General features: G+C 39.1%; 1 protein-coding gene and 1 long non-coding RNA gene across 3 annotated transcripts; both read right to left on the bottom strand.

The window, feature by feature from the left end:
• Window positions 1-1,883: 1,883 nt before the first annotated feature.
• LOC118360637 (AMP deaminase 2-like) lies at window positions 1,884-55,049 on the bottom strand. Its single transcript, XM_035739892.2, has 18 exons — window positions 54,750-55,049; window positions 37,618-37,742; window positions 37,329-37,459; window positions 36,601-36,669; window positions 35,993-36,104; window positions 35,588-35,774; window positions 32,405-32,552; window positions 31,638-31,727; window positions 30,672-30,801; window positions 29,966-30,160; window positions 10,980-11,111; window positions 10,670-10,833; window positions 10,357-10,483; window positions 9,898-10,061; window positions 7,084-7,204; window positions 5,154-5,327; window positions 4,691-4,801; window positions 1,884-2,312 (listed from the first exon to the last, which is right to left on the bottom strand). The coding sequence occupies exons 1-18, from the start codon at window positions 54,853-54,855 to the stop codon at window positions 2,040-2,042; spliced, it is 2,559 nt and encodes an 852-aa protein (XP_035595785.2). The 5' UTR covers window positions 54,856-55,049; the 3' UTR covers window positions 1,884-2,039.
• Window positions 52,228-53,374, bottom strand: LOC127913150 (uncharacterized). 2 transcript variants are annotated; one of them, XR_008084904.1, is made up of 3 exons: window positions 53,199-53,374; window positions 52,913-53,113; window positions 52,228-52,624 (listed from the first exon to the last, which is right to left on the bottom strand). It is a non-coding gene; the product is annotated as an uncharacterized LOC127913150 (long non-coding RNA). The 2 variants fall into 2 exon arrangements; XR_008084905.1 differs by lacking the exon at window positions 52,228-52,624 and adding an exon at window positions 52,729-52,854.
• Window positions 55,050-72,089: the final 17,040 nt, after the last annotated feature.

Consider the following 72,089-nt stretch of genomic DNA (forward strand, 5'->3'; position numbering starts at 1 on the left):
TCCAGAAATAAACGGGTCGGATAACACAAGAACCAGGAGATATGTGTCGGATAACAAAAGAACCCAGGAGATATGGGTCGGATAACACAAGGACCAAGAGATATGGGTCGGTTAACACAACGACCAGGAGATATGGGTCGGATAACACAAGAACCAGGAGATATGGGTTGGATAACACAAGGACCAAGAGATATGGGTCGGTTAACACAATGACCAGGAGATATGGGTCGGTTAACACAACGACCAGGAGATATGGGTCGGATAACACAAGAATCAGGAGATATGGGTCGGATAACACAACGACCAGGAGATATGGGTCGGTTAACACAACGACCAGGAGATATGGGTCGGTTAACACAACGACCAGGAGATATGGGTCGGATAACACAAGAACCAGGAGATATGGGTTGGATAACACAAGGACCAAGAGATATGGGTCGGTTAACACAACGACCAGGAGATATGGGTCGGATAACACAAGAACCAGGAGATATGGGTCGGATAACACAAGGACCAAGAGATATGGGTCGGATAACACAACGACCAGGAGATATGGGTCGGATAACACAAGAACCAGGAGATATGGGTCGGATAAGACAACGACCAGGAGATATGGGTCGGTTAACACAACGACCAGGAGATATGGGTCGGTTAACACAACGACCAGGAGATATGGGTCGGTTAACACAACGACCAGGAGATATGGGTCGGATAACACAAGAACCAGGAGATATGGGTTGGATAACACAAGGACCAAGAGATATGGGTCGGTTAACACAACGACCAGGAGATATGGGTCGGATAACACAAGAACCAGGAGATATGGGTCGGATAACACAAGAACCAGGAGATATGGGTCGGATAACACAAGAACCAGGAGATATGGGTCGGATAACACAACGACCAGGAGATATGGGTCGGATAACACAAGAACCAGGAGATATGGGTCGGATAACACAAGAACCAGGAGATATGGGTCGGATAACACAAGAACCAGGAGATATGGGTCGGATAACACAACGACCAGGAGATATGGGTCGGATAACACAACGACCAGGAGATATGGTTCGGATAACACAAGAACCAGGAGTGAGAATATAGTGTTTTTTCATGTTTGCCTATTCACTTGCAAATAAATACATTCAGAAATGATACAACAGTTACATTTACACAGTTAAAATGTACAGATTATTTTGACAGACAGGAATAGATTAATTATCTCATACTGCATTGTCATCTCTTCCAGGCCTCTCACACACAGTTATTTCTATCAAACCATATCTGCCAGTAAAGTCTGTGCAAAGATTTTCCTTTAAAAAAGTACATATATTGTATTCCCTACTCTGTCCTGGCAATGGGTTTGATGAGAATAGATATAAAAGAGATATGAACTAAATGATAGGGTCTCTTCCTGTATCCACACTCACATACCACTTAGTATGCAACAATGTTTTGGGGATGTATTCTGCTATTCTAGTGCGGCACAGCTCTAGTCTTTTCCTCCTCCCTCCGCTTCCTCCCTCCTCCTCCACCTCCCTGCTCCTCTTCCCCTCCCCTCCCTGCTCCTGCTCCCTCCACTTCCCTGCTCCTCCTCCCCCCTGCTCCTCCCTAATCCCTGCTTCTCTTCCCTGCTCCTCCCTCCTCCCTCCCCCTGCTCCTCCTCCCTTATCAACTTCCCTGCTCCTCCTCCCTGCTCCTCCTCTTCCCTGCTCCTCCTCCCTCTTCTTCCATGATACTCCTCCCTCCTCTTCTCTCCTCCTCCTCCCATCTCTTCCCTCCTCCTCTCCCCTGCTCCTCCTCCCTCCCCTTCCATGCTCCTCCTCCCTCCTCCTCTTCCCTGCTCCCTCCTACTCCTCCTCCACCTTCTCCTCCCCCCTGCTCCTCGTACCTCCTCTTCCTACACAGGCCCCATACGAAGGTTGCCCTCTTCCCTGTTACTCCTCCTCCTTCCTATTACTCCTCCTCCTTCCTATTACTCCTCCTTCTTCCTACTCTCTCCCCTTAAACATGCCCCTTACACAGCCTCCTCCTCTCTCCCCTTAAACAGGCCCCCTACATAGCGTTCCCTCCTCTGTGTGGATGGCCTGCAACTCCTCTGTGTGGATGGCCTCCAGCTCCTCTGTGTGGATGGCCAGCTCCTCTGTGTGGATGGCCAGCTCCTCTGTGTGGATGGCCTGGGTGATGAGGTTAAGCTCTTCACACATGGTCTCATAGCGGTACTCCACACGGATGTCGGGGACGTTGGTGCGTCGGATGTCGTTGCCCTCCTGGCCCTCCTTGATGTAGTGAGGGCCCAGCCAGTAACTCTTCACCTGGGGAGAGAAAGGGGAGGGGCATGATGAAATGGAACTCTTCTGGAGACATTAACATGAGAAATGAAGAGTAAAACGTTTTGGGGGAAAAGGCCTAGGTACATAAAGAAGAAATACTTGAGTAAACTTTTTCCCTCAGGCTCCTGTTGCAGCATTGAGGAACATCCCGTGCCCCCCCCCTCCACCTCTGCAAGCGCCACGTCTATACATTTTGTCTAATGTGCAATCATGCTATGATATCTGAGTGACTCATTCATTACAACAAAATCTAGGGCAAAAAAATTCTCCCCAGAAATGTTTGGGAACTTGGTAGAAGAGTGGGTTAACATCTCACAGCAATAACTGGCAAATCTGGTGCAGTCTATGAGGAGGAGATGCACTGCAGTACTTAATGCAGCTGGTGGCCACACCAGATACTGACTGTTACTTTGATTTTGACCCCACTTTGTATAGCGACACATTATTCCATTTATGTTAGTCACATGTCTGTGGAACTTGTTCAGTTTATGTCTCCGTTGTTGAATCTTGTTATGTTCATACAAATATTTCATACAAATATTTACACGCTGAAAATAAACGTAGTTGACAGTGAGAGGACATTTCATTTTTTGCTGAGTTTATTACAACTTTCAAAAATAAATTGAAAGCCAGAATGAGTTCCTTAAAAAGAATATATATACAGCTGAAGTTGGAAGTTTACATACACTTAAACAGCTTGGTAAATTCCAGATAATGATGTAATTTCTTTCAAAGCTTCTGATAGACGAATTGACATAATTTTAGTCAATTGGTGGTGTACCTGTGGATGCACTTCAAGGCCTACCTTCAAACTCAGTGCCTCTTTGCTTGACATCATGGGAAAATCAAAAGAAATCAGCCAAGACCTCAGAAAACAAGTTGTAGACCTCCAGAAGTTTGGTTCATCCTTGGGAGCAATATCTAAGCACCTAAAAGTACCACGTTCACCTGTACAACCAATAGTACGCAAGTATAAACACCATGGGACCACGCAGCCGTCATACTGCCCTGGAAGGAGATGCGTTCTGTCTCCTGGAGATGAACGTCCTTTGGTGCAAAAAGTGCAACTCAATCCCAGAACAACAGCAAAGGACCTTGGGAAGATGTTGGAGGAAAAAGGTTCTAAATGATCTATATCCACAGTAAAACGAGACCTACAGTATATCGACATAACCTGAAAGGCCGCTCAGCAAAGAAGAAGAAACCGCCATAAAAAAAGACAGACTACGGTTTGCAACTGCACATGGGGACAAACATTGTACTTTTTGGAGAAATGTCCTCTGTTCTGATGAAACAAAAATAGAACTGTTTGCCCATAATGACCATCGTTATGGTTGGAGGATGAAGGGGGAGGCAGGCAAGCCGAAGAATACCATCCCAACCTTAAGGCACAGGGGTGGCAGCATCATGTTGTAGGGGTTCTTTGCTGCAGGAGGGACTTGTGCACTTCACAAAATAGATGGCACCATGAGGAAGGAAAAGTATATGGATATATTGAAGCAAAACCTCAAGACTTCAGTCAGGAAGTTAAATCTTGGTCGCAAATGGGTCTTCCAAATGGAGTCAAATGTCAGGAGGAATGGGCCAAAAATACACCCAACTTATTGTGGGAAGCTTGTGGAAGGCTACCAGAAATGTTTGACCCAACTTAAACAGTTTAAAGGCAATGCTATCAAATACTAATTGAGTGTATGTGAACTTCTGACTCATACCATTTCATCCTATCATGAGATATAGTCCCGACACAAATCTAGGGTTAGTACCCAAGCCGGTATAGGGGATTTTCCAGTATCTTCAGTATTTCCATTATATGTGTTATGCTTCTTAATAGGTTTTACTGTACGTGTGTGTCAGGGTATTAGGCTAAGGGAAGTCATTACCCAGTCCCGGGAGGCCATTAGACCTGTGCTCTGAAGCCATTGACCGAACCTATGAGTACCAGTAGACATTCACCACATACTGTGTCTGTCCATATTATTTTTTTGTATCATTGCTATGGTTATGCCACCAATATAATCTATGAGGGAAACTTGAGGACAATTTTCCACCACACTGGCTGGTCGTTGGTTCTATGCGTTCGGTTGCCAGAAACGCGACCCAGTTGTTTAGTCTTTTTGTTTGCCCAAGCCGTTCATTCTAAGTATTCTATTGCCATACAGGCTGGCAACGTTCTTATCCCTTGCTTGCTAGCTAGCCAACTACGACTAATTTACAGTTACGTCAAACAGTGCCCCTAGGATAACAACAAAGTAGCTGCATTTGAATTTGTTTAAGCTGTTTTCTAGTGACATTTATTTGGATACATCCATAACAATGTAGGTAATGTAGAGAGAAGATATTGCTCTGAATAGCTGTGGTACCTTATGGGAGAAACCGCTCATCAGAACACTGTTCCTGGCCAGCTCACACATGTCACAGGAGCTGAGCTTCCACACCTGAGCAGCGATGCTGTACTCCTCCATCAGGGGCTCCTGGAAAGGGACAGTATGGATACAAGACAATCATTTACAGACGTAGGGCTGGAATCAACCCATTTACAGACATAAACGTGGCTAAAAACCTGTTTTCACTTTGTCATTATGGGCTATTGTGTCTAGATTGCTGAGGATTTTTTATTTATTTAATCCATTTTAGAATAAGGCTGTAACATAACAAAATGTGTAAAAAGTCAAGTGGTCTGAATACTTTCCGAAGGCACTGTATACTGCACTTCCCTAAACAGTATAGTGCATTCTTTTTTGACCAAAGCCCTATGCCATTTAGGATGCAGGCATAATGTTGTGTGGAGCACTCCGTCATTTGCAGTCGAGTCACATCACCAACCTTAGTGAAGTGGAACTGTAGAGGGTCGTCAGTGGACAGTGACAGCATGAGTCCTCTGGACAGATATTCAGGCAGAGGGTTACGGTGGTAGCTGAGGAACAGGCTGTTGTTGCTGAGAGGAGACATGGCGATGCCGATCTGAGCCAGGTAGTACAGGTACTGCAGCACAGGGGCCTGGAGGAGAGAAGAGAAGGGGAGGAGTTATATGTTCTGTTGTGGTCCTAATCCAGGCACTTGTCATCTCCCGTCTGGATTACTGCAACTCGCTGTTGGCTGGGCTCCCTGCCTGTGCCATTAAACCCCTACAACTCATCCAGAACGCCGCAGCCCGTCTGGTGTTCAACCTTCCCAAGTTCTCTCACGTCACCCCGCTCCTCCGCTCTCTCCACTGGCTTCCAGTTGAAGCTCGCATCCACTACAAGACCATGGTGCTTGCCTACGGAGCTGTGAGGGGAACGGCACCTCAGTACCTCCAGGCTCTGATCAGGCCCTACACCCAAACAAGGGCACTGCGTTCATCCACCTCTGGCCTGCTCGCCTCCCTACCACTGAGGAAGTACAGTTCCCGCTCAGCCCAGTCAAAACTGTTCGCTGCTCTGGCCCCCCAATGGTGGAACAAACTCCCTCACGACGCCAGGACAGCGAAGTCAATCACCACCTTCCGGAGACACCTGAAACCCCACCTCTTTAAGGAATACCTAGGATAGGATAAGTAATCCTTCTCACCCCCCCTTTTAAGATTTAGATGCACTATTGTAAAGTGACTGTTCCACTGGATGTCATAAGGTGAATGCACCAATTTGTAAGTCGCTCTGGATAAGAGCGTCTGCTAAATGACTTAAATGTAAATGTAAATGTCTGTAATCCCATGTGACTGAAACCATTCTTGATACAGAAGAACAACAATTTTGGCTTAGATTGTTCACAAGATCATACTAGAGCCCTCAAACTCAACTCTGGACCTTGAAGCCAGTTCCACTGCATTTCTTAATTGTTCCCTACAAATTAGGAACTCATTTAGACCTGGGACACCAGGCGTGTGCAATTAATTATCAGGTACAACAGAAAACTAGCAGGACCTCATATGGTAAGAGTTAATTACTCCTGTACTAGAGTGTAGATGACGGAGGCCTCCGGACCTCGTAGGGTCGGAGTTGATTACCCCTGTACTAGAGTGTAGATGACGGAGGCCTCCGGACCTCGTAGGGTCAGAGTTGATTACCCCTGTACTAGAGTGTAGATGACGGAGGCCTCCGGACCTCGTAGGGTCGGAGTTGATTACCCCTGTACTAGAGTGTAGATGACTGAGGCCTCCGGACCTGCCTACCTTCCTGAGCATCAGTCCATGGGAGTCCATGTTCTCTGACAAGAGTTAGGGGCCAAGGGAATAAGAGTTAGGGGCTAGGAGATAAGAGTTAGGGGCTAGGGGATAAGAGTTAGGGGCTAGAGGATAAGAGTTAGGGTCTAGGGGATAAGAGTTAGGGGCTAGGGGATAAGAGTTAGGGGCTAGGGGATAAGAGTTAGGGGCTAAGGGGATAAGAGTTAGGGGCTAAGGGGATAAGAGTTAGGGGCTAGGGAATAAGAGTTAGGGGTGAGGGGATAAGAGTTAGGGGCTAGGGGATAAGAGTTAGGGGCTAGGGGATAAGAGTTAGGGGCTAGGGGATAAGAGTTAGGGGCTAGGGGATAAGAGTTAGGGGCTAGGGGATAAGAGTTAGGGGCTAGGGGATAAGAGTTAGGGGCTAGGGGATAAGAGTTAGGGGCTAGGGGATAAGAGTTAGGGGCTAGAGGGTAAGAGTTAGGGGCTAGAGGGTAAGAGTTAGGGGCAAGGGGATAAGAGTTAGGGGCTAGAGGGTAAATGTTAGGGGCTAGAGGTTAAGAGTTAGGGGCTAGGGGATAAGAGTTAGGGGCTAGGGGAAAAGGTGTACAGTACCTTCCTGAGCAGCAGTCCATGGGAGATGTTCTCTGACAGCATGAAACCCGACACCAGGTGATGGATAGGCCCCGCCTCCCCACAGTGAGGACGCAGCACCAAGGTGTTGAAACCTCTCTGCCTAAAACACACACAGAGATATCATTGATTCATCGATAGATTGATTTATCGATTGCTTGTACACACAGTTACAGAGGTACGGTGTGGATGAGATTCAACCATATATACTGTAACTCAACTACACAGACAGAGAAAGAGAGAGGTTCTGTATAAGACTCTAGCAACACAGTATACATCTCCCAAGAGCCTATGTCCGTGTCCAAATGGAAATCTAATTAGATTATTAGATTTTTTTCCCCCCACAAAAATCCATCTATGTAAGCTATAGATATCTGCTTTTTACATGGGCTGTATCTCAATCCACTGTATCCGCCAGTGGCCCTTCCTCATCTGCAGTGGAAGGTGGCCGAGTTCCAGCGAAGTTTGTCAAAAATCAGTCTTCTCACAAAAAAAATGTCTGCAGGGTTCGAACGGTTTGGGCTAAAAACCAATATGACAATCGAAAGTATAAGGGGTCATTCCACGATGAAAAGTATAAGGGTCATTCCACGATAAAGGTATGAGGGTCATTCCACGATAAAGGTATGAGGGTCATTCCACGATAAAGGTATGAGGGTCATTCCACGCTAAAGGTATGAGGGTCATTCCACGATAAAGGTATGAGGGTCATTCCACGATAAAGGTATGAGGGTCATTCCACGATAAAGGTATGAGGGTCATTCCACGCTAAAGGTATGAGGGTCATTCCATGATAAAGGTATGAGGGTCATCCCACAATAAAGGTATAAGGGTCATTCCATGAAAAAGGTATAAGGGTCATTCCCCGCTAAAGGTATAAGGGTCATTCCATGCTAAAGGTATAACGGTCATTCCACGCTAAAGGTATAAGGTTCATTCCACGATAAAGGTATAAGGGTCATTCCACGAAAAAGGTATAAGGGTCATTCCACGATAAAGGTATAAGGGTCATTCCGCGAAAAAGGTATAAGGGTCATTCAACAGTAAAATAATAGTAATCATTTATAAGATTTCTTATATCTCTCAGATATAGGACAGACACTTCAAAACATACTTTCCTTAGATTTATTTTCTGACTATCTGTTATTCCATGTGTAACTGTATTATTCAATGCGTTTCTATGAACTAATAGCAGTAAGACCATATTCAATTTTTTATACCTACACGGGTCCTAAAATTCAAAATCAAATAGCTAAATGATCCATGGTATGACCATCGTAAAACAATTCCATATGTTAGTTTAGTAGAACCCCTTAGTAGAACCCCTTATTAGAACCCCTTAGTAGAACCCCTTAGTAGAAGTGACAAATCCGAACTGCCTACTTCATACAAATCCTAGTGAATGCGGTGTCTTTTCCTATAATATGGCATACTAACGCTTTTACAGCCTACAGCCTGGGTTTTATTTGAAGGTTACCACCCACCAGCATGGCATTGTTTATTATTCAGAAACAGCTGTTTTGGCATCTTCCATCAACTGTGGCCGAGAATCCCAAGTGGCGCAGCGGTCTAAGGCACTGCATCTCAGTGCTTTAGGTGTTAATACGGACACCCAGGTTCGAATCCAGGCTTTATCACAACCGGCTGTGATTGGGAGTCCCATAGGACAACGCACAATTGTCCCAGCGTCGTCCAGGTTTGGCCGGTGTAGGCAGTCATTGTAAATAAGAATATGTTCTTAACTGACTTACCTAGTTAAACATGGGTTACATTTAAAATAATAAATGAATAATACATCTGCCATAGAAAGATTTAGAAAATCTATCTATACCATTTTGACTTCAGGTTGTAACACAACAAAATGTGAAATAAGTCTTGGAGTTTGAATACTTTCTGAAGGCTCTGTATATTGTTGTGCAACACCATGGGTAAGCTCTGGTCATCTCCTTTGGTCATCTCCTCTGGTCATCTCCTCTGGTCATCTCCTCTGGTCATCTCCTCTGGTCATCTCCTTTGGTCATCTCCTCTGGTCATCTCCTTTGGTCATCTCCTCTGGTCATCTCCTTTGGTCATCTCCTCTGGTCATCTCCTTTGGTCATCTCCTCTGGTCATCTCCTCTGGTCATCTCCTTTGGTCATCTCCTCTGGTCATCTCCTCTGGTCATCTCCTCTGGTCATCTCCTCTGGTCATCTCCTCTGGTCATCTCCTCTGGTCATCTCCTCTGGTCATCGCCTTTGGTCATCGCCTTTGGTCATCTCCTCTGGTCATCTCCTCTGGTCATCTCCTCTGGTCATCTCCTCTGGTCATCTCCTCTGGTCATCTCCTTTGGTCATCTCCTCTGGTCATCTCCTTTGGTCATCTCCTCTGGTCATCTCCTCTGGTCATCTCCTCTGGTCATCTCCTCTGGTCATCTCCTCTGCCCCTGAACATTTAATTGAAATACTGTAGAATTCTATTCATTCCTATGGAGGACTGCTACTTCCGGGGAGTGCCAATATGGCCGACCGGTAGCTTCTAAGCCTCTCATTGGCCAATACATAGCATCAGCAATCTAGGGTTTTTATACATTCGTGGTTATAACTAACCGGATTCAGTTTATCAACCAGCTGATTATTAGAAATAGGTACACCACTAGATTAGGGTTGGACTGAAAAACCTACAGGAGAGGTAGCTCTCTATGAGAGCCCTGATCTAGCTACTGTTCCCACACATAGCCAAGCGTTTACAGTGATAAGATAACAAGTCAAGGTAATGACAGAATCAGCGTAAACGGTATAGCGTCACGGGGTCTCGTACCTGCGCAGGTGGTTGAGCACGGTCATGTTAGCGTACATATAGTACAGGTAGTAGGCATAAGGAGGGTTGTCTTCCACAGTCCAGTCGACTGGCGGAGGACTCTCCATGTTGAAGCAGTGTTGCTCTGGTTTAGACTCGTCGTCCACACTGTCGAGGCCCACCACCTGAACACATACAGACATCTGCTATGGCATATTTATTTATTTTTTATTAAACCTTTATTTAACTAGGCAAGTCAGTTAAGAAGAAATTCTTATTTTACAATGACGGCAGCCAAACCCTCCCCTGGGCCAATTTTGCGTCGCCCTGTGGGTTGCAATAAGGCCTGGGATTTGAACCAGGGTCTGTGGTGATGCCTCTAGCACTGAGATGCACTGCGCCATTCGGGAGCCCTAAATTCTTCTATATCGTCATCAAATACAAGGTCCTCTGTACCACTGAACCTGGTTGTTTACTCACGTGTTGTAGGAAGAGGTGCAGCTCACGGTGCCTGGCGGGGTCGATGGTAACCTCGAACAGAGGCATGAAGATGTTATCCAGCAGCTCCTGGAAGTTACACAGCTGCTTCTTGGTGTGGTACACATCACTGTGGAGAGAGAGACAAAAGTCTCACAAAGAGTGAGGCAGGAAGTGAAGTAGGGGAAAACCAAACAAGACAGTGTTCTCCTTGATAGAGGTTAGTTGTACTCACAAGACATACTTCTCCTTGAATAGAGGAATAGTTGTACTCGCAAGACAGAGTTCTCCTTGAGTAGAGGTTAGTTGTACTCACAAGAGTCGTGGGACCTGCACCAGCCAGCGTACATTGTTAGAGTAGACTTGGTGTTTGACGGCCCACTGGGCCAGCTTGTCCCATTCGTCTCTGCAGCGGCCGCAGATGGACAGACGCAGCTCCACGTTCTGGTATTTACTCTCCTCCAGGTCAGCCATCACCTCCTGAGGAGCAGAGACACACACCGGTCAGCAGGGGGCGCCAAGTACTGCACAACTTTACTAGAAAACTTTACAAGAATTCAAACACTTGCCCTTATTGGACAAGTAGAGACTTTACTATATCGATGATGTGCTCATTCGGCAGGCACCTTGACGATGTGTCCAAAGTATTTCCCCTGTACGTGGTTGTCTGTCTTGATGAAGATCTCTCTCAGGATGGACTCCCCGATGGGGTTGTATTTGGCGTTAAACTTGTCAAAGCGGTGGAAAGTGTTGCGGTCCTGCGATGAGAAAAGGAGACAGTAAGACTCGATCAACGTCAAGATTTCAAGTCAGCTGGGTCGTCTATCTTCAAAGTGAAGTGGTGATCGGCAAGTTCAACGAAAAAGCTCTCAGAAATAGAACGACCTTTCATCCATATTTCTCAGCAAAACTCTCAGACAGAGCTAGGAATAAGAGGACTGACCATCCGTTATATCAACATTATAGGTTTAACCATGTTTTGAGGCTATGTAGTGTTTGATACCTACTACGAGTCTAGTTTATATATGTTTGATACCTACTACTAGTCTAGTTTATATTATAAATGTATGATACCTACTACTAGTCTAGTTTATATTATAAATGTATGATACCTACTACTAGTCTAGTTTATATTATAAATGTATGATACCTACTACTAGTTTATATTATATATGTATGATACCTACTACTAGTTTATATTATATATGTATGATACCTACTACTAGTTTATATTATATATGTATGATACCTACTACTAGTCTAGTTTATATTATATATGTATGATACCTACTACTAGTCTAGTTTATATTATATATGTATGATACCTACTACTAGTCTAGTTTATATTATATATGTATGATACCTACTACTAGTCTAGTTTATATTATATATGTATGATACCTACTACTAGTTTATATTATATATGTATGATACCTACTACTAGTCTAGTTTATATTATATATGTATGATACCTACTACTAGTCTAGTTTATATTATATATGTATGATACCTACTACTAGTCTAGTTTATATTATATATGTATGATACCTACTACTAGTCTAGTTTATATTATATATGTATGATACCTACTACTAGTCTAGTTTATATTATATATGTATGATACCTACTACTAGTCTAGTTTATATTATATATGTATGATACCTACTACTAGTCTATTTTATATTATATATGTATGATACCTACTACTAGTCTATATTATATATGTATGATACCTACTACTAGTCTAGTTTATATTATATATGTATGATACCTACTACTAGTCTATTTATATTATATATGTATGATACCTACTACTAGTCTATTTTATATTATATATGTATGATACCTACTACTAGTCTAGTTTATATTATATATGTATGATACCTACTACTAGTCTATTTTACTATATTATATATGTATGATACCTACTACTAGTCTATTTTATATTATATATGTATGATACCTACTACTAGTCTAGTTTATATTATATATGTATGATACCTACTACTAGTCTATATTATATATGTATGATACCTACTACTAGTCTATTTTATATTATATACGTATGATACCTACTACTAGTCTAGTTTATATTATATATGTATGATACCTACTACTAGTCTATATTATATATGTATGATACCTACTACTAGTCTAGTTTATATTATATATGTATGATACCTACTACTAGTCTATTTTATATTATATATGTATGATACCTACTACTAGTCTAGTTTATATTATATATGTATGATACCTACTACTAGTTTATATTATATATGTATGATACCTACTACTAGTCTAGTTTATATTATATATGTATGATACCTACTACTAGTATAGTTTATATTATATATGTATGATACCTACTACTAGTTTATATTATATATGTATGATACCTACTACTAGTCTAGTTTATATTATATATGTATGATACCTACTACTAGTCTAGTTTATATTATATACGTATGATACCTACTACTAGTCTAGTTTATATTATATATGTATGATACCTACTACTAGTATAGTTTATATTATATATGTATGATACCTACTACTAGTATAGTTTATATTATATATGTATGATACCTACTACTAGTCTAGTTTATATTATATATGTATGATACCTACTACTAGTCTATTTTATATTATATATGTATGATACCTACTACTAGTCTATTTTATATATGTATGATACCTACTACTACTCTAGTTTATATTATATATGTATGATACCTACTACTAGTCTAGTTTATATTATATATGTATGATACCTACTACTAGTATAGTTTATATTATATATGTATGATACCTACTACTAGTCTAGTTTATATTATATATGTATGATACCTACTACTAGTCTAGTTTATATTATATATGTATGATACCTACTACTAGTCTAGTTTATATTATATATGTATGATACCTACTACTAGTATAGTTTATATTATATATGTATGATACCTACTACTAGTCTAGTTTATATTATATATGTATGATACCTACTACTAGTTTATATTATATATGTATGATACCTACTACTAGTCTAGTTTATATTATATATGTATGATACCTACTACTAGTTTATATTATATATGTATGATACCTACTACTAGTTTATATTATATATGTATGATACCTACTACTAGTCTAGTTTATATTATATATGTATGATACCTACTACTAGTCTATTTTATATTATATATGTATGATACCTACTACTAGTCTAGTTTATATTATATATGTATGATACCTACTACTAGTCTAGTTTATATTATATATGTATGATACCTACTACTAGTCTATTTTATATTATATATGTATGATACCTACTACTAGTCTATTTATATATTATATACCTACTACTAGTCTAGTTTATATTATATATGTATGATACCTACTACTAGTCTATATTATATATGTATGATACCTACTACTAGTCTATTTTATATTATATACGTATGATACCTACTACTAGTCTAGTTTATATTATATATGTATGATACCTACTACTAGTCTATTATATATATATATGTATGATACCTACTACTAGTCTATATATTATATATGTATGATACCTACTACTAGTCTATTTTATATTATATATGTATGATACCTACTACTAGTCTAGTTTATATTATATATGTATGATACCTACTACTAGTCTATATTATATATATGTATGATACCTACTACTAGTCTATTTTATATTATATATGTATGATACCTACTACTAGTCTAGTTTATATTATATATGTATGATACCTACTACTAGTCTATATTATATATGTATGATACCTACTACTAGTCTAGTTTATATTATATATGTATGATACCTACTACTAGTCTATTTTATATTATATATGTATGATACCTACTACTAGTCTAGTTTATATTATATATGTATGATACCTACTACTAGTCTATTTTATATTATATATGTATGATACCTACTACTAGTCTAGTTTATATTATATATGTATGATACCTACTACTAGTCTAGTTTATATTATATATGTATGATACCTACTACTAGTATAGTTTATATTATATATGTATGATACCTACTACTAGTCTATTTTATATTATATATGTATGATACCTACTACTAGTCTATTTTATATTATATATGTATGATACCTACTACTAGTCTATTTATATTATATATGTATGATACCTACTACTAGTCTAGTTTATATTATATATGTATGATACCTACTACTAGTTTATATTATATATGTTTACCTACTACTAGTTTTTATATTATATATGTATGATACCTACTACTAGTCTAGTTTATATTATATATGTATGATACCTACTACTAGTCTAGTTTATATTATATATGTATGATACCTACTACTAGTCTAGTTTATATTATATATGTATGATACCTACTACTAGTCTAGTTTATATTATATATGTATGATACCTACTACTAGTCTAGTTTATATTATATATGTATGATACCTACTACTAGTCTAATTTATATTATATATGTATGATACCTACTACTAGTTTATATTATATATATTATATTGTATGATACCTACTACTAGTCTAGTTTATATTATATATGTATGATACCTACTACTAGTCTAGTTTATATTATATATGTATGATACCTACTACTAGTCTATATTTATATTATGATATACTACTAGTCTATTTTATATTATATATGTATGATACTACTACTAGTTTATATTATATATGTATGATACCTACTACTAGTCTAGTTTATATTATATATGTATGATACCTACTACTAGTCTAGTTTATATTATATATGTATGATACCTACTACTAGTCTATATTATATATGTATGATACCTACTACTAGTCTATTTTATATTATATATGTATGATACCTACTACTAGTCTATTTATATTATATATGTATGATACCTACTACTAGTCTATTTATATTATATATGTATGATACCTACTACTAGTCTATATTATATATGTATGATACCTACTACTAGTCTATTTATATTATATATGTATGATACCTACTACTAGTCTATATTATATATGTATGATACCTACTACTAGTCTAGTTTATATTATATATGTATGATACCTACTACTAGTCTAGTTTATATTATATATGTATGATACCTACTACTAGTCTATTTTATATTATATATGTATGATACCTACTACTAGTTTATATTATATATGTATGATACCTACTACTAGTCTAGTTTATATTATATATGTATGATACCTACTACTAGTCTATATTATTTATATTATAGTCTATTTTATATTATATACGTATGATACCTACTACTAGTCTAGTTTATATTATATATGTATGATACCTACTACTAGTCTATATTATATATGTATGATACCTACTACTAGTCTAGTTTATATTATATATGTATGATACCTACTACTAGTCTATTTTATATTATATATGTATGATACCAACTACTAGTTTATATTATATATATATGATACCTACTACTAGTTTATATTATATATGTATGATACCTACTACTAGTCTATTTTATATTATATATGTATGATACCTACTACTAGTATAGTTTATATTATATATGTATGATACCTACTACTAGTTTATATTATATATGTATGATACCTACTACTAGTCTAGTTTATATTATATATGTATGATACCTACTACTAGTCTAGTTTATATTATATATGTATGATACCTACTACTAGTCTAGTTTATATTATATATGTATGATACCTACTACTAGTCTAGTTTATATTATATATGTATGATACCTACTACTAGTATAGTTTATATTATATATGTATGATACCTACTACTAGTCTAGTTTATATTATATATGTATGATACCTACTACTAGTTTATATTATATATGTATGATACCTACTACTAGTTTATATTATACATGTATGATACCTACTACTAGTCTATTTTATATTATATATGTATGATACCTACTACTAGTTTATATTATATATGTATGATACCTACTACTAGTCTAGTTTATATTATATATGTATGATACCTACTACTAGTTTATATTATATATGTATGATACCTACTACTAGTCTAGTTTATATTATATATGTATGATACCTACTACTAGTCTAGTTTATATTATATATGTATGATACCTACTACTAGTCTAGTTTATATTATATATGTATGATACCTACTACTAGTCTAGTTTATATTATATATGTATGATACCTACTACTAGTTTATATTATATATGTATGATACCTACTACTAGTTTATATTATATATGTATGATACCTACTACTAGTCTAGTTTATATTATATATGTATGATACCTACTACTAGTTTATATTATATATGTATGATACCTACTACTAGTCTAGTTTATATTATATATGTATGATACCTACTACTAGTCTAGTTTATATTATATATGTATGATACCTACTACTAGTCTAGTTTATATTATATATGTATGATACCTACTACTAGTATAGTTTATATTATATATGTATGATACCTACTACTAGTCTAGTTTATATTATATATGTATGATACCTACTACTAGTCTAGTTTATATTATATATGTATGATACCTACTACTAGTCTAGTTTATATTATATATGTATGATACCTACTACTAGTATAGTTTATATTATATATGTATGATACCTACTACTAGTCTAGTTTATATTATATATGTATGATACCTACTACTAGTCTAGTTTATATTATATATGTATGATACCTACTACTAGTCTAGTTTATATTATATATGTATGATACCTACTACTAGTTTATATTATATATGTATGATACCTACTACTAGTTTATATTATATATGTATGATACCTACTACTAGTCTAGTTTATATTATATATATATGATACCAACTACTAGTTTATATTATATATATATGATACCTACTACTAGTCTAGTTTATATTATATATGTATGATACCTACTACTAGTCTAGTTTATATTATATATATATGATACCAACTACTAGTTTATATTATACATGTATGATGCCTACTACTAGTTTATATATGTATGATACCTACTACTAGTTTATATTATATATGTATGATACCTACTACTAGTCTAGTTTATATTATATATATATGATACCAACTACTAGTTTATATTATACATGTATGATGCCTACTACTAGTTTATATATGTATGATACCTACTACTAGTTTATATTATATATGTATGATACCTACTACTAGTCTAGTTTATATTATACATGTATGATACCTACTACTAGTTTATATTATATATGTATGATACCTACTACTAGTTTATATTATATATGTATGATACCTACTACTAGTCTAGTTTATATTATATATGTATGATACCTACTACTAGTCTAGTTTATATTATATATGTATGATACCTACTACTAGTCTATATTATATATGTATGATACCTACTACTAGTCTATTTTATATTATATACGTATGATACCTACTACTAGTCTATTTTATATTATATATGTATGATACCTACTACTAGTCTATTTTATATTATATATGTATGATACCTACTACTAGTCTATTTTATATTATATATGTATGATACCTACTACTAGTCTATTTTATATATGTATGATACCTACTACTAGTTTATATTATATATGTATGATACCTACTACTAGTCTTTTATATTATATATGTATGATACCTACTACTAGTTTATATTATATATGTATGATACCTACTACTAGTCTAGTTTATATTATATATGTATGATACCTACTACTAGTTTATATTATATATGTATGATACCTACTACTAGTTTATATTATATATGTATGATACCTACTACTAGTCTAGTTTATATTATATATGTATGATACCTACTACTAGTCTAGTTTATATTATATATGTATGATACCTACTACTAGTATAGTTTATATTATATATGTATGATACCTACTACTAGTCTAGTTTATATTATATATGTATGATACCTACTACTAGTCTATTTTATATTATATATGTATGATACCTACTACTAGTCTAGTTTATATATGTATGATACCTACTACTAGTTTATATTATATATGTATGATACCTACTACTAGTCTAGTTTATATTATATATGTATGATACCTACTACTAGTCTAGTTTATATTATATATGTATGATACCTACTACTAGTCTATTTTATATTATATATGTATGATACCTACTACTAGTTTATATTATATATGTATGATACCTACTACTAGTCTAGTTTATATTATATATGTATGATACCTACTACTAGTTTATATTATATATGTATGATACCTACTACTAGTCTAGTTTATATTATATATGTATGATACCTACTACTAGTTTATATTATATATGTATGATACCTACTACTAGTTTATATTATATATGTATGATACCTACTACTAGTCTAGTTTATATTATATATGTATGATACCTACTACTAGTCTAGTTTATATTATATATGTATGATACCTACTACTAGTCTATATTATATATGTATGATACCTACTACTAGTCTATTTTATATTATATATGTATGATACCTACTACTAGTTTATATTATATATGTATGATACCTACTACTAGTCTAGTTTATATTATATATGTATGATACCTACTACTAGTCTAGTTTATATTATATATGTATGATACCTACTACTAGTCTAGTTTATATTATATATGTATGATACCTACTACTAGTCTAGTTTATATTATATATGTATGATACCTACTACTAGTCTATTTTATATTATATATGTATGATACCTACTACTAGTCTAGTTTATATTATATATGTATGATACCTACTACTAGTTTTTATATTATATATGTATGATACCTACTACTAGTCTAGTTTATATTATATATGTATGATACCTACTACTAGTCTATATTATATATGTATGATACCTACTACTAGTCTATTTTATATTATATATGTATGATACCTACTACTAGTTTATATTATATATGTATGATACCTACTACTAGTCTAGTTTATATTATATATGTATGATACCTACTACTAGTCTATATTATATATGTATGATACCTACTACTAGTCTATTTTATATTATATATGTATGATACCTACTACTAGTCTAGTTTATATTATATATGTATGATACCTACTACTAGTTTATATTATATATGTATGATACCTACTACTAGTCTAGTTTATATTATATATGTATGATACCTACTACTAGTCTAGTTTATATTATATATGTATGATACCTACTACTAGTCTATATTATATATGTATGATACCTACTACTAGTCTATTTTATATTATATATGTATGATACCTACTACTAGTTTATATTATATATGTATGATACCTACTACTAGTCTAGTTTATATTATATATGTATGATACCTACTACTAGTCTATATTATATATGTATGATACCTACTACTGGTCTATATTATATTATATATGTATGATACCTACTACTAGTCTATATTATATATGTATGATACCTACTACTAGTCTATATTATATATATGTATGATACCTACTACTAGTCTATTTTATATTATATACGTATAATACCTACTACTAGTCTAGTTTATATTATATATGTATGATACCTACTACTAGTCTATTTTATATTATATATGTATGATACCTACTACTAGTCTATATTATATATGTATGATACCTACTACTAGTTTATATTATATATGTATGATACCTACTACTAGTCTATATTATATATGTATGATACCTACTACTAGTTTATATTATATATGTATGATACCTACTACTAGTTTATATTATATATGTATGATACCTACTACTAGTCTATATTATATATGTATGATACCTACTACTAGTCTATATTATATATGTATGATACCTACTACTAGTTTATATTATATATGTATGATACCTACTACTAGTCTATATTATATATGTATGATACCTACTACTAGTCTATTTTATATTATATATGTATGATACCTACTACTAGTTTATATTATATATGTATGATACCTACTACTAGTCTATATTATATATGTATGATACCTACTACTAGTCTAGTTTATATTATATATGTATGATACCTACTACTAGTTTATATTATATATATATGATACCTACTACTAGTCTAGTTTATATTATATATGTATGATACCTACTACTAGTTTATATTATATATGTATGATACCTACTACTAGTTTATATTATATATGTATGATACCTACTACTAGTCTAGTTTATATTATACATGTATGATACCTACTACTAGTTTATATTATATATGTATGATACCTACTACTAGTTTATATTATATATGTATGATACCTACTACTAGTCTAGTTTATATTATATATGTATGATACCTACTACTAGTCTAGTTTATATTATATATGTATGATACCTACTACTAGTCTAGTTTATATTATATATGTATGATACCTACTACTAGTCTAGTTTATATTATATATGTATGATATACTACTAGTCTATTTTATATTATATATGTATGATACCTACTACTAGTCTAGTTTATATTATATATGTATGATACCTACTACTAGTTTATATTATATATGTATGATACCTACTACTAGTCTAGTTTATATTATATATGTATGATACCTACTACTAGTTTATATTATATATGTATGATACCTACTACTAGTCTAGTTTATATTATATATGTATGATACCTACTACTAGTTTATATTATATATGTATGATACCTACTACTAGTCTAGTTTATATTATATATATATGATACCAACTACTAGTTTATATTATATATATATGATACCTACTACTAGTTTATATTATACATGTATGATACCTACTACTAGTCTATTTTATATTATATATGTATGATACCTACTACTAGTTTATATTATATATGTATGATACCTACTACTAGTCTAGTTTATATTATATATGTATGATACCTACTACTAGTCTAGTTTATATTATATATGTATGATACCTACTACTAGTCTATATTATATATGTATGATACCTACTACTAGTCTATTTTATATTATATATGTATGATACCTACTACTAGTTAGTTTATATTATATATGTATGATACCTACTACTAGTATAGTTTATATTATATATGTATGATACCTACTACTAGTCTAGTTTATATTATATATGTATGATACCTACTACTAGTCTAGTTTATATTATATATGTATGATACCTACTACTAGTCTAGTTTATATTATATATGTATGATACCTACTACTAGTCTAGTTTATATTATATATGTATGATACCTACTACTAGTCTAGTTTATATTATATATGTATGATACCTACTACTAGTTTATATTATATATGTATGATACCTACTACTAGTCTAGTTTATATTATATATGTATGATACCTACTACTAGTCTATATTATATATGTATGATACCTACTACTAGTTTATATTATATATATATGATACCTACTACTAGTCTATATTATATATGTATGATACCTACTACTAGTCTAGTTTATATTATATATGTATGATACCTACTACTAGTCTAGTTTATATTATATATGTATGATACCTACTACTAGTCTAGTTTATATTATATATGTATGATACCTACTACTAGTCTAGTTTATATTATATATGTATGATACCTACTACTAGTTTATATTATATATGTATGATACCTACTACTAGTCTAGTTTATATTATATATGTATGATACCTACTACTAGTCTAGTTTATATTATATATGTATGATACCTACTACTAGTCTATATTATATATGTATGATACCTACTACTAGTCTATTTTATATTATATATGTATGATACCTACTACTAGTCTAGTTTATATTATATATGTATGATACCTACTACTAGTCTAGTTTATATTATATATGTATGATACCTACTACTAGTCTATATTATATTATATATGTATGATACCTACTACTAGTCTATATTATATTATATATGTATGATACCTACTACTAGTCTATATTATATATGTATGATACCTACTACTAGTCTATTTTATATTATATACGTATAATACCTACTACTAGTCTAGTTTATATTATATATGTATGATACCTACTACTAGTCTATTTTATATTATATATGTATGATACCTACTACTAGTCTATATTATATATGTATGATACCTACTACTAGTCTAGTTTATATTATATATGTATGATACCTACTACTAGTCTATATTATATACGTATGATACCTACTACTAGTCTATTTTATATTATATACGTATGATACCTACTACTAGTCTAGTTTATATTATATATGTATGATACCTACTACTAGTCTATATTATATACGTATGATACCTACTACTAGTCTATATTATATATGTATGATACCTACTACTAGTCTATTTTATATTATATACGTATGATACCTACTACTAGTCTAGTTTATATTATATATGTATGATACCTACTACTAGTCTATATTATATACGTATGATACCTACTACTAGTCTATTTTATATTATATACGTATGATACCTACTACTAGTCTAGTTTATATTATATATGTATGATACCTACTACTAGTCTATATTATATATGTATGATACCTACTACTAGTCTAGTTTATATTATATATGTATGATACCTACTACTAGTCTATTTTATATTATATACGTATGATACCTACTACTAGTCTAGTTTATATTATATATGTATGATACCTACTACTAGTCTATTTTATATTATATATGTATGATACCTACTACTAGTCTATTTTATATTATATATGTATGATACCTACTACTAGTATAGTTTATATTATATATGTATGATACCTACTACTAGTTTATATTATATATGTATGATACCTACTACTAGTCTAGTTTATATTATATATGTATGATACCTACTACTAGTCTAGTTTATATTATATATGTATGATACCTACTACTAGTCTAGTTTATATTATATACGTATGATACCTACTACTAGTATAGTTTATATTATATATGTATGATACCTACTACTAGTATAGTTTATATTATATATGTATGATACCTACTACTAGTCTAGTTTATATTATATATGTATGATACCTACTACTAGTTTATATTATATATGTATGATACCTACTACTAGTTTATATTATATATGTATGATACCTATTACTAGTCTATTTTATATTATATATGTATGATACCTACTACTAGTTTATATTATATATGTATGATACCTACTACTAGTATAGTTTATATTATATATGTATGATACCTACTACTAGTCTAGTTTATATTATATATGTATGATACCTACTACTAGTTTATATTATATATGTATGATACCTACTACTAGTCTAGTTTATATTATATATGTATGATACCTACTACTAGTCTATTTTATATTATATATGTATGATACCTACTACTAGTTTATATTATATATGTATGATACCTACTACTAGTCTAGTTTATATTATATATGTATGATACCTACTACTAGTCTATTTTATATTATATATGTATGATACCTACTACTAGTCTAGTTTATATTATATATGTATGATACCTACTACTAGTTTATATTATATATGTATGATACCAACTACTAGTCTATATTATATATGTATGATACCTACTACTAGTTTATATTATATATGTATGATACCTACTACTAGTCTAGTTTATATTATATATGTATGATACCTACTACTAGTTTATATTATATATGTATGATACCTACTACTAGTCTAGTTTATATTATACATGTATGATGCCTACTACTAGTTTATATATGTATGATACCTACTACTAGTCTAGTTTATATTATATATATATGATACCAACTACTAGTTTATATTATACATGTATGATGCCTACTACTAGTTTATATATGTATGATACCTACTACTAGTTTATATTATATATGTATGATACCTACTACTAGTCTAGTTTATATTATATATATATGATACCAACTACTAGTTTATATTATATATATATGATACCTACTACTAGTCTAGTTTATATTATATATGTATGATACCTACTACTAGTCTAGTTTATATTATATATGTATGATACCTACTACTAGTCTAGTTTATATTATATATGTATGATACCTACTACTAGTCTAGTTTATATTATATATGTATGATACCTACTACTAGTTTATATTATATATGTATGATACCTACTACTAGTCTAGTTTATATTATATATGTATGATACCTACTACTAGTCTAGTTTATATTATATATGTATGATACCTACTACTAGTCTATATTATATATGTATGATACCTACTACTAGTCTAGTTTATATTATATATGTATGATACCTACTACTAGTTTATATTATATATGTATGATACCTACTACTAGTCTAGTTTATATTATATATGTATGATACCTACTACTAGTCTATATTATATATGTATGATACCTACTACTAGTCTATATTATATATGTATGATACCTACTACTAGTCTATATTATATATGTATGATACCTACTACTAGTCTATATTATATATGTATGATACCTACTACTAGTCTATTTTATATTATATACGTATGATACCTACTACTAGTCTAGTTTATATTATATATGTATGATACCTACTACTAGTCTATTTTATATTATATATGTATGATACCTACTACTAGTCTATATTATATATGTATGATACCTACTACTAGTCTATTTTATATTATATACGTATGATACCTACTACTAGTCTAGTTTATATTATATATGTATGATACCTACTACTAGTCTATATTATATACGTATGATACCTACTACTAGTCTAGTTTATATTATATATGTATGATACCTACTACTAGTCTATTTTATATTATATACGTATGATACCTACTACTAGTCTAGTTTATATTATATATGTATGATACCTACTACTAGTCTATTTTATATTATATATGTATGATACCTACTACTAGTCTATTTTATATTATATATGTATGATACCTACTACTAGTATAGTTTATATTATATATGTATGATACCTACTACTAGTTTATATTATATATGTATGATACCTACTACTAGTCTAGTTTATATTATATATGTATGATACCTACTACTAGTCTAGTTTATATTATATATGTATGATACCTACTACTAGTCTAGTTTATATTATATACGTATGATACCTACTACTAGTATAGTTTATATTATATATGTATGATACCTACTACTAGTATAGTTTATATTATATATGTATGATACCTACTACTAGTCTAGTTTATATTATATATGTATGATACCTACTACTAGTTTATATTATATATGTATGATACCTACTACTAGTTTATATTATATATGTATGATACCTATTACTAGTCTATTTTATATTATATATGTATGATACCTACTACTAGTTTATATTATATATGTATGATACCTACTACTAGTATAGTTTATATTATATATGTATGATACCTACTACTAGTCTAGTTTATATTATATATGTATGATACCTACTACTAGTCTAGTTTATATTATATATGTATGATACCTACTACTAGTATAGTTTATATTATATATGTATGATACCTACTACTGGTCTAGTTTATATTATATATGTATGATACCTACTACTAGTATAGTTTATATTATATATGTATGATACCTACTACTAGTATAGTTTATATTATATATGTATGATACCTACTACTAGTATAGTTTATATTATATATGTATGATACCTACTACTAGTCTATTTTATATTATATACGTATGATACCTACTACTAGTATAGTTTATATTATATATGTATGATACCTACTACTAGTCTAGTTTATATTATATATGTATGATACCTACTACTAGTTTATATTATATATGTATGATACCAACTACTAGTTTATATTATATATGTATGATACCTACTACTAGTCTAGTTTATATTATATATGTATGATACCTACTACTAGTTTATATTATATATGTATGATACCTACTACTAGTCTAGTTTATATTATATATGTATGATACCTACTACTAGTCTAGTTTATATTATATATGTATGATACCTACTACTAGTTTATATTATATATGTATGATACCTACTACTAGTCTAGTTTATATTATATATGTATGATACCTACTACTAGTCTAGTTTATATTATATATGTATGATACCTACTACTAGTCTATATTATATATGTATGATACCTACTACTAGTTTATATTATATATGTATGATACCTACTACTAGTCTAGTTTATATTATATATGTATGATACCTACTACTAGTCTAGTTTATATTATATATGTATGATACCTACTACTAGTCTAGTTTATATTATATATGTATGATACCTACTACTAGTTTATATTATATATGTATGATACCTACTACTAGTCTATTTTATATTATATATGTATGATACCTACTACTAGTATAGTTTATATTATATATGTATGATACCAACTACTAGTTTATATTATATATGTATATGATACCTACTACTAGTCTAGTTTATATTATATATGTATGATACCTACTACTAGTTTATATTATATATGTATGATACCTACTACTAGTCTAGTTTATATTATATATGTATGATACCTACTACTAGTCTAGTTTATATTATATATGTATGATACCTACTACTAGTCTAGTTTATATTATATATGTATGATACCTACTACTAGTCTAGTTTATATTATATATGTATGATACCTACTACTAGTCTAGTTTATATTATATATGTATGATACCTACTACTAGTCTAGTTTATATATGTATGATACCTACTACTAGTTTATATTATATATGTATGATACCTACTACTAGTTTATATTATATATGTATGATACCTACTACTAGTCTAGTTTATATTATATATGTATGATACCTACTACTAGTCTAGTTTATATTATATATGTATGATACCTACTACTAGTCTAGTTTATATTATATATGTATGATACCTACTACTAGTCTAGTTTATATTATATATGTATGATACCTACTACTAGTCTAGTTTATATTATATATGTATGATACCTACTACTAGTCTAGTTTATATTATATATGTATGATACCTACTACTAGTATAGTTTATATTATATATGTATGATACCTACTACTAGTTTATATTATATATGTATGATACCTACTACTAGTCTAGTTTATATTATATATGTATGATACCTACTACTAGTCTAGTTTATATTATATATGTATGATACCTACTACTAGTCTAGTTTATATTATATACGTATGATACCTACTACTAGTATAGTTTATATTATATATGTATGATACCTACTACTAGTATAGTTTATATTATATATGTATGATACCTACTACTAGTCTAGTTTATATTATATATGTATGATACCTACTACTAGTTTATATTATATATGTATGATACCTACTACTAGTTTATATTATATATGTATGATACCTATTACTAGTCTATTTTATATTATATATGTATGATACCTACTACTAGTTTATATTATATATGTATGATACCTACTACTAGTCTAGTTTATATTATATATGTATGATACCTACTACTAGTATAGTTTATATTATATATGTATGATACCTACTACTGGTCTAGTTTATATTATATATGTATGATACCTACTACTAGTATAGTTTATATTATATATGTATGATACCTACTACTAGTATAGTTTATATTATATATGTATGATACCTACTACTAGTCTAGTTTATATTATATATGTATGATACCTACTACTAGTTTATATTATATATGTATGATACCTACTACTAGTTTATATTATATATGTATGATACCTATTACTAGTCTATTTTATATTATATATGTATGATACCTACTACTAGTTTATATTATATATGTATGATACCTACTACTAGTATAGTTTATATTATATATGTATGATACCTACTACTAGTCTAGTTTATATTATATATGTATGATACCTACTACTAGTCTAGTTTATATTATATATGTATGATACCTACTACTAGTATAGTTTATATTATATATGTATGATACCTACTACTGGTCTAGTTTATATTATATATGTATGATACCTACTACTAGTATAGTTTATATTATATATGTATGATACCTACTACTAGTATAGTTTATATTATATATGTATGATACCTACTACTAGTCTAGTTTATATTATATATGTATGATACCTACTACTAGTCTAGTTTATATTATATATGTATGATACCTACTACTAGTCTAGTTTATATTATATATGTATGATACCTACTACTAGTTTATATTATATATGTATGATACCTACTACTAGTTTATATTATATATGTATGATACCTACTACTAGTCTAGTTTATATTATATATGTATGATACCTACTACTAGTTTATATTATATATGTATGATACCTACTACTAGTCTAGTTTATATTATATATGTATGATACCTACTACTAGTCTAGTTTATATTATATATGTATGATACCTACTACTAGTTTATATTATATATGTATGATACCTACTACTAGTTTATATTATATATGTATGATACCTACTACTAGTTTATATTATATATGTATGATACCTACTACTAGTTTATATTATATATGTATGATACCTACTACTAGTCTAGTTTATATTATATATGTATGATACCTACTACTAGTCTATATTATATATGTATGATACCTACTACTAGTTTATATTATATATGTATGATACCTACTACTAGTCTATTTTATATTATATATGTATGATACCTACTACTAGTCTAGTTTATATTATATATGTATGATACCTACTACTAGTCTAGTTTATATTATATATGTATGATACCTACTACTAGTTTATATTATATATGTATGATACCTACTACTAGTTTATATTATATATGTATGATACCTACTACTAGTCTATATTATATATGTATGATACCTACTACTAGTTTATATTATATATGTATGATACCTACTACTAGTCTAGTTTATATTATATATGTATGATACCTACTACTAGTTTATATTATATATGTATGATACCTACTACTAGTCTAGTTTATATTATATATGTATGATACCTACTACTAGTCTAGTTTATATTATATATGTATGATACCTACTACTAGTCTAGTTTATATTATATATGTATGATACCTACTACTAGTCTAGTTTATATTATATATGTATGATACCTACTACTAGTCTAGTTTATATTATATATGTATGATACCTACTACTAGTCTATATTATATATGTATGATACCTACTACTAGTTTATATTATATATGTATGATACCTACTACTAGTTTATATTATATATGTATGATTCCTACTACTAGTTTATATTATATATGTATGATACCTACTACTAGTAAATGATCCTAACCTTTGTTGTTAGTTCCCCTAACTGCCATCGTAAATTTCCCGTAGTTCTCCTTTGTTGTTATAGTGCAACAAGCAACCTGGTCTTAGAAAAAGACGTATAGGACTGTACATCCTCCAAGATGTATGATAAGTACGACCGGGTACGAATACACACCCAGTAATTGGTGTGACACTGTACAACCACAATTCCATTCATAATGCAACCTAATGTAACATTATATATCATACTAAATGAAGTCCATCTATTTACGTACATAATAATACGAATTACCCAGAGACCATGATGCCCTCACCCACCACCACTTACAGCATGCATATCCAGTGTGTCCACACTCAGGTCGAAGGCTGTGAGGTTCATGGTTTCGAACACCTCCATGAGCGTCTGTCCCTTGCCTCTCTCCACATGGACAATCTCCCCTGGATACTTCTTCATGGCCCTCTTGATAAACCTCAGCAGGTGTTTCTGGTTCATACAGGATGCGGCGTGGATATGGGTATCCACCTGGGTTTACAAGGAATCACAGACATAGAAGATGGATTAGGGCACTTTATCATGATGCAACCAGAGGATGGGCGTGGTTACAGTCAAGGTATCTTCCTTCCTGCTCTGAGGAGAGTGGTTACATTCAAGGTATCTTCCTTCCTGCTCTGAGGAGAGTGGTTACATTCAAGGTATCTTCCTTCCTGCTCTGAGGAGAGTGGTTCCATTCAAGGTTTCTTCTTTCCTGCTCTGAGGAGAGTCGTTCCATTCAACGTTTAGGGTTAGGTTTAGAGTTAAGAGGGACCTTGCATACATTTGGAGAAGTCTCTTTGATAAACTTATGTTGTAGACTTCTTGGTGTTACAGGTTTAGGGTTAGACTTAGGGTTAAGTTTAGGGTTAGACTTAGGGTTAAGTTTAAGTTTAGACTTAGGGTTAAGTTTAGGGTTAGATTAGGGTTACATTTAGGGTTAAGTTTAGGGTTAGACTTAGGGTTAAGTTTAGGGTTAGACTTAGGGTTACGTGGGACTTACCTTGCGTATGTTGTAGAAGTCTCTATGAGGGACTTTCTTCTGAGCTGCCAGCTCCTTCATCTCATTCAGCAAGATGTGCATCTGGAACTTAGAACTCAGGTACTGTAACCGACGGTAACAGAACGACTTCCTGTGGTAGTGAATAAGCACATTGTGTCAAATAAAATCATGGCCTTTAGGTCCATAAAAAAATCTCTATACACTTTACAGTGAAACAATACATGATGAATACTTTTACAGTGAAACAATACACGACCAATACTTTACAGTGGAACAATACATGACCAATACTTTACAGTGGAACAATACATGACCAATACTTTACAGTGGAACAATACATGACCAATACTTTACAGTGGAATAATACATGACCAATACTTTACAGTGGAACAATACATGACCAATACTTTACAGTGGAACAATACATGACCAATACTTTACAGTGGAATAATACATGACCAATACTTTACAGTGGAACAATACACGACCAATACTTTACAGTGGAACAATACATGACCAATACTTTACAGTGGAACAATACATGACCAATACTTTACAGTGGAACAATACACGACCAATACTTTACAGTGGAACAATACACAACCAATACTTTACAGTGGAACAATACATGACCAATACTTTACAGTGGAACAATACATGACCAATACTTTACAGTGGAATAATACATGACCAATACTTTACAGTGGAACAATACATGACCAATAAACACCAGGGTAGTGGGTTCGATCCCGGGACCACCCATACGTAGAATGTATGCACACATGACTGTAAGTCGCTTTGGATAAAAGCGTCAGCTAAATGGCATATATTATTATTATTATATTAACAACACTTTACTGTGACACATTAAAGACAAACATCAAACAAAGAATAAAAGTGTACAAGAGAACAAAACACTGTACATAAGTAAATCAATAAAAGAGTCTGTCTGTGTACAGTACTCACACAGGTCCGTTGATGATGAGAGCCATCATGACGTTCATGTCATTGATGTAGTCCTGTAGGTCTGGATAAGGAAGCTCCAACTCTGTGCTCCTGACATCACAGTGCATGTTTTAAAAGGGACATTATAAGATGATCTACTGTACATGCCATGGGTCAATTCCAAGAATTCAATTCCCAAATCATTATTATTTCCAACAATTTGACAAATTCCACTTTGAATTTAGTTCCCAGAGGCTTTCCGGCTGATCATGTCACTGTTCAGATAGCCTAGCTATACTGGAAATAAAGGAATACAGGTTGAAAGGATTCAAAACAAATCCTACAGTCAATTTTGTATGCTATGTGCATTAAAGCCATTAACTGGGAAATACCATATATTCCAATTAAATTAAATTCCAAAGATTAAAATGTGTTTACAATTTCAATTAAATTCCAAAGATTAAAATGTGTTTACAATTTCAATTAAATTCCAAAGATTAAAATGTGTTTACAATTTCAATTAAATTCCAATTCAAAAAGTTAAAACAAAAAGTTAAATAAACATTTAATTCAATGTAAATTCTCCGATTCATATGTGAATTCAATAATCAAATTATTATTCATTATTATTCATAAAAAAATAAAAATCGGCCTTGCTACATGCTGATGACAAGTTTTATAACGTATTACAGCAGAATATAATTATTTACACCTGCAGGTTTTAAGTGAAGTGTTACCAAAGCAATTCAAGTGGGAGAAAGATTTAATGGAAGAAACCAATGTCTCACTTCTCCATTGTGTCCTTATTAGTGTAGATGTGGACGACACCGTTTACCATCTTGCAGCCATAGCCTATATCAGGAGGCATACAGGCAGGTTCCTGGTTCTCGTAAGGGTGAGTGGTGGAGACGGGAGGATGGACCGTCTGGTCTAAATCTAGAATACAATAGAGTACAATAGAATAGAATAAAAAAATAATAGAATTCAATAGAATAGAATCAATTAGAATATAATTAAATAGAAAATAATCAAATAGAATAGAGTGCAATAGAATAGAATCAAATATAATATAATTGAATAGAATCAAATAGAACAGAGTACAATAGAATAGAATCAAAAATAATATAGTACAATAGAATAGAATCAAAAATAATATAGTACAATAGAATAGAATCAAATCAAATTTAATTAAATAGAACAGAATCAAAAAGAAAATAATTAAGTAGAAAATAATCAAATAGAATACAGTAGAATAGAATAGAATAAAATAGAATATAGTACAAAATAATAGAATCAAATAGAATAGAGTACAATAGAATACAATCAAATAGAATCTAATTAAAAAGAAAATAATCAAATAGAATAGAGTACAATATAATATAATCAAATAGAATATAGTTAAATAGAATAGAATCAAATAGAATAGAGTAGAGTAGAAAGAATATACTGAACAAAAATATACAGTTGAAGTCAGAAGTACATACAACTTTGGAAGTATGCTTGGAGTCATTGTTCATTTGGAAGACCCATTTGCGACCAAGCTTTAACTTCGTGACTGATGTCTTGAGATATTGCTTCAATATATCCACATCATTTTCCTACCTCATGCTGCCATTTATTTTGTGAAGTGCAACAGTTACTTCTTGACATGTCTTGAGATGTTTCTTCAATATAGCCACAACATTATCTTTCTTCATGATGCCATCTATTTTGTGAAGTGCACCAGTCCCTCCTGCAGCAAAGCACCCCCACAACATGATGCTGTCACCCCCGTGCTTGACAGTTGGGATGGTGTTCTTCGGCTTGCAAGCCTCCCCCTTTTTCCTCCAAACATAACGATGGTCACTATGGCCAAACAGTTCTATTTTTGTTTCATCAGACCAGAGGACATGTCTCCCAAAAGTACGATCTCTGTCCCCATGTGCAGTTGCAAACCGTATTCTGTTTTATTTAGGCCGTTTTTGGTGCAGTGGCTTCTTCCTTGCTGAGCGGCCTTTCAGGTTATGTCGATATAGGACTCGTTCTACTGTGGATATAGATACTTTTGTACCTGTGTCCTCCAGCATCTTCATAAGGTCCTTTGCTGTTGTTCTGGGATTGATTTGCACTTTTCGCAACATAGTACGTTCATCTCTAGGTGACAGAACGCGTCTCCTTCCTGAGCGGGATGACGGCTGCGTGGTCCTATGGTGTTTATACTTGCGTACTATTGTTTGTACAGGTGAACGTGGTACCTTCAGCCGTTTGGAAATTGCTCCCAAGGATGAACCAGACTGAGGTCTTGGCTGATTTCTTTAGAATTTCCCATGATGTGAAGCAAAGAGGCAGTGAGTTTGAAGGTAGGCTTTGAAATACATCCACAGGTACACCTCCAATTGACTCAAATAATGTCAATTAGCCTATCAGAAGCTTCCAAAGCCATGATATAATTTTCTGGAATTTTCCAAGCTGTTTAAAGGCACAGTTAACTTAGTATATGTAAACTTCTGTCCCACTGGAATTGTGATACAGTGAATTACAAGTGAAATAATCTGTCTGTAAACAAAGTAGATGTCCTAATCGACTTGCGAAATTTTTGGAGTGGTTGAAAAACTAGTTTTAATGACTCCAACCTAAATTTATGTAAACTTCCGATTTCAACTGTAAAATGCAATATGCAACAATTTCAAAGGTTTTACTGGGTTACAGTTCATAGAAGGAAATCAATTTAAATAAATTCATTAGGACCTAATGTATGGATTTCACATGACTGGGCAGGTGGCCATAAGCTCTCCCAATTGGGAGGCAGGTCCACCCACTGGTGAGCCAGGATCAGCCAATTATAATTTGTTTCCCCCCCACAAAAGGGCTTTATTACAGACAGAAATACCGCTCAGCAATACTCCCCCTTCCCCCGCCTCAGATGATCCCACAGGTGAAGAAGCCGGATGTGGAGGTCCTGGGCTGGCATGGTTACACGTGGTCTGCGGTTGTGATGCCTGTTGGATGTACTGCCAAATTCTCTAAAATGACGTTGGAGGCGGCTTATGGTAGAGAAATGAACATTACATTCTCTGGCAAAAGCTCTGTTGGACATTCCTGCAGTCAGCATGCCAATTGCACGCTCCCTCAAAATTTGAGACACCTGTGGCATTGTGTTGTGTGACAAAACTGTACATTTTAGAGTGGCCTTTTAATGGCCCCAGCACAAGGTGCACCTGTGCAATGATCATGTTGTTTAATCATCTTCTTGATATGCCACACCTGTCAGGTGAATTTAATATCTTGGCAAAGGTGAAACGCTCACTAATAGGGATGTAAACAAATTTGTGCACAACATTTTAGAGAAATCTTCTTTTTTTTTGTGCGTATGGAACATTTCTTGGATCTTTTATTTCAGCTCATGAAAACATGGGACCAACACTTTACATGTTGCGTATATATATATTTTAGTTCAGTATATAATATAATTAAAGTTATTAGTCCGTCAGACACAGAACTTCTTCTTCTTGCTGTGGTTCTAATCCCTGCAGATGGGTTGGAATGCCATCGCCATGCTGATGTCCACACTGTATGTCAATGGGGATAATTCTCCCACTGGTCTGTACACTGTGTGACAGTCTGTGCTGCTAGGTGGTAGAGCAGATGGAGTGTGAAAATTACTTTGATTGATGATTATGAAACTGCTAGTCCTGAAGAGGCAAAATCATTGGCTGAGAGCCATTTGAAGTTGTGCTAACAGCAGATTAAACTTTGACAGTGTGTGGTTTCAAATGTTGAATTTCAATGATGAAAATTCTCCCAGTTTGCACACAGTCTGCGCTAGGTGTTGTGAGCGTGACTGTGTGCCTGTCTGTCTGCCTGTGTTACTCTGCGTGCCTGTCTGCCTGTCTGTCTGTGTTTCCCTGTGTGTCTGTCCGCCTGTCCGCCTGTCCGCCTGTCCGTCTGTCCGTCTGTCTGTCTGTCTGTGTTTCTCTGTCTGTCTTCTCTACCTGCAGTAACAGAGGTCTCCGGGATCTCCTCGTATATGCCCATATCTAGAGGTCTGTCACTGAGCTCCTCCAGGTATCTGGCTGTTGTCCGACAGAAGCTCTGCATGGACAGGCCGATGTACTTCTCCCTGATGAACAAGGCCTTCACTACACACTTAGCAGCATCCAGCAGGTCTGTGAAGGGAACCTGGAGAGAGGGGGCGGGGAGAGAGGGCACAGGTTAGCCATTGTACCTTATAATACTTTATTTTACATTGTAATTTTTCAATCATCTTTTTCCTTTTCAACCCACACCCATGAGCTGCCACTGGAACAGTTTTTAGAGGTTAGCTAAGTGCCTTGCTCAAAGGCCCTACGGCAGGATATGGTATGGAGGGTTTTTTGGGGGATATTTCTGTGACCTACCCCACATTTCTCCTCTCCAGAGATGGTGACCCGCTGGTACTCCTTCTCTCCTTCCCGTTCTTTCTCCTTGGGGTACAGGTCCATGAATGCCTGGCTCTGCTCCTTCAGGTATCTAACACAAGACGATAGGCCAGGTGTATTCAAATGTTACCCCACGAGGTCTGGAGCCCACTGCATTTTTATTCTACCTGATAATTAATTGCGCCCACCTGGTGTCCCAGGTCTAAATCATTCCCTGATTAGAGGGCTAGAATGCAAAAAAAAAAACTGTGGACTGTCTCCGAGGACCAGAGTTGAATATGAAGGTGATAGGGGAAGAGAAACGGTTCATAGACAAGACTGTGTTAGCCAGCGGAGCTAAAGCCTAGACTGCTAAACTGTATGAGAGATAAACTATATGTGACCGACCAGGGTACTCTGCATGCCACAAGACTCTGTTAGCCTGCTGAGCTAAAGCCAATGCATTGGCTAGCAGAGCTAATGTGAGTCTCCGTACTGTATTCACTCTAGGTCAGTAACTAGAGGAGCTAATGTGAGTCTCCTTACTGTTGTACTCACTCTAGGTCAGTAGCTAAAGGAGCTAATGTGAGTATCCTTACTGTACTCACTCTAGGTCAGTAGCGCTGTCAGTCTTCATTAACTCCTGTTTGGCTCGCAGAAGGATATTTGGCTCAAACCTGTAGAAGACATAATGAAAAGCTTTTTTAGAGACTTCAACATGATCCCTTTGGGATCCATGATGACTTGTTGCTGACTACTAATTCTCTCTCTCCTTTCTCTCTCTCTCTCTCTTCTCTCCCTCTCCCTCCCTTCCTCTCTGTCTCTCTCCCTCCCCCGCCCTTCCTCTCTGTCTCCCTCCCTCTCCCGCCCTTCCTCTCTGTCTCCCTCCCTCCCTCTCCCGCCCTTCCTCTCTGTCTCCCTCCCTCCCCGCCCTTCCTCTCTGTCTCCCTCCCTCCCCCAACCCCTTCCTCCCTGTCTCCCTCCCTCCCTCCCTCCCTCCCTCCCTCCCTCCCTCCCTCCCTCCCTCCCCCCAACCTTCCTTCCTCCCTCCCTCCCCCAACCTTCCTCCCTCCCTCCCTCCCCCAACCCCTCCCTCCCTCCCTCCCTCCCTCCCTCCCTCCCTCCCTCCCTCCCTCCCTCCCTCCCTCCCCCTCCCTCCCTCCCTCCCTCAACCTTCCCTCCTGTCTCCATCCATCCCCTCCTCTCCCATCCCTCCCTCTCCTCCCATCCCTCCCCCCCCTCCCTCCCTCCCTCCCTCCCTCCCTCCCTCAACCTTCCTCTCTGTCTCCATCCCTCCCCCGCCCTTCCTCTCTGTCTCCCTCCCTCCCTCTCTTACTTGACATCCTGGCTGATCTGTCTCTCTAGTCGTTGTCGTCTCTCCTCCAGCTGTTCTATGGGACTGTCCTCAGGGAACTCATAAGGGGCGCTGAGCATATCACACTCTGCTAAGCTGCGGGAGAACAGCTCCTACATGGAGAACAGAGAGAGTAGCTTGTTTAGAGCTTGTTTGGAAATAAGTTACATTTTTGTTATTAACGATTTTCAATCGTTAATGTGGCTGGAATTGTGTGGCTGGAATTGTATTGTTAAATGATCACAAATTCCATTCTTTCCATCTCACTTACCTCAGCAATTTCCTTGTACTTGCCGTCCATGGAGGTGCGTAGGTCAATTGTTTGTTTCAGCACCACGGGGATCCCTGGCAAAGAATGCTGGGAAGTCAGGAAGTGGCGGGCACCTCGGCGGTCAACTAGAGAAAGAGAGAGAGAGAGGAAGGAGAGACAGGAAGGAGAGAGAGATGGAAAGAAGAAAGAAAGAAAGAAAGAAAGAAAGGAAGGAAGGAAGGAAGGAAGGAAAGAAAGAAAGGACAGAGAGAGATAGAGAGTGATAAAGGGAGAGAGAGATAGAGAGTGATAAAGAGAGAGAGGAAGGAGATAGAGCGAGAGAGATTGTGATGCCGATCTGCACCGTGCCAAATCAGATGTTTCCAAGATCAGGTTTCTTTCCCCTTTTTACTAAGCTTAGCCTACTCCACAGTTCATAAACCCGGAAGGCACAGAAGCCACATACGCGTGTTACTCTCAGCCTGACGACGGTCAGGACAATATACAGAGCAGAGCCAAAACAGTAACCCAGCCCAGTGCTGGAGGTCTGAACTCAGCCACTGTTTCTGCCTCCAGACACAATGGACCATTCAGGTGGAGCCTGAATCCCATCAACAATACACTGGTCTTGTTGCCAGCACAGGATTTAATGTCTCCATGTTGATTGAGCAAATGCAGTCGCAAGAAAAACAATAACATTCTAACTACAGTTACAAGACCTGGGCCAAGGGTCAAGGGGCTCATTGAACAGTACAAGCTGTTCAAGTATGGAAAGATATCCGATGTAGGAACATGTGAATACAACATGGTTGAAAACAGTTCAGACATCCAGACTGCCAGACAGCCCAACAGACAGCCAGACAGACAGCCCGACAGACAGCCAGACAGACAGCCAGACAGACAGCCCGACAGACAGCCAGACAGACAGCCAGACAGACAGCCAGACAGACAGCCAGACAGCCAGCCAGACAGACAGCCAGACAGACAGCCAGACAGATGGATATGGTATTTACAATGACAGCCTACCGAGGAACAGTGGGTTAACAGCCTTGTTCAGGGGCAGAACGACAGATACCGTGGGACTCGAGATCTATACCAAGGTGCGTTGAAACTGTTCTGGCTCGTGATGACCCCCAACGCCCTATTAAGACGCTTTATGTTGGTGTTTCCTTTATTTTGACAGTTACCTCTGCGTGTGTGTGGAGGGCAGTATGCTTCCAGTGGCAATAATAGCAGCGCTAAGACTTCTGGGCCTGTATGTATCGGATCCCCTAATGGCTGCTATATTTAGATAATCTAACGGTTACGTAACTCCCCATCCACACAATACACACCAAGGAGAAACTCATCCCCAGCAGGAACGTTTCACACAGTGCTACATTTTGTACTTGGCTCTACAGGGTAGCATCCATTATGGCTCTACAGGGACACAGTTGGAAGAGATACATGGTATCATGGCAATAATCTGTACGGATCATAGATTCTGCTTGTACTATATGGACCCTCAGCTAACCAAATCTCAGATTTACCAATAACTTAGATTTGACCCGGAAACACAACAATGCCCCTGCAAAATCATTGACTAGGACAATCAGTCAATCATGTCTCCAGTTAATACATAACATTGGTGCCCAGAATCATATCTTGAGTAGAGTGAGGAACATAACATTGGTGCCCAGAATCATATCTTGAGTAGAATGTGGAACATAACATTGGTGCCCAGAATCATATCTTGAGTAGAATGTGGAACATAACATTGGTGCCCAGAATCATATCTTGAGTAGAATGTGGAACATAACATTGGTGCCCAGAATCATATCTTGAGTAGAGTGAGGAACATAACATTGGTGCCCAGAATCATATATTGAGTAGAATGTGGAACATAACATTGGTGCCCAGAATCATATCTTGAGTAGAGTGAGGAACATAACATTGGTGCCCAGAATCATATCTTGAGTAGAGTGAGGAACATAACATTGGTGCCCAGAATCATATCTTGAGTAGAGTGTGGAACATAACATTGGTGCCCAGAATCATATCTTGAGTAGAATGTGGAACATAACATTGGTGCCCAGAATCATATATTGAGTAGAGTCTGGAACATAACATTGGTGCCCAGAATCATATCTTGCATTTTCAACTAGTCCATTTGGTAGATTAAAGTTCCACAGTCTGTCATGAGAGACTATGTGAATATAGTACAGAACATTTCTATATTATATATGAACACATGGTCACTTCTCCATTATTTTGTTGGATTCAATTGTAGGTGAGGCTTGACAAGGAGGTGTTATGGTATTCCTTTGATAATTGACTTCTCATCCAATGCATAATAACAACACAGAATTGTAACATAGTCGGTCCTGACCCTAACCTTCATTGGGCTCTTTTCCGCCGAACCAGGGATGTTCTCCGGTTCAAGCCAAACGCGACCTCTCTGTTCTATCTCACCCGAAACTCGTGTTGTTGTCGTCAACAGTCCTCAGGGAGGGATGACGATTAAATGAAAACCATCTGATACTAAGAACTGATACTAAAGGAGAGTAAAGGTCAAAAGTGAAGGGTCGTCACTTCCTGTTGTTAGGTTCTTATTATTTTAGAGTAAGTAACTCACGGACACTAGAGAACCTTTAACCAAGTTTAATTCTTCCCAAAGGTTCTGTACAGCTGTACCAAACCCTTATTACTCCCTTAAGGGGATGTGACCTCATCTCCTGACCTCAACCCCTCCTTCACCTAATCCACAGATGTCCATCTGTCTTTCGTGCATCAACACGGTTTTCTCCTCCCGTCCCCCAACACATTCCAAAGCCACTCTGTCTTTCTACAGATCTCACTCCTTAATATACGATGCGTCTGCTCTATCATGTCCTTAATATCTCAATGTTCAAAATATTGACACTGTGTAATCAACCTCCTCAAAGAGAGGGCTGACCTCTGAACTCGTTCACACTACTGGTTTCCTGTTTTTGAGTTTTAGACGTTCCCAACAACACTCAGATCGTTGTGTCAAGTCCAAACCTGTACAGCTGTGGCTCCGGTGTCTCAGCGGATTAGAGCGTGGAGCCGGAAACACCATGGGGTTGTGGGTATTCATCAACGAGTATGTTTCCATTGACCATCAGCAGTAATGATAGCAAAGAGATTACTGATGCCATAGACTTGTGCAGCTAAGACTACCACAATGCACCAGTTTCTACTCCGGGCGGGAGTATTATATTCCTACCGGAATATTACACAAGTCACTTTCTGGCGACAGGGTAGCAGAGAGAGAGAGAGAGAGAGAGAGAGAGAGAGAGAGAAGAGAGAGAAGAGAGAGAAGAGAGAGAAGAGAGAGAAGAGAGAGAAGAGAGAGAGAGAGAGAGAGAGAGAGAGAGAGAGAGAGAGAGAAGAGAGAGAGAGAGAAGAGAGAAGAGAGAAGAGAGAAGAGAGAGAGAGAAGAGAGAAGAGAGAAGAGAGAAGAGAGATAGTTAACCAGCAGGGAGAAGGTGTTTAATAGGGGAGGAGAGAAACAGATAGCTAGCGTTGTTTTGTTTGTATGGGATCAGGATATCGAAGCATTAGCTAGACTGGTCCAAGATCTGTTTGTGGTGTCTTAACACATCCATAGGAGCTGACTATAGAGCACAAACAGATCTGGGACCAGGCAAGGTGTTTAGAGGAGAGAGATCGCTATCTAGATAGCATTGTTTTGTTTGTCTGGTATCAGGGTAGTGATGCGTGCCTCTCTCCTCTCTGCCTGTTATATCCTGCAGCTGCGTGTACTGATGAGACACTAATCTGTGCCCTGACTTAACATGTCAAACACAGTTTCTCTCTCCAGATAGGCTCACACGAAGAGAGCGAGAGAGAGGGATGGTGGGAAGGAGAGAGAGAGAGAGCGAGATACACACTCAGACAAAACAAACACACACACACACAGACGTACTTCCCCTGTCCTCTTCATTCTCTGTCAAGTCATACATACACAGAACTGGTCCTGTAGATCCATCCACTCTCCCTCTGTCTCTCTTTCTGTCCCGGTGTCTGTGTATCTGTCTGCCCCCCACCCCTGTTTCTGCCTGGTTTGGCCCAGCTGTCTAGCAGTCTCTGCTGCTCTTCCTTTCTCATTTAAATGCCTGTGACATCGATCTGGACCATACCATGTGGTGTAGCGGGGAGCGGGGGGGGCAGGCTGGGAAAAAGGCTGGAGTCTCTGTTTCTCTCAAATCAACTCCCCTCTATCTCATCGTTTGCTGTCCCACATGTTTTAATTAGCTCAGGGGAAGGTTGAGGTAGCCTGTGTTCATTTGTGTGTGTGTGTGTGTGTGTGTGTGTGTGTGTGTGTGTGTGTGTGTGTGTGTGTGTGTGTGTGTGTGTGTGTGTGTGTGTGTGTGTGTGTGTGTATGAGACGTGCTTGCAGAGAGCCAGAGGTCATCCAAGAGATGGTTGCTTAATTTAAACCACGACATAACCACATCATAACCACGTCATAACCACATCATAACCACGCCATAACCACGCCATAACCACGTCATAACCATGCCATAACCACGTCATAACCACGCCATAACCACGTCATAACCACGCCATAACCACGCCATAACCACATCATAACCACGCCATAACCACGTCATAACCACGCCATAACCACGTCATAACCACGCCACCATAACCACACCATAACCACGCCATAACCACATCATAACCACGCCATAACCACGCCATAACCACGTCATAACCACGCCATAACCACATCAGAACCACATCAGAACCACATCAGAACCATGCCATAACCACGTCATAACCACATCATAACCACATCATAACCACGCCATAACCACGTCATAACCACGCCATAACCACGTCATAACCACGCCACCATAACCACACCATAACCACATCATAACCATGCCATAACCACGCCATAACCACATCAGAACCACATCAGAACCATGCCATAACCACGTCATAACCACATCATAACCACGTCATAACCACGCCATAACCACGTCATAACCACGCCATAACCACGCCATAACCACGTCATAACCACGCCATAACCACGTCATAACCACATCCTAACCACGCCATAACCACGTCATAACCACGCCATAACCACGCCATAACCACGTCATAACCACGCCATAACCACGCCATAACCACATCAGAACCATGCCATAACCACGTCATAACCACATCATAACCACGTCATAACCACGCCATAACCACGTCATAACCACGCCATAACCACACCATAACCACGTCATAACCACGTCATAACCACGCCATAACCACGTCATAACCATGCCATAACCACGCCGTAACCACGTCATAACCACACCATAACCACGTTATAACCACGCCATAACCACATCATAACCACACCATAACCACACCATAACCACGCCATAACCACGTCATAATATGTTGTAACAGCTGACATAGCTTGTCATAACCTGTCATAATATGGCCATAACACTGGCATGACCAATATATTTATCACCTGTTGTGATGGCTGGTTGTGACACCTACGTAAGACTGTCAAAACCCACATTTATCAAACGTGTTTTTCCCCCCAGCCAAGAAGTTCCCTTTCATTTTAAAGTTGTTTTATTTTATTTATTTTATTTTTTTAAAGTATTTTGTTGTTGTTTTAATGAATTATTCTACAGACAGGTTTACCAGCCACATTAGCAGCTAATTAGCGTTTAATTTAGGGTGATAAAGGGGAATATATTGATAGAAGTCACCTTGTCCCGTAGACATTTACGTGGTTATCAAACCGTCACGTCAGGGTAAAGCCTACACGAAGCACAAGCCTTATTTGAAGTGTTTCTAAAATCCCATATGGGAAAAAGGAATGGTGGAAAAAACCGATTGGAACCATTTCCCTGTTTGACCGCTAGGTTTTATGGGTATTATGACTCATACTGTGGTACTCTATGTTGGTCCGCTAATACAGGACTAGTATTATTATTTATTCATTTTAATCTGATTTTTCAGCACCCTCAGAACCCCTTACTTCCCGCGGCTATGAGGCTACATAGATGAGTGAAGGGTAAATACGTTTCCAACTGAATTCATTCAGACATTTGACAACGTCAGGAGAGACCAATGGTTCTTAGACAGCGGCTATTGTTGACCTTTTTAAAAGAGAGATATATATACAGTGGGGCAAAAAAGTATTTAGTCAGCCACCAATTGTGCAAGTTCTCCCACTTAAAAAGATGAGTGAGGCCTGTAATTTTCATCATAGGTACACTTCAACTATGATATATATATATATATATATATACACTGGTCATGTTAGTAATGACATGTGTTATAAAAGGTTGAACAGATCCTGATTTTATCTAACAGTAAATGTTCACAGAACAGACATCATGGCCCCTCAGGGCTTTTTATAAAGGTGGTGAAAAACTCCTCTGAAAGATGAGACTGATTCGGAGGCTGATCCAGTTTCAATAGCAGCCCCTGTCAGAAGAACAAAGCCAGAAGCTCTCTCAAGCATCAGAGGCAATCAGTTCTTAACAAGCATCCCAGCTGTGAGAGTTTATGGATGCTATCAAAAGGCACCCTATTCCCTACATAGTGCACTTCGTTTGTACCAGGGCCCATAGGGAGTAGTGCACTATATTGGACATAGGGTGCCATTTAGGGGATACACCATTGCTCAAGACAGTCAAAAAAAACCTCTAAAGATGATTTCATCTCAATGAGTCATGCTGGACTGTAGCGGCCTGAGCCCCAACCACCTAGAGGTTCGGCTCTCTTGGCGTAACAGCTAAGGTAAAATATATAGACACATTAATAATTTGGTAACATTTTACTCAATGTTGACAGGTGTAAGGCATTGTAATGCAGTTATAGGACTTGTTATCGTCATTTATAAAAATCCTTATATTGTCTTAGTGTAACAGTATATCTTTAGACCGGGCGCGAACCAGGGACCCTCTGCACACATCAACAACAGTCACCCACGAAGCATCGTTACCCCTCGCTCCACAAAAGCTGCGGCCCTTGCAGAGGAAGGGGAACTACTACTTCAAGGTCTCAGAGCAAGTGAAACGCTATTTAGCGCGCACCGCTAACTAAGCTAGCCGTTTCACATCCGTTACACTAGTACCATCTCATAATGATCCTACCCCTCTTGATGGTAAAACAGCTCTTTGTGGTATGAGTCCTGACTAACACTGTAATCATGTCTGACACTGTTCATGATGTGATCGGACTGCATGTGTGTCCATCACACTCCACCTATTGTCTACAAAGCTGTTAACAGAAGACTAACACTGTAATCATGTCTAACACTGCTCATGATGTGATCGGACTGCATTTGTGTCCATCACACTCCACCTATTGCCTACAAAGCTGTTAACAGTAGAATCCAATATGCATACCGTTACGCAGCACAGACAGTTGAAGTTGGAAGTTTACATACAGTGCCTTGCGAAAGTATTCGGCCCCCTTGAACTTTGCGACCTTTTGCCACATTTCAGGCTTCAAACATAAAGATATAAAACTGTATTTTTTTGTGAAGAATAAACAACAAGTGGGACACAATCATGAAGTGGAACGACATTTATTGGATATTTCAAACTTTTTTTAACAAATCAAAAACTGAAAAATTGGGCGGGATTCAACAGACCAAGCAATGTTTTACTACAATCCTCTAGTGTCCAGTGTTTTTTTCTCCCTCAGCCCGCAGTTTCTTGTTTTGTTGCTGAAAGAAGTGGAACTCTTAAGGTCGTCGGCTGCCATTCCTCATTCATGTCAAGGTACGATGAGTACTTAATATAATGTTTACATACCCTACATTATTTATCTCATATGTATACGTATATACTGTACTCTATATCATCTACTGCATCTTTATGTAATACATGTATCACTAGCCACTTTAAACTATGCCACTTTGTTTACATACTCATCTCATATGTATATACTGTACTCGATACCATCTACTGCATCTTGCCTATGCCGCTCTGTACCATCACTCATTCATATATCTTTATGTACATATTCTTTATCCCTTTACACTTGTGTGTATGAGGTAGTAGTTTTGGAATTGTTAGCTAGATTACTCGTTGGTTATTACTGCATTGTCGGAACTAGAAGCACAAGCATTTCGCTACGCTCGCATTAACATCTGCTAACCATGTGTATGTGACAAATAACATTTGATTGATTGATTGATTGAGTTGTGCTTTCTTTTATAGGTCTTTGGCCATCAATTTTGTACAGGACTGTCAGTTGACTAACTGTAGCCCTTCTGTTGCTCTGCACAATTCATATCAGCTTCCTATGTCCTCTTTTTTTTTTTAAAACCCAGCAGTTATTGACACACTCAAACCAGAATGCCTGGAACCTACTACTATACCCTGTTCAAAGGCACTTAAATATTTTGTCTTGCCCATTCACCCTCTGAATGGCACACAATGCATGTCTCAATTGTCTCAAGGCTTAAAAATCCTTCTTTAACCAGTCTCTTGACCTTCATCTACACTGATTGAAGTGGATTTAACAAGTGACATCAATAAGGGATCCATATTTTTCAACTGGATTCACCTGGTCAGTCTATGTCATGGAAAGAGCAGGTGTTCCTAATGTTTTGTACACTCAGTGTAGACTCCATTGAAAGTACGTACTAGTCCAGGACTAGGCTTGATCCATGTCTGGGAAACCAGCTCTAGATTATTTTTCAGAACAAAGTTTATTTTCAGATTGTGGACAGACATATAACCTAATTGCATTGTTCCTTTAAAAAAATGACTATATTTTGTAAATACAAAGGGAATAGTCCATATTTAACATAATACAGGTATGTACAGTGGCTTGCAAAAGTATTCACCCACCTTGACATTTTTCCTATTTTGTTGCCTTACAACCTGGAATTAAAATAGGTGTTTGTATCATTTGATTTACACAACATGCCTACCACTTTGAAGATGCAAAATTAGTTTTTTGTGAATCAAACAATAAATAAGACAAAACAACTGGAAACTTGAGTGTGCATAACTATTCACCCCCCCCCTCCCCCAAAGTCAACACTTTGTAGAGCCACCTTTTGCAGTAATTACAGCTGCAAGTCTCTTGGGGTATGTCTCCAAGCTTGGCACATCTAGCCACTGGGATTTTTTCCCATTCTTCAAGGCAAAACTGATCCAGCTCCTTCAAGTTGGATGGGATCTGCTGGTGTAAAGCAATCTTTAAGTCATACCACAGATTCTCAACTGGATTGAGGTCTGGGCTTTGACTAGGCCATTCCAAGACATCTAAATGTTTCCCCTTTAACCACTCAAGTGGTGATTTAGCAGTATGCTTAGGGTCATTGTCCTGCTGGAAGGTGAACCTCTGTCTCAGTCTCAAATCTCTGGAAGACTGAAGCAGGTTTCCCTCAATAATTTCCCCGTATTTAGCACCATCCATCATTCCGTCCATTCTGACCAGTTTCCAAGTCCCTGCCGATGAAAAACATCCCCACAGCATGACGCCGACATCACCATGCTTCACTGTGGCGATGGTGTTCTCGGGGTGATGAGAAGAGTTGGGTTTGCGCCAGACATAGCGTTTTCCTTGATGGGCAAAAAGCTCAATTTTAGTCTCATCTGACCAGAGTACCTTCTTCCATATGTTTGGGGAGTCTCCCACATGCCTTTTGGCAAAACACCAAACATCTTTGCTTATTTTTTTCTATAAGCAATGGCTTTTTTCCTGGCCTTTCTTCGGTAAAGCCCAGCTGTGGAGTGTACGGCTTAAAGTGGTCCTATAGACAGATACTCCAATCTCCGCTGTGGAGCTTTGCAGCTGCTTCAGGGTTATCTTTGGTCTCTTTGTTGTCTCTCTGATTAACCGGCTGCCCGGAACAGGGCAGCCGGAACAGGGCTCCGGGCAGCCGAGCGGAAATGGAGAAAAACTCGCCTCCCTGCGGACCTGGCATCCTTTCACTCCCTCCTCTCTACATTTTCCTCCTCTGTCTCTGCTGCTAAAGCCACTTTCTACCACTCTAAATTCCAAGCATCTGCCTCTAACCCTAGGAAGCTCTTTGCCACCTTCTCCTCCCTCCTGAATCCTCCTCCCCCCTCCTCCCTCTCTGCAGATGACTTCGTCAACCATTTTGAAAAGAAGGTCGACGACATCCGATCCTCGTTTGCTAAGTCAAACGACACCGCTGGTTCTGCTCACACTGCCCTACCCTATGCTCTGACCTCTTTCTCCCCTCTCTCTCCAGATGAAATCTCGCGTCTTGTGACGGCCGGCCGCCCAACAACCTGCCCGCTTGACCCTTTCCCCTCCTCCCTTCTCCAGACGATTTCCGGAGACCTTCTCCCTTACCTCACCTCGCTCATCAACTCATCCCTGACCGCTGGCTACGTCCCTTCCGTCTTCAAGAGAGCGAGAGTTGCACCCCTTCTGAAAAAACCTACACTCGATCCCTCCAATGTCAACAACTACAGACCAGTATCCCTTCTTTCTTTTCTCTCCAAAACTCTTGAACGTGCCGTCCTTGGCCAGCTCTCCCGCTATCTCTCTCAGAATGACCTTCTTGATCCAAATCAGTCAGGTTTCAAGACTAGTCATTCAACTGAGACTGCTCTTCTCTGTATCACGGAGGCGTTCCGCACTGCTAAAGCTAACTCTCTCTCCTCTGCTCTCATCCTTCTAGACCTATCGGCTGCCTTCGATACTGTGAACCATCAGATCCTCCTCTCCACCCTCTCCGAGTTGGGCATCTCCGGCGCTGCCCACGCTTGGATTGCGTCCTACCTGACAGGTCGCTCCTACCAGGTGGCGTGGCGAGAATCTGTCTCCTCACCACGCGCTCTCACCACTGGTGTCCCCCAGGGCTCTGTTCTAGGCCCTCTCCTATTCTCGCTATACACCAAGTCACTTGGCTCTGTCATAACCTCACATGGTCTCTCCTATCATTGCTATGCAGACGACACACAATTAATCTTCTCCTTTCCCCCTTCTGATGACCAGGTGGCGAATCGCATCTCTGCATGTCTGGCAGACATATCAGTGTGGATGACGGATCACCACCTCAAGCTGAACCTCGGCAAGACGGAGCTGCTCTTCCTCCCGGGGAAGGACTGCCTGTTCCATGATCTCGCCATCACGGTTGACAACTCCATTGTGTCCTCCTCCCAGAGCGCTAAGAACCTTGGCATGATCCTGGACAACACCCTGTCGTTCTCAACTAACATCAAGGCGGTGGCCCGTTCCTGTAGGTTCATGCTCTACAACATCCGCAGAGTACGACCCTGCCTCACACAGGAAGCGGCGCAGGTCCTAATCCAGGCACTTGTCATCTCCCGTCTGGATTACTGCAACTCGCTGTTGGCTGGGCTCCCTGCCTGTGCCATTAAACCCTACAACTCATCCAGAACGCCGCAGCCCGTCTGGTGTTCAACCTTCCCAAGTTCTCTCACGTCACCCCGCTCCTCCGCTCTCTCCACTGGCTTCCAGTTGAAGCTCGCATCCGCTACAAGACCATGGTGCTTGCCTACGGAGCTGTGAGGGGAATGGCACCTCAGTACCTCCAGGCTCTGATCAGGCCCTACACCCAAACAAGGGCACTGCGTTCATCCACCTCTGGCCTGCTCGCCTCCCTACCACTGAGGAAGTACAGTTCCCGCTCAGCCCAGTCAAAACTTCGCTGCTCTGGCCCCCCAATGGTGGAACAAACTCCCTCACGACGCCAGGACAGCGGAGTCAATCACCACCTTCCGGAGACACCTGAAACCCCACCTCTTTAAGGAATACCTAGGATAGGATAGGTAATCCTTCTCACCCCCCCCCCTAAAAGATTTAGATGCACTATTGTAAAGTGGCTGTTCCACTGGATGTCATAAGGTGAATGCACCAATTTGTAAGTCGCTCTAGATAAGAGCGTCTGCTAAATCACTTAAATGTAATGTAAATGTAAATGTAGGTTCAGGAATGGCTGAAGAATTTGCAACATTTACCTGGCGCTAACACTGCAGACAGCAATACTGGGTGATCTGAAAAGTCAGTTGATCAATAATATAATAATACTTTTAGCAAAAATGTTTATCTTTAATTTACAATCTGTAGAAACTATCAGAATAGAAAAGATTCAGTACGTTTGTGAAACATCACAGTTTACATGGACAATAATAATCCAATATGGATGGTGTTAAGAGACAGATGGGAGGGGTTGAATGGAGCTGAAGGGTGGGACTGGGTGGTGTTAAGAGATGGGAGGGGTTGAATGGAGCTGAAGGGTGGGACTGGATGGTGTTAAGAGATGGGAGGGTTGAATGGAGCTGAAGGGTGGGACTGGATGGTGTTGAGAGACAGATGGGAGGGGTTGAATGGAGCTGAAGGGTGGGACTGGATGGTGTTAAGAGACAGATGGGAGGGGTTGAATGGAGCTGAAGGGTGGGACTGGATGGTGTTAAGAGACAGATGGGAGGGGTTGAATGGAGCTGAAGGGTGGGACTGGATGGTGTTAAGAGACAGATGGGAGGGGTTGAATGGAGCTGAAGGGTGGGACTGGATGGTGTTAAGAGATGGGAGGGGTTGAATGGAGCTGAAGGGTGGGACTGGATGGTGTTAAGAGACAGATGGGAGGTGTTGAATGGAGCTGAAGGGTGGGACTGGGTGGTGTTTAGAGACAGATGGGAGGGGTTGAATGGAGCTGAAGGGTGGGACTGGATGGTGTTAAGAGATGGGAGGGGTTGAATGGAGCTGAAGGGTGGGACTGGATGGTGTTAAGAGATGGGAGGGGTTGAATGGAGCTGAAGGGTGGGACTGGATGGTGTTAAGAGATGGGAGGGGTTGAATGGAGCTGAAGGGTGGGACTGGATGGTGTTAAGAGATGGGAGGGGTTGAATGGAGCTGAAGGGTGGGACTGGATGGTGTTAAGAGACAGATGGGAGGGGTTGAATGGAGCTGAAGGGTGGGACTGGATGGTGTTAAGAGACAGATGGGAGGGGTTGAATGGAGCTGAAGGGTGGGACTGGATGGTGTTAAGAGATAGATGGGAGGGGTTGAATGGAGCTGAAGGGTGGGACTGGATGGTGTTAAGAGACAGATGGGAGAGGTTGAATGGAGCTGAAGGGTGGGACTGGATGGTGTTAAGAGATAGATGGGAGGGGTTGAATGGAGCTGAAGGGTGGGACTGGATGGTGTTAAGAGACAGATGGGAGGGGTTGAATGGAGCTGAAGGGTGGGACTGGATGGTGTTAAGAGATAGATGGGAGGGGTTGAATGGAGCTGAATGGTGGGACTGGATGGTGTTAAGAGACAGATGGGAGGGGTTGAATGGAGCTGAAGGGTGGGACTGGATGGTGTTAAGAGATAGATGGGAGGGGTTGAATGGAGCTGAAGGGTGGGACTGGATGGTGTTAAGAGACAGATGGGAGGGGTTGAATGGAGCTGAAGGGTGGGACTGGATGGTGTTAAGAGACAGATGGGAGGGGTTGAATGGAGCTGAAGGGTGGGACTGGATGGTGTTAAGAGATAGATGGGAGGGGTTGAATGGAGCTGAAGGGTGGGACTGGATGGTGTTAAGAGACAGATGGGAGGGGTTGAATGGAGCTGAAGGGTGGGACTGGATGGTGTTAAGAGATGGGAGGGGTTGAATGGAGCTGAAGGGTGGGACTGGATGGTGTTAAGAGATGGGAGGGGTTGAATGGAGCTGAAGGGTGGGACTGGATGGTGTTAAGAGATGGGAGGGGTTGAATGGAGCTGAAGGGTGGGACTAGATGGTGTTAAGAGATGGGAGGGGTTGAATGGAGCTGAAGGGTAACAACGAATAACAACAAGACAATGAGACTAATAACAACGAATGTAAAACATACTGTGTCTGTAAAAACAGATTCAGAACTTTTGTGAAAGAAATAGATGGGAGAATGTGAGAAAATAATCTGACGCGCTTTATTGTGTCAGGTTGTTTTTGCCCACGGGCTAGCTTCCTTACTCAGTTCAAGGGATCCGCGCCAAATTATGTAGGACGCCCAAATAAGCAAGCTTTTTCCCCACACAACATGTTCAAGCCTTTTAAAGGCAATAAGCATTCGCAAAATATTAAATCTTCTCAATGCAAGGAGCGAAGCTAGTATCAACCTTGATGCCAGTGCCTACTACCACTGTCCATCAACAGGGAATGAGGTCATGAATGGCCACAACTGTCAACGATTTGAATGGAAGGTCGACACAGATCGACCAGAGCTATCGAAGCAGTTTTAGCACATTTGGGGACTTTTAGACTAAAATCCATAAAAATCACGGACCAAAAAAACATTAGTTACGGTCTACCCTGCCTGCACGTCACTGATGCGTGTAACTGTGTGTCCCAGACAGTCTGACACGGTGTGTCCCAGACAGTCTGACACGGTGTGTCCCAGACAGTCTGACACGTACTGCAGTGTGATTACAGTAATAAGTGTTGTCAGCTGACATCTCTGCAGATAATCAGAGACAATTGTGGTGCAGTGTGTCCCAAATGCCCTATGTATTGAGCCCTGGTCCAACAGCAGTGCACTATATAGAGAATACGGTGCCCTTTGGGACGCTAAATAGAGAGAGGAAATGGGATTTCTAAGTACGATCATTTGAAGTAGATATATGTTCCTGCATAGAAGTAAATGCTCTGCTTCTTTTTTTCTTTTATGATGAACTTGTTTATTGAATGACATGTATATGTAAACAGATGACATCATTTCAATAATCTAACAGGTGTGATGTTTTGACACCTGATACCTTGTTGTCTACTGGGCTGGGGGTTCATAACACAGTTTGTCTGTGTGTCTGGGACTGGAGAGACACAGGCCCACACAGTGATAACCATTAATATGCTGAATATCATGAAAATATTGCTTTTTTAAAAAATTAATTAAGTTAATTAAAAGATAAGTGTAAAGAATTCGTCCATCAAGGTGCGTGACTCCTCTGTCAGCTACCTACTACTTCCTACTCCTCTGTCAGCTACCTACTACTTCCTACTCCTCTGTCAGCTACCTACTACTTCCTACTCCTCTGTCAGCTACCTACTACTTCCTACTCCTCTGTCAGCTACCTACTACTTCCTACTCCTGTCAGCTACCTACTTCTTCCTACTCCTCTGTCAGCTACCTACTACTTCCTACTCCTCTGTCAGCTACCTACTTCTTCCTACTCCTCTGTCAGCTACCTACTACTTCCTACTCCTCTGTCAGCTACCTACTACTTCCTACTCCTCTGTCAGCTACCTACTACTTCCTACTCCTCTGTCAGCTACCTACTACTTCCTACTCCTCTGTCAGCTACCTACTACTTCCTACTCCTCTGTTAGCTACCTACTTCTTCCTACTCCTCTGTCAGCTACCTACTACTTCCTACTCCTCTGTCAGCTACCTACTACTTCCTACTCCTCTGTCAGCTACCTACTACTTCCTACTCCTGTCAGCTACCTACTTCTTCCTACTCCTCTGTCAGCTACCTACTACTTCCTACTCCTCTGTCAGCTACCTACTACTTCCTACTCCTCTGTCAGCTACCTACTTCTTCCTACTCCTCTGTCAGCTACCTACTACTTCCTACTCCTCTGTCAGCTACCTACTACTTCCTACTCCTCTGTCAGCTACCTACTACTTCCTACTCCTGTCAGCTACCTACTTCTTCCTACTCCTCTGTCAGCTACCTACTACTTCCTACTCCTCTGTCAGCTACCTACTACTTCCTACTCCTCTGTTAGCTACCTACTACTTCCTAAATATAACAAATTCTTGTTGACTAGGCTATTTAAAATCAAATACAAATTCACTATAATTGTAAGCTAACTCTGTAAACTGCCCTGCGCATCAATGAACCAACAGCATCGCCTAGACCTTTACGTTCTCCCCCAGACCCACGGATATATATATGTTTTATTTTTTTATTTATCCGTTATTTTACCAGGTAAGTTGACTGAGAACACGTTCTCATTTGCAGCAACGACCTGGGGAATAGTTACAGGGGAGAGGAGGGGGGTGAATGAGCCAATTGTAAACTGGGGATTATTAGGTGACCGTGATGGTTTGAGGGCCAGATTGGGAATTTAGCCAGGACACCGGGGTTAACACCCCTACTCTTATGATAAGTGCCATCTTTAATGACCTCAGAGAGTCAGGGCACCTGTTTTAACGTCCCATCCGAGAGACGGCACCCTACACAGGGCAGTGTCCCCAAATCACATATTTTTTAGACCAGTGGAAAGATACTGGCCCTCCAACACCACTTCCAGCAGCATCAGGTCTCCCATCCAAGGACTGACCAGGACCAACCCTGCTTAGCTTCAGAAGCAAGCCAGCAGTGGTATGCAGGGTGGTATGCTGCTGGTAATACATGTTGGAGTGTAGCATAAGGTAACCAGTCCACCCAGTGTGCATTATAATACAGTCTACACTTAAAGGTGATTACTCAAATGTGTTTAATTTTGGATTATAGGCAAGACCAACTATGTACCAAAGACATCTTAATTACGTTTGTTTTGTGTTTTTCTGCCATGCGTATTATGTGATAGGCTATGTATTGTATAATGGCTCAATAATAACTTACATTCAGGGACATATAGGCCTATGGGTATGAATTAATAAGGTCTAATATGCCTATGGGTGTTTTACATTTTTTACTGCAGTGGATCACACAGAGTGTTTCCCGATAGTTCTATATTTACTTTTCCCACAACCATCGAGCAAAAACAATTTGCCCAAAGAAAGGGCATGCCAAAAATCAACGAGTGCAAAGGAAATGACTGCTTCTTTTGGGATACTAAAAACATTGCTCCCGAAAATTCCCCTCGATCAACAGGTCTCTAGCTCCCCCAAACTAGTCAAGGACAAACATCGCTCATGCGGACTGTCTCCGTCTTCATTCATCATATTCCCTACACCTACCACATGGACTGAATGCTTTGATGTAAACATGATCCCAGTTTATAGAACAGAAGAACTCATCCCGTGGCAACATGTGCATCTGTCTGCATCGGTAGCATCACTAACATAAGTAGCAGGTCCCTCTTGTAAAATAGATTTCATCTCAATGAGAATAACCTGTATAAATAAAAGGTTAAATGAAAAATAGTCATACATACTCAGCACACACTCAGTCACAGATAACATGGTATATAAACTACCCCCTACCCCTCTATCCCCATCCCTTCATCCCCTGGTCCCTCTCCTTACCTGGGCTGGTTGAGTACTGCAGGCTACCCCTCTTCCTCAAGGGGGACTGGGGTTTGGGTTTGGCCCCAGGTCCAGACTCTGCTCCTGGGGACGGGTTGGAGGACATCTTCCCTGGCTGGTTAAGTCAAGACTGGAGAAAAAAAACACTATAAGCAGCACGGCGGAGCTGGAGTAGACTGTAGAGGGAGAGTTAGGGAGCCACGAGTAAGAGGGGAGAAGTAGAGAGAGAGAGAGCAAGAGCGAGAGAAGTAGCCCAGATGCTGAGAGAGGCAGAGAGCCGGGGGGGGGTTCTGCTGTGTGTGTGTCTCCCCTGAATGCAATGTTGACAGTGCTGCTGGGGCGTGACAGAGCTACTCAACGCTACACACAACACAGCTCCAGCCAGATCCATTCTGCTCTGTACTGTTCTGTTGCCCCGGCAACTACAACCCTGTCATGTGCAAAAGGAGAAGTGGTCACGGAGGACTGACTGATAATATCAGTTAACTAAAGGTCCTTTAGGCAGACAGAGAGAGAGAGAAAGAGGGAGAGAGAGAGAGAGAGAGAACTTCTGTATGTGTAATGTTTACTGTTAATTTTAGTTGTTTTTCACTTTATATATTCACTTTGTATGTTGTCTACCTCACTTGCTTTGGCAATGTTAACACATGTTTCCCATGCCAATAAAGCCCTTGAATTGAATTGAATTGAATTGAGAGAGAGAGAGAGAGAGAGAGAGAGAGAGAGAGAGAGAGAGACAGAGAGACAGAGAGAGAGAGAGAGAGAGAGAGAGAGAGAGAGAGAGAGAGAGAGACAGAGAGACAGAGAGAGAGAGAGAGAGAGAGAGAGAGAGAGAGAGAGAGAGAGAGAGAGAGAGAGAGAGAGAGAGAGAGAGAGAGAGAGAGAGATAGCTCATCCCTTGGGAATAGTACGGTAGACTACTTTATCACTGACCTCAACCCAGAGTCTTTTAGTGCGATCACAGTCAGCCCACTGACTCCCCTATCAGATCACAGTCAGAGACACCCCTATCAGATCACAGTCAGAGTGACACACCTATCAGAGTCAGAGATAGATCACAGTCATCCCCTATCAATCAGTCAGCCCAGTGACACACCTATCAGATCACATCACCCAGTGACCTCAGATCACAGTCAGCCCAGTCACCCCTAGTGCAGATCACAGTCAGCCCACTGACTCCCCTATCAGATCACAGTCAGCCCAGTGACACCCCTATCAGATCACAGTCAGCCCAGTGACACACCTATCAGATCACAGTCAGCCCAGTGACACACCTATCAGATCACAGTCAGCCCACTGACACACCTATCAGATCACAGTCAGCCCACTGACACACCTATCAGATCACAGTCAGCCCAGTGACACACCTATCAGATCACAGTCAGCCCACTGACACACCTATCAGATCACAGTCAGCCCAGTGACACACCTATCAGATCACAGTCAGCCCACTGACACACCTATCAGATCACAGTCAGCCCAGTGACACACCTATCAGATCACAGTCAGCCCAGTGACACACCTATCAGATCACAGTCAGCCCACTGACACACCTATCAGATCACAGTCAGCCCACTGACACACCTATTAGATCACAGCAAAATCACAGTCTACTTGAACAATACTCAATCATGAGGCATCAAAGCCAAAGGAACTGAGTAATATTAAGAAATGCTATAGATGGAAGGAAAGTAGTGTAGAAACCTACCAGAAAACAATAAGGCAACAACAAATGTAATCCCTTCTAGACAACTTCCTGGCCAAAACATTCCACTGTAATAGTGAGGGTGTAAACTTGGCAGTAGAAAACCTAAACAGTATATTTGATATCTCAGCATCCTTATCAAATCTAAAAATGTCTAGCAGACAACTTCAGAAAATTAACAACAATAACAATTGGTTTGATGGAGAATGCAAAAACCTAAGAAAGAAATTGAGTTGGTCGCCCTTGGCTGCTATTACAGCCTCCACTCTTCTGGGAAGGCTTTCCACTAGATGATGGAACATTGCTGCCATTCAGCCACAAGAGCATTAGTGAGGTTGGGTACTGATGTTGGGTGATTAGGCCTGGCTTGCAGTTAGCATTCCATTTCATTCTATGGAGTTGAGGTCAGGGCTCTGTGCAGGCCAGTCAAGTTCTTCCACACCGATCTCGACAAATCATTTCTGCATGGACCTCACTTTGTGCATGGGGGCATTGTCATGCTGAAACAGGAAAGGTCCTTTGCCAAACTGTTGCCACAAAGAAGCACAGAATCGTCTAGATTGTCATTCTATGCTGTAGCATTAGGATTTCCCTTCACTGGAACTAAGGGGCCCAGACCAAACCCTGAAAAACAGCCACAGACCATTATTTCTCCTCCGCAAGTAGCGTTCTTCTAGCATCCACCAATCACAGATTTGTCTGTTGGACTGCCAGATGGTGAAGCATGATTCATCATGCCAGAGAACGCGTTTCCACTGCTCCAGAGTCCAATGGCGACGAGCTTTACACCACTCCAGCCGATGCTTGGCATTGCACATGGTGATCTTCGGCTTGTGTGCGGCTGCTCAGCCATGGAAACCCATTTCATGAAGCTTCCGACTAACAGTTATTGTGCTGAGTTGCTTCCAGAGGCAGTTTGAAACTTAGTAGTGAGTGTTACAACCGAGGACAGATGATTTTTACACGCTACGCGCTTCAGCACTCGGCAGTCCTGTTCTGTGAGCTTGTGTGGCCTACCACTTCGCGGCTGAGCCGTTGTTGCTCCGAGACGTTTCCACTTCACAATGACAGGATTTATATTTGACCGGGGCCACTCTAGAAGGGCAGAAATTTGACAAACTGACTTGTCGGAAAGGTGGCATCCTCTCACGGTGCCACGTTGAAAGTCACTGAGCTCTTTAGTATCGACCATTCTACTTCCAATGTTTGTCTATGGAGATTGCACGGCTGTGTACTCAATCGTATACACCTGTCAGCAATGAGGTGGTCTGAGTCAAATTATTTAAAGGGGTATCCATATACTTTGGCCATGTAGTGTATATGAACGAACTGGCGAGGGCACTAGAACAGTCTGCAGCACTCAGCCTCACCCTACTAGAATCTGAAGTCGAATGTCTACTCTTTGCTGATGATTTGGTGCTTCTGTCCCCAACCAAGGAGGGCCTACAGCAGCACCTAGATCTTCTGCACAGATTCCGCCAGACCTGGGCCCTGAAAGTAAATCTCAGTAAGACAAAAATAATGGTGTTGCAAGACCACAAATACAAATTCCATCTAGAATCTGTTGCCCTATCGCACACAAAAAATTATACATATACAGAGAGAGAGAGAGAGAGAGAGAGAGAGAGATGTAGAGAGCGAGCTTCTCTTTTGAAGTAAAGCCAGGTCGGCAGGCCAGCCTGTAGTAAAAGATTGAGTCACTGGACTAGAATATCTCTCTCTCGAGGGAGGGTGGAGGGTAGATGACTCCCTAGACTAGCATAGACAGACATGTTATTACAGAGATCTATCATCTAGAAGATCTCTCTCTCTCGAGGTAGGGTGGAGGGTAGATGACCCACTAGACTAGCATAGACAGACATGTTATTACAGAGATCTATCATCTAGAAGAGATTATTCCACTCCGTCTATGGGGAAGCTTAAACCTTTAGCTCATTAACACAGAAATGCCTCATGTCAGAATAGAAACCTGCAGAAAGACACATTACATTGGTTTATATAATTGCAGGTTCAGTAGCTTTCAGCAACATTCACAGCATAGTCCAGTCTCTCTTAGTCCCATATAGTCCAGTCCATCTTAGTCCCATATAGTCCAGTCCCTCTTAGTCCCATATAGTCCAGTCCATCTTAGTCCAATATAGTCCAGTCCATCTTAGTCACATATAGTCCAGTCCATCTTAGTCCATCTTAGTCCAGTCCATCTTAGTCCCATATAGTCCAGTCCATCGTAGTCCATCTTAGTCCCATATAGTCCAGTCCATTTTAGTCCATCTTAGTCCCATATAGACCAGTCCATCTTAGTCCATCTTAGTCCCATATAGACCAGTCCATCTTAGTCCCTCTTAGTCCAATCCATCTTAGTCCCATATAGTCCAGTCAATCTTAGTCCTGTCCATCTTAGTCCCATATAGTCCAGTCCATCTTAGTCCAGTCCATCTTAGTCCCATATAGTCCAGTCCATCTTAGTCCCATATAGTCCAGTCCATCTTAGTCCAGTCCATCTTAGTCCCAAATAGTCCAGTCCATCTTAGTCCAGTCCATCTTAGTCCCATATAGTCCAGTCCATCTTAGTCCCATATAGTCCAGTCCATCTTAGTCCAGTCCATCTTAGTCCAGTCCCTCAGCGGACAGAAATACAGATGGCAGCACATATGGAATACCTCCAAAAAGCAAACATCTGTGTCCTGAATGGCACCCTAAATCCTATAAAGTATTGCATTATATAGGGAACAGGGTTACATTTGGGACACAGACTCAGATGAACATTTAGTGACATTCTATTTAAAAAATGTTTTGACTGGAATATAAACGTCTCCGCTGTCTAGGGAATTGAACTTGTGTCCCACTGGGTTAAAAAAAAAATGGTGGAATTAACATTGTTCCAACTTGCGTTGATGACATTTTGCAAATCAGTTTCCCACATTGATAAAAAAAATGCTTACATTTTTTGTTGTTGAAAAAAAAGTAAAATGCTGGGAAACTGATTGGACTTACAAAATGTCATCAACTCAAGCCGGAACTATGAAACTCTGAAATGTTCTAACTGGTTAGTCCCGGCTAACACGTGAATGCAGCATTTGGGATTTTCCTTTTTTTTGTTCTTGCAACCTAAATCCAATAACATGGTGACACTGTGTTGATTTCATGTTGAATTCACATTCAAGTTGACAACTAAATCAAAACTAGGGGCTAGATTCTGATCTGCCGTAACCCATAATGCATAGCTGTATTAATGTTGTGGGAGGTGTACAGTATCTGCCTTGGAGCTGTCAAATCAGCAAGTGGTTCCCGGCGTTATACTTATCACGGACATTGCCATTGGATGCACCGAGTCGCATTAGTATAAATCCCATGCAGCCTTGCTACATGTTGGTACACTAGAATGTGTGTTGTAATCTAAACCTCGGTTAGGCTGATATCGTCATTATTTAATTGAACTATTTAAAAAAAAAAAATTGAGTGTATTTATTTCTATATAGCCTACATTTTCTCGTCCTGAACTTCTAATGCGAGTGTGATTTAAGGACATTTCGTGACAATCACAACAAGAGTAGCCGCAGAACCGATTTGACAGCTCCTCCAACGCAAATACACCTCCTGCACACCAAAATAACAACAACGGGTGCATTTGAGTGGCTGAAGTAACTGAGGAGTTGACCCAGGGGAGACGCACACCTGTTGTTTCCAGCAAAGCATGTGACAAATACAGTTTGATTTGAATTGCAGTGTTGTGTTATGACAATGAGGAGGCCTCTTACATCACACTCAGTCAAGGAGTGTGTGGTGAACGAGCTCCCTCTTGGTGAGTGGGTAGACAAGTCCAGGTCCTAGTTTCTAAAGATTCTGACAAGTCCAGGCCTTAGTTTCTACAGATTCTGACAAGTCCAGGCCCTAGTTTCTACAGATTCTGACAAGTCCAGGCCCTAGTTTCTACAGATTCTGACAAGTCCAGGCCCTAGTTTCTACAGATTCTGACAAGTCCAGGCCCTAGTTTCTACAGATTCTGACAAGTCCAGGCCCTAGTTTCTACAGATTCTGACAAGTCCAGGCCCAGGTAGTTTCTACAGATTCTGACAAGTCCAGGTCCTAGTTTCTACAGATTCTGACAAGTCCAGGCCCTAGTTTCTACAGATTCTGACAAGTCCAGGCCCTAGTTTCTACAGATTCTGACAAGTCCAGGCCCTAGTTTCTACAGATTCTGACAAGTCCAGGCCCTAGTTTCTACAGATTCTGACAAGTCAAGGCCCTAGCTTCTACAGATTCTGACAAGTCCAGGTCCTAGTTTCTACAGATTCTGACAAGTCCAGGCCCTAGTTTCTACAGATTCTGACAAGTCCAGGCCCTAGTTTCTACAGATTCTGACAAGTCCAGGTCCTAGTTTCTACAGATTCTGACAAGTCCAGGTCCTAGTTTCTACAGATTCTGACAAGTCCAGGCCCTAGTTTCTACAGATTCTGACAAGTCCAGGCCCTAGTTTCTACAGATTCTGACAAGTCCAGGCCCTAGTTTCTACAGATTCTGACAAGTCCAGGTCCTAGTTTCTACAGATTCTGACAAGTCCAGGTCCTAGTTTCTACAGATTCTGACAAGTCCAGGTCCTAGTTTCTACAGATTCTGACAAGTCCAGGCCCTAGTTTCTACAGATTCTGACAAGTCCAGGCCTAGTTTCTAGTTTCTACAGATTCTGACAAGTCCAGGTCCTAGTTTCTACAGATTCTCTGACAAGTCCAGGTCCTAGTTTCTACAGATTCTGACAAGTCCAGGTCCTAGTTTCTACAGATTCTGACAAGTCCAGGTCCTAGTTTCTACAGATTCTGACAAGTCCAGGCCCTATTCTGACAAGTCCAGGCCCTAGTTTCTACAGATTCTGACAAGTCCAGGCCTTAGTTTCTACAGATTCTGACAAGTCCAGGCCCTAGTTTCTAAAGATTCTGACAAGTCCAGGCCCTAGTTTCTACAGATTCTGACAAGTCCAGGTCCTAGTTTCTAAAGATTCTGACAGGCCCTAGTTTCTACAGGCCCTAGTTTCTACAGATTCTGACAAGTCCAGGTCCTAGTTTCTAAAGATTCTGACAAGTCCAGGCCCTAGTTTCTACAGATTCTGACAAGTCCAGGTCCTAGTTTCTACAGATTCTGACAAGTCCAGGTCCTAGTTTCTACAGATTCTGACAAGTCCAGGTCCTAGTTTCTACAGATTCTGACAAGTCCAGGCCCTAGTTTCTAAGATTCTGACAAGTCCAGGCCCTAGTTTCTACAGATTTCTGATTCAAGTCCAGGCCCTAGTTTCTACAGATTCTGACAAGTCCAGGTCCTAGTTTCTACAGATTCTGACAAGTCCAGGTCAGGCCCTAGTTTCTACAGATTCTGACAAGTCCAGGCCCTAGTTTCTACAGATTCTGACAAGTCCAGTTTCTACAGATTCTACAGATTCTGACAAGTCCAGGCCCTAGTTTCTACAGATTCTGACAAGTCCAGGATTCTGACAAGTCCAGGCCCTAGTTTCTACTTCTGACAAGTCCAGGCCCTTTTCTACAGATTCTGACAAGTCCAGGCCCTAGTTTCTACAGATTCTGACAAGTCCAGGCCCTAGTTTCTACAGATTCTGACAAGTCCAGGCCCTAGTTTCTACAGATTCTGACAAGTCCAGGCCCTAGTTTCTACAGATTCTGACAAGTCCAGGCCCTAGTTTCTACAGATTCTGACAAGTCCAGGTCCTAGTTTCTACAGATTCTGACAAGTCCAGGTCCTAGTTTCTACAGATTCTGACAAGTCCAGGCCCTAGTTTCTACAGATTCTGACAAGTCCAGGCCCTAGTTTCTACAGATTCTGACAAGTCCAGGTCCTAGTTTCTACAGATTCTGACAAGTCCAGGTCCTAGTTTCTACAGATTCTGACAAGTCCAGGTCCTAGTTTCTACAGATTCTGACAAGTCCAGGTCCTAGTTTCTACAGATTCTGACAAGTCCAGGCCCTAGTTTCTACAGATTCTGACAAGTCCAGGTCCTAGTTTCTACAGATTCTGACAAGTCCAGGTCCTAGTTTCTACAGATTCTGACAAGTCCAGGTCCTAGTTTCTACAGATTCTGACAAGTCCAGGTCCTAGTTTCTACAGATTCTGACAAGTCCAGGTCCTAGTTTCTACAGATTCTGACAAGTCCAGGTCCTAGTTTCTACAGATTCTGACAAGTCCAGGCCCTAGTTTCTACAGATTCTGACAAGTCCAGGCCTTAGTTTCTACAGATTCTGACAAGTCAAGGCCCTAGTTTCTAAAGATTCTGACAAGTCCAGGCCCTAGTTTCTACAGATTCTGACAAGTCCAGGTCCTAGTTTCTAAAGATTCTGACAAGTCCAGGCCCTAGTTTCTACAGATTCTGACAAGTCCAGGTCCTAGTTTCTAAAGATTCTGACAAGTCCAGGCCCTAGTTTCTACAGATTCTGACAAGTCCAGGTCCTAGTTTCTACAGATTCTGACAAGTCCAGGTCCTAGTTTCTACAGATTCTGACAAGTCCAGGTCCTAGTTTCTAAAGATTCTGACAAGTCCAGGCCCTAGTTTCTACAGATTCTGACAAGTCCAGGTCCTAGTTTCTACAGATTCTGACAAGTCCAGGCCCTAGTTTCTACAGATTCTGACAAGTCCAGGCCCTAGTTTCTACAGATTCTGACAAGTCAAGGCCCTAGCTTCTACAGATTCTGACAAGTCCAGGTCCTAGTTTCTAAGTCCAGGTCCTAGTTTCTACAGATTCTGACAAGTCCAGGTCCTAGTTTCTACAGATTCTGACAAGTCCAGGTCCTAGTTTCTACAGATTCTGACAAGTCCAGGCCCTAGTTTCTACAGATTCTGACAAGTCCAGGTCCTAGTTTCTACAGATTCTGACAAGTCCAGGCCCTAGTTTCTACAGATTCTGACAAGTCCAGGTCCTAGTTTCTACAGATTCTGACAAGTCCAGGTCCTAGTTTCTACAGATTCTGACAAGTCCAGGCCCTAGTTTCTACAGATTCTGATAAGTCCAGGCCCTAGTTTCTACAGATTCTGACAAGTCCAGGCCCTAGTTTCTACAGATTCTGACAAGTCCAGGTCCTAGTTTCTACAGATTCTGACAAGTCCAGGTCCTAGTTTCTACAGATTCTGACAAGTCCAGGTCCTAGTTTCTACAGATTCTGACAAGTCCAGGCCCTAGTTTCTACAGATTCTGACAAGTCCAGGCCCTAGTTTCTACAGATTCTGACAAGTCCAGGTCCTAGTTTCTACAGATTCTGACAAGTCCAGGTCCTAGTTTCTACAGATTCTGACAAGTCCAGGCCCTAGTTTCTACAGATTCTGACAAGTGTCAAATGTTTGCAGACGAGAGAAGTATGATATTGAAGAGTCTGTGAATGGAAAATGTTGCAATTGATCGTGCTCCGGACTTCCTTGAGTGCCCTGTTAGGGTGAAGGAGGTTGAGGTGTCAAGGATCAAGGCTGCTCAGCGGATCTCTTACGTGGAGGCAGTGAAGAGAGTCAAAGGGGCAAGAGACAACAGCGTTGAAGATATGGCAGGGGAGGCATTGCAACCATTTGCTAGTGTTTTAAGTAAATTGAGTGATCTAGATACCCTCATTGTGAAGAAGGTGGATTTTGTGGTATTTATAGCCACACTGATTAATTGTATAACACAAATGTCTGGACATCAAGAAGCTGGACTTCGCTATATCTGCAGTTGAGAAGTTTTGGGGCTCCAAGACTTCACGGCAGAACCCCTGCAAGGAGTATTGGCGCGTTGTTTTGCAGTGTTAGCTGGTTAACGACATGGAGCAGCTAAAGAACAGATCTGAAACTTAACGACAACGTTGAAGAACAATGGAAAAGCGGTTCAAGCAGCGTTTCACTATCTGACGGCGAGCTGAAAAAGACGACGCACAGAAGGTCGCACCGTTTCTCACAGTACCTGGCTTGGATGCCATTAATGTCTACAACAGCTTTCAGATAACAGATCAGGAGCAAGCAGATTAGCCAAATGTCTGTATTTTTGTACTCCCAGAAGAGTAGGAGGTATGGGAGTTGGGAGGTATGTTTTCAACAGTAGATGTCAGAAATGAAACAAAGAATGTTGTTATTATGAACTTAAAACTGAAATGTCAGTTGTGTAATTTCAGTCAAATTGCAGACTCGGTGTTACGAGATAGAATTTTCATGGGGGGTGAGTGTCACGGACGTTGGTGGAAGAAGGTGAGGACCAAGGTGCAACGTGTTCATGTTTTTTATTCGAAACTGAACACTAAAATGCAAAACAACAAAGAGAACAACCGAAACAGTTCTGTCTGGTGCAGACACACAAACAGAAAGCAACCACCCACAACTAACAGTGGGAAAACAGGCTACCCAAGTATGGTTCTCAATCAGAGACGACGAAAGACAGCTGTTCCTGATTGAGAACCATACCCGGGCAAAACATAGAAATACAAAACCTAGACATACAAACATAGAATGCCCACCCACATCACACCCTGACAAAAACAAAAAATAGAAACATACAAAGCAATCTACGGTCAGGACGTGACAGTGACAAGGGGATGAGAAAAAGTTACTTGGTGAGAGTGAATTGACACTAGAAAGAGCAATACAAATGTGTCAAGCTAGAGAGAGTAATTGTAAGGGATGACGTCCCATAACTTAATACCATATAAACTCACAATGATCAGTTACTAACACAAAGTTGTCTCTGCTCGGCAGAGTTCAGCTTGTTGTGTTATTGGCAGTTAGTTTCCCTATCCTTCTTCCTCTATTTGCTATCATCTGCTTGCAGAAGTAAGACTGGAGCATAGCATCAACAGGAAACTGGCTTAGTTCCCTTTAACCATCTGTACAATTGATATCTTAATGCACTTGTTGTGTCGACCACTGATCCTTAGTCTCAAGCTAAAGCAAAAAATCAAGCGTTGTACTTTTGTAATTACAGGTGTTCCTAAGAAACAGTTAACGCATAGTATGTCTTTTCCACACCCAAGCGTCTTCCTATAATGTACAGATATTATACAATTCCTTACAGTGACTCAGAGTCAGTTACGGTCAATGGACAGTGGTGTTCTTAGTGACACCGTATGGAGAATAAACCCTCCTCCTCACAGCTGCCCATGTCCCTTAATGTTGATGATATGGTTGTTACTGACAAGAAGCACATGGCTGAGCTCTTTAATCACCACTTCATTAAGTCAGGATTCCTATTTGACTCAGCTATGCCTCCATGCCTGTCCAACACCTCATCTCCCACACCGTCTAATGCGACTAGCCCTAATGCTCCTGCCTCTTTTCCCCTTGCCCCGCTACAAAGTTTCTCCCTGCAGGCGGTCACTGAGTCTGAGGTGCTAAAGGAGCTCCTTAAACTTGACCCCAAAAAAACATCTGGGTCAGATGGTTTAGACCCTTCTTTAAGGTTGCTGCCCCTATAATCGCCAAGCCTATTTCTGACCTTTTTAACCTGGCTCTCCTCTGTGGGGAGGTTCACATTGCTTGGAAGGCAGCCACGGTTAGTCCTTTATTTAAAGGGGGAGATTAATCTGATCCTAGCTGTTATAGGCCTATTTATTTTTTGCCCTGTTTATCAAAAGTGTTGGAAAAACGTGTCAATAATCAACTGACTGGCTTCCTTGATGTCTATAGTATTCTCTCTGGTATGCAATCTGGTTTCAGCTCAGGTTATGGATGTGTCACTGCAAACTTAAAGGCCCTCAATGATGTCACCATTGCGCTTGATTCTAAGCAATATTGTGCTGCTATTTGTATCGACTAGGCCAAAGCTTTTGATACGGTAGACCATTCCATTGTGAGCCGGCTAAGAAGTATTGGTGTCTCTGAGGGGTTTTTGGCCTGGGTTGCTAACTACCTCTCTCAAAGAGTGCAGTGTATAAAGTCAGAACAACTGCTGTCTCAGCCACTGCCTGTCACCAAGGGTGTACCCCAAGGTTCGGTCATAGGCCCCACGCTCTTCTCAATTTACATCAACAACATAGCTCAGGCAGTAGGAAGCTCTCTCATCCATTTATATGCAGATGATACAGTCTTTTATTCAACTGGCCCCTCCCGGGATATTGTGTTAAAAGTTCTACAACAAAGCTTTCTTAGTGTCCAACAAGCTTTCTCTGCCCTTAACTTAACCTTCTTCTGAACACCTCCAAAACAAAGGTCATGTGGTTTGGTAAGATGAATGCCCCTCTCCTCACAGCTGTGATTACTACCCTGAGAATTTAGAGCTTGTAATCAACTCAAGTACTTTAGAGTATGGCTAGATGGTACACTGTCCTTCTCTCATCACACATCAAAGCTGCAGGCTAAAGTTAAATCTAGACTTGGTTTCCTCTATCATAATCATGCCTCTTACACACCAGCTGCCAAACTAACCCTGATTTCTCCCGGATACCCTAGACCCACTCCAATTCGTATACTGCCAACAGATCCACAGATGACGCGATTGCAATCGCACTCCACACTGCCCTTTCCCACCTGGACAAAAGGAATACTTATGTGAGAATGCAGTTCATTGACTACAGCTCAGCGTTCTACACCATAGTGCCCATGAAGCTCATCATTGAGCTAAGGACCCTGGGACTAAACACCTCCCTCTGCAACTGGATCTTGGACTTCCTGACGGGCCTCCCCAGGTGGTAAGGGTAGTCAACAACGCATCTTCCACGCTGATCCTCAACACCGGGTCCCATCAGGGGTGTGTACTTAGTCAAATCAAATCAAATTGTATTTGTCACATACACATGGTTAGCAGATGTTAATGCGAGTGTAGCGAAATGCTTGTGCTTCTAGTTCCGACAATGCAGTAATAACCAACAAGTAATCTAACTAACAATTCCAAAACTACTGTCTTATACACAGTGTAAGGGGATAAAGAATATGTACATAAGGATATATGAATGAGTGATGGTACAGAGCAGCATAGGCAAGATACAGTAGATGGTATCGAAGATGAGTATGTAAACAAAGGCGTTACAGAGGGTAATGCGTACGGCTCCGTACATCCCTGGGGCCAAGATTCCTGACATCCAGGACCTATATACCAGGCGATGTCAGCGGAAGGCCCTAAAAGTTGTCAGAGACTCCAGTCACCCAAGTCAAAGACCTTTATCTCTGCTACCGCACGGCAAGCGTGTGCCAATTCTAGGAACAAAAGACGACTTATCAGCTTCTACCCCCAAGCCATAAGACTGCTGAACAATTAATCAAATGGCCACTGGACTATTTACATCGACCCCCTTCCTCCATTTGTCGTGTACACTGCTGCTACTCGCTGTTTATTATCTATGCAAAGTCACTTTACCCCTACATGTACAAATGACCTCTAACCTGTACCCCTGCACACTGACCTGGTACCAGTACCCTCTGTAATACAGCCTCGTTACTGTTATGTTGTTATGTTACTTTTTATATATTTTTTACTTTAGTTTATTTTTAAAATATTTTCTGAACTCTTCTTGAACTGCACCGTTGGTTAAGGGCTTGTAAGTAAGCATTTATTTGTGGGAACTTGTTGTATTTGGCGAATGTGACAAATAAAGTTTGATTTGATTTGATCCAGATGATCATCCTACCCAGGCTAGATTATGAAGACGTAATTTATAGATCGGCAGGTAAGGGTGCACTCGAGCGGCTAGATGCTCAACGCCTGGTACGGCAACTGCTCCGCCCACAACCGTAAGGCTCTCCAGAGGGTAGTGAGGTCTGCACAACGCATCACCGAGGGCAAACTACCTGCCCTCCAGGACACCTACACCACCCGATGTCACAGGAAGACCAAAAATATCATCAAGGACAACAACCACCTGAGCCACTGCCTGTTCATCCCGCTATCGTCCAGAAGGCGAGGTCAGTACAGGTGCATCAAAGCAGGGACTGAAAAACAGCTTCTATCTCAAGGCCATCAGACTGTTAAACAGCCATCACTAACATTGAGTGGCTGCAGCCAACATACTGACTCATCTCTAGCCACTTTAATAATAGAACATTGGATGTAATCAATGTATCACTAGCCACTTTGAACAATATTTACATGCCCTACACAACTCATCTCATATGTACTCTATACCATCAACTGCATCTTGCCTATGCCGTTCGGCCATCGCTCATCCATATATTTTTATGTAAATATACTTATTCATTCCTTTACACTTGTGTGTATAAGGTAGTTGTTGTGAAATTGTTGGATTACTTGTTAGATATTACTGCATGGTCGGAACTAGAAGCACAAGCATTTCGATACACTCACATTATCATCTGCTAACCATGTGTATGTGACCAATAACATTTTTGTTTTGATTCGTTCTTTACCATTCGGCCATCAGATTTGTCACCGATGCTCCTTAAACAACTTCTTGGTGACAGGGGGCTTTATTTTCACGTCCAGATGAAATGCATGCCCAAATTCAACTGCCTGCTACTCATCCCCAGAAGATAAGATTAGCATATTATTAGTAGATTTGGATAGAAAACACTCTGACGTTTCTAAAACTGTTTGAATCGTCTGTGAGAATAACATGACGTATTTACCAGGTGAAACCCAGAGGACAAACCATTCAGATTTTTTTTGAGGTCACTCTCTTTTCAATGGGGTTTCATTGGGAATCCAGATTTCTAAGGGACCTTCTTGCAGTTCCTATCTCTTCCACTGGATGTCAACAGTCTTTAGAAATTGGTTGTTTTGGAGTTTTTTCCTTTGTGTAATGAAGAAGTACAGCCATCTTGAACGAGGGTCACTTGAAGTGTACTGTTAGATAGAGGTGTGTGACCAGAAAGCTACAGATTGTTTTCCTCCTGTATTGAACACAGATCATCCCGTCTTCAATTTGATTGATTATTTATGTAAGAAAGTTGTTGTATTACAAAAGTAGTTTGAAATGTTTTGGCAAAGTTTACAGGTAACTTTTGAGATATTTTGTAGTGACGTTGCGCAAGTTGGAACCAATGTTTTTCTGGATCAAACGCGCCAAATAAATTGACATTTTGGATATATTTCGACGGAATTAATCGAACAAAAGGACCATTTGTGATGTTTATGGGACATATTGGGGTGCCAACAAAAGAAGCTCGTCAAATGTAAGACATGAATTATATTTTTATTTCTGCGTTTTATTTCGCGCCTGCAGGGTTGAAATATGCTTTTCTCCATCTTTGTTTACGGAGGTGCTATCCTCAGATAATAGCATAGTTTGCTTTCACTGAAAAGCCTTTTTGAAAATCTGACATGTTGGCTGGATTCACAACAAGTGTAGCTTTAATTTGCTATCTTGCATGTGTGATTTAATGAAAGTTTGATTTTTATAAAAATGTATTTGAATGTGGCGCTCTGCATTTTCCCTGGCTTTTGGCCAGGTGGGACGCTAGCGTCCCACATATCCCAGAGGGACACATCACTGCACTCTATACTCTTCTGTAAACTGGTCATCTCTGTATACCCGTTGCAAGACCCACTGGTTGATACTTATTTATAAAACCCTCTTTGGCCTCACTCCCCCCTACTTGAGATATCTACTGCAGCCCTCATCATCCACATACAACACCCCTTCTGCCAGTCACATGTGGTTAAAGGTCCCCAAAGCACACACATCCCCGGGTCGCTCCTCTTTTCAGTTTGCTGCAGCTAGCGACTGGAACAAGCTGCAACAAACACTCAAACTGGACCGTTTTACCTCCATCTCTTAATACAAAAACTCCATCATGGACACTCTTACTGACAGTTGTGGCTGATTTGCATGATGTATTGTTGTCTCTACCTTCTTGCCCTTTGTGCTGTTGTCTGTGCCCAACAATGTTTGTAGCCTGTTTTGTGCTGCTACCATGTTGTGCTTCTGCCATGTTGTGTTGCTACCATGCTGTGTTGTCATGTGTTGCTGCCTTGCTATGTTGTTGTCTTCTCTCTTTATGTAGTGTTGTCTCTTTTGTCGTATATTTTTATTTAATTAATTTGTATTTTTAATAATCCCAGGCCCCGTCCCTGGCAGGAGGCCTTTTGCCTTTTGGTAGGCCGTCATTTTCAATAAGAATTTGTTCTTAACTGACTTGCCTCGTTAAATAAAGGTTAAATATATATATTTAAATAAAACAGGTGGAGCATAATAAAAAAAGGAAGAGCTAAACGACTTCAAAGGACAGAGCCGACAGCAGTCATCAGAGCACTTCAGGGGACCAGGGCTCGTGCAGCGACTGCGGAGGACAACACAGACCTCTCCAGTGCCCAGCATCTATAAAAGACTGTCACAACTGTGGCATGAATAACCAAATGCAGGAAGCGAAGACAACAAAATACAGAACACTGTACGGTGAGGGGGCTTTGGGTGACCTCTTTGTGGGAACAATCACACTTGCAGGACCAGACGAGGACTGGACTGCTACCTACCAGACTAATGGAACTGACACTGTGTTCAAACGTGACCCTGGATCACAGGTCAACATCATTCCAGAGACTGAATTGTTACGGTTACAGGTAAAAACCAGTGGTGAACACAAAACAAAGGAGAAGACTGGAAGATTACAGTGGTGAAGCAATTGCCGCTTCAGGGACATGAACATTGGTGCTGGAGGTAGATGATACATCTCACAAGGTTCCGTTTGTCATAGTAAAGGGAGAAAAAACAGCCATCGTTGGGTTAAAGTCATGTAACTTACTGGGTCTAGTAAAAACGGGTTCATATGGTGAAATGACTAATGTTGAGGATGCATATGCTGATGTTTTTCAGGGAAGAGGAAAACTCAAGGTGCAGAACAACATGGAATTAGAGCATCCACATAGACCAGTGATCCATGTACCTAGAAAGGTCCCATTATCACTAAGAGACAAGCTAAAAGCAGAGCTACTGAGGCTGGAGGCCAGTAGATGAGCCTACTGAATGGGTCCACTCACTAGTAATAGTTGAGAAGGAAGATGGATCCATACACAGTCTGAGCGAGCTAACAGAACTAAACAAGTATGTAAAAAGAGAACACTTTCAGCTGCCTACCAGTGGGGAATGTGAGGACAGAAGTACAGGAAGTGAATATTTAATAAATAACCGACAAGAAACAAAAACAAGGACAGCATTTGGACAGGGGAAACAAAACAACATTAATGTAGACACGGGTGGGGAAGAAACTGAGGAACTGACAGATATAGGGGAGGTAATCAATAATGTAATAGAGTCCAGGTGAGTCCCATGAAGCGCTGATGTGTGTACCGATGGTGACAGGTATGCCTAATGATGGGCCACCTGGTGCCATCGAGCGGCAGAGAGGGGGAGCGGGAGCAGTACCTCGCCACCTGACATGGAAGGCTAAGGCGTGGAAACCCAACAAGCTGGCTGAAGTGTGGAAGCCTGACGAGCCGGCTGAAGCGTTGGAGCCTGACGAGCAGGCTGAGAAGTGGAAGCCTGATGAACCAGCTGAGGCGTGGAAGTCTGATGACCCGGCTGAGGTGTGGGAGCCTGACGAGCCGACTGAGGCATGGGAGCCTGTTGAGCCGACTGAGGCATGGGAGCCTGACGAGCCGACTGAGGCATGGGAGCATGACGAGCCGACTGAGGCATGGGAGCATGACGAGCCGACTGAGGCCTGGGAGCCTGACGAGCCGACTGAGGCCTGGGAGCCTGACGAGCCGACTGAGGCATGGGAGCCTGACGAGCCG

Source organism: Oncorhynchus keta, chromosome 28 (genome assembly GCF_023373465.1).
Source record: "Oncorhynchus keta strain PuntledgeMale-10-30-2019 chromosome 28, Oket_V2, whole genome shotgun sequence".
Taxonomy (NCBI): Eukaryota; Metazoa; Chordata; class Actinopteri; order Salmoniformes; family Salmonidae; genus Oncorhynchus; species Oncorhynchus keta.

What these genes read in the sequence shown, in the direction of transcription:
- LOC118360637 (XM_035739892.2), bottom strand. Translation starts at nt 54,855, where the DNA reads ATGTCCTCCAACCCGTCCCCAGGAGCAGAGTCTGGACCTGGGGCCAAA. An exon ending in GGAGACCTCTGTTACTGCAG is followed by an intron (nt 32,553 to 35,587) that starts GTAGAGAAGACA and finishes ATTGTATTCTAG; the next exon opens with ATTTAGACCAGACGGTCCAT. An exon ending in ATGGACTGCTGCTCAGGAAG is followed by an intron (nt 5,328 to 7,083) that starts GTACTGTACACC and finishes TCTCTCCTCCAG; the next exon opens with GCCCCTGTGCTGCAGTACCT.